The sequence below is a fragment of the Melanerpes formicivorus genome, unplaced genomic scaffold (genome assembly GCF_026170545.1).
Source record: "Melanerpes formicivorus ecotype bairdi unplaced genomic scaffold, bMelFor1.0.p_v2 SCAF_45, whole genome shotgun sequence".
In the NCBI taxonomy this organism is placed as follows: Eukaryota; Metazoa; Chordata; class Aves; order Piciformes; family Picidae; genus Melanerpes; species Melanerpes formicivorus.
In genome coordinates this window covers 2,938,859-2,998,781 of record NW_027142397.1, presented here as the reverse complement: position 1 = coordinate 2,998,781, position 59,923 = coordinate 2,938,859, and the positions used below count along the sequence as shown (strand labels likewise).

Below are 59,923 nucleotides of genomic sequence, written 5' to 3'. Positions count from 1 at the left end.
GGTAGCTTTGGCATGAGTGGCACAGAGAGACTTTAAAGCAGCCAAGGGGCTGGCAGGTGAAAGGGCTGAGCTGGGGGCTGCTGTTGGAGCTGCTTGGGGACCCCCTGGCCAGGACACCTCTGTGGGCACCTCCAGGAGCGCCAAGGTGCCCCCTGTGACCTGCTCATCACCCTACCTGTGCCAGTGCCAGGGGCATGGCGCTGCTGAGGGCTGTGCTGCACACCCCCAGGGCCGGGGCAGCGCTGGGAGCCAGCTCCTGCCCCCCACGGGAGGGCACTGGGTGACTCCTGATGTGCCTCACCCTAGTTCTGCCCGGGATGCCCATCCTGCCGCGGGTCCTGGGGCACTCCTGGCACACGTCCTTGTGGGCCCAGGAGGGCACTGGGAGGAGAAGGGGGGGGCCGTGCCAGGGGGTCAGCCAGCTGCTCCCCCCGGCCCTGGCAGGGCACCAGGCCCATGCCCACGGTGAGACAGATGCCACACTCATCACCCCCCTGTGCCCAGCTCTCCCTACCCAGCTCCTGCCTTTGCTGCCAGCCGCCCCCCAGCTCCCAGGGAACACTGGGATGAATCATCTTCCTCCTCCTCCTCCTCCTGGAGGGCTCCAAGGCTCTGCAATGCTGCAGACTGATTCATCGGGGGTGGGGGGACTCAGTGACACCCCCCAGAGTGGGCAGGCTGCTGCTTAGCCCCCAGCACAGGGCAAGGGTGGCAGAGCAGTGCTCTGCATCCTCTCCCGTGGGCAGGGGGCCACGCCAGCACCCACAGCAGCTGGCACCGGTGCTGCACTGCTCTGGGCTGCTACCTCCTCACCAGTTTCACTCCCTGTGTCCCAGCCTGGCGCTGGGGGAGGGCCGAGGGGCTCCTACCCTCCCCATTCCCACCCCCAGCAGGCAGCTCCAAGCCTCGGTGGTGGCAGGGAAACACTTTCACCCAAACCTGGGAGCTTGGAGAGCAGAAATCCCTTGGGGCTGCAGGCTGGCAGCACCTCGTTTTCGGAGCAGCTAAATCTGGATCCTCACCATTCCTGCCTGTCCCCTGGGATATTTCTGCTGGTGCCTGAGGCAGATGCATCCATCCCAAGCACTGCCACCAAGCCCAGCATCTTTCTGGGACAGGAGTGTCACTTTGGGAGGCATTATGCAACTCCAAATGTCTCTCAGGTTACTACAGAGGGACTTTTTCCTCCTCCTTTTTTGGTGCCTTTGCTCCTTTGATTGCAGCTTCTCATGGATTCCCAGTCCTGCCCCCAGCACCTCGCCATGGGAGCACTGGGATTGGGTTTATGATCTCCTGTCTTGCTCAGCCTCTTTTTTTATCCCCTTCATTAATTTTATCCCAGGCTCCAACTGGAGCATCTGTGATCATTCCCCTCCCCCAGTGTACCCCCTGCCCATGGGGTCCTCCCCAGCGGCCTGGCACTGGCCACAGACTGCAGGGACTGTGTGAGAAATGGGGTTAGGAGGAGCTGAGCCCCATGGCCAAGGGCTCCAGGAGAGCCATAGGGCAGCCCCCCAAGCCATGGGTATCTCTGGGGCAGAGATCTGGGGCAGGAATGGAAGTGCTGAGCTTGGACCTCTTCCTTCTCTACCTCCTCCAAGGAGCATCTCTCTGTTCAGCCCCCCAGACCTTCACCATCCCCCCTCCCTCCCACAATCATCACCCCCAAACCACCAGCCAGCACCTCCAGACCGCTCAAGCCCCCAGCCAGCCTCTCACACCCCACAGCACCCCTTCCATCCCACAGCCACTCCTACCAAAACTCCACCCAGCACCCCCGTACCCCATCCAGCACCCCGAAAATCTCCAGCCAGCCCTTCCAAGCCCCTCCAACCTGCTACCCATTACCCCCAAGCACCCCAGGACCCTGAATCCCTCCAGCCAGCATCCTCGAACCCTTCAGTCCCCCAAACCCCTTACCCATCACCCCAAAGTCCCCCAGTTCCCCAAAGCCCCCCACCCATCAGCCTTCCCACCAGCCCAAACCCTCCAGCCAGCCTCCCTAAGCCCCCCCAAACCCTCCAGCCCCACAAACGCCCCCATCCAGTACCCCCAAACCCCCCTCCCATCACCCCTGTACCCTCTCCAGCCATCCCCCCAAGCTCTCTAAGCCCCCAAACCCCGACACCCCCCCCCGCTCTGCACCCCTCACCCCTCGAACCCCAAAACCCAGCCCCTCCCCCCCCCCAGCCCCTCCCGTGCTCCGCCCCCGCCCCACGCCCCCAGCCCGGCCCGTCACGTGACCGAACCCCTTCATGCCTCCCCCTCTCCACTCCACCCTTCTCCGATTGGTTCCCTCCCGCGGGCGCAACCAATCAACAGCGACGGGGTGGGGCGGGGGGAAGGCGTTAAAGCGCGCGCGCTGGCGCTCATTGGCTCCTCCCTTCCCCTCGCCCCGCCTCCCCCTTGCCGGAAGCAGGAAGCGGAGGGTGCCCGGGACGGCGGCGCCGTGACCCGCGGGCGGGCAGCGCCGGCCGCGCCATGACGGGCAAGTCGGTGCGCGATGTGGACCGATACCAGGCGGTCCTGGCCAGCCTGCTGGTGGAGGAGGAGAACAAGTACTGCGCCGACTGCCAGGCCAAAGGTACCGCCGGCCTCCTGGTGGGACGCGCCGGCAGAGGGGGGCGATGGGGCCTGGTGGGACCGGTTGAGTGCGGGTTCCACCCTCTCGGTGCCGGCGTGGAGAGGGTTGCTGGCTCCGAATCCTGAGGCCTGCTGCTGTGGCCATTTGGGGACCTCCGCTCTCCCACGTCCCCGCGGGCCGCGCTGGCTGAGGGGGCGGCGGCGGGGCCTGGTGGGAGCGAGCCGGCGCAGGCGGCAGCCCCTCGGTACCGGTGTGTGGTGGAGTGCTGCCTCCCTCCCGGGCTCTTCTATGACCCCCTGCCCGGGAGCTGAGGAGGGAGGGCTTCTCCAGGTGCCCAAGCCTGGCCGGGCCTGGGGGCTGGCAGCTCCACGCTCCGGTCTCCCCCGGGAGCGGGCAGGGCAAGCGCCGGCTGCGGGCAGTGGTGCAGCCCGAGGCCGCTGCAGCCAGGCCCCGGCCGCTTGGGGTTCCTAGCGCAGCTGGTGGCTTCTCCTCGGGGTGAGCAGCCGCTCGGTGTTTAAAAGACAGCCTCCCCCCCTCTCCCCAGGTTTGGCTTCAGCAGGGTTGGATTCGCTGTCAGCGGCAGCATCCGCGCCGCAGCCGCTGGTGCTGGCAGAGAAACGGCTCCGGTGCCTCTAGCTCCGCTCTGCAGCTCTGCCTTATCAGGCGAGTTGAGGAGAAGGCAGCCCGAGGTCCTCATCCGGTGCCTCGCCGCCCCCCTGGGCGCTCGGCCTGCCGCGGCGGGGGGCGAGCGCTTCCCGGGGTGCGGGGGCTGCTCCCGGGGAGCCGCCTCGGCTCGCTGAGAGGAAGCTGGGAAGATGCTGTTGCGTAATGTTGGAGGGCATTCCAGCCGGGGAGTCACATCCTGCGAGTCAGAGCGGGCAGGGGAGCTGCTGATCGTGAGATCAGCTGCTGATCGTCTTTAGAGGATCAGAGGGGAGGCAGCGGCTGGCGGCGCAGCCTGTGAGGAGCTGTAACCGAGCCCTGGAGGGGGGAAGCACTGAGGCAGTTCCAGGGGGTTGCCCTCTGCTTCCTTTCCCACTCGGTGCTGCTTTCCAGGCACGCTGTGATCCCTACCTGTCTTAGAAAGCAGTGGGAGGGGAGGGGAGAGGAAGTCAGATGCAAATGTTTGGATCGCAGAAGCCAAAACAGATGAACAAAGCAACTGCTGCTTGTTCCGTGGCGATGCAGATGCCCTCCTGGGGCTGGCCACCGGCAAGTGCTCTGCTTTCCTCTGGCAGCAGGGGCAAGGGTTTGCCCATGTCTGCCCAAGATGCTCTTTGAATGAGGTTTTATAACCAGTTGGAGAGCTCAGCTTGAGGCTTCTCCCACAGTAGGAGTGAGAGGAGGACAGGCAATGGAGAGGGGCTGGAGGAGGGCAGGTGTAGAGTGGAGATGAGGAAGCAATACCTTGCAGTGAGGGTGGGGAGAGACTGGCACAGGCTGCCCAGGGAGGCTGTGGATGTGCCCTCCCTGGAGGTGTTCAAGGCCAGGCTGGATGAGGCCTTGAGCAGCCTGGGCTGGAGGGAGGTGTCCCTGCCTGTGGCAGGGGGGTTGGAACTGGATGATCATCAAGGTCCCTTCCAACCCAACCCATTCTGAGTCTCCTCATAGCTGCAGTTCATGAGCTGGGGCTCTTGGGGTGCCCATCTGGAAGGGGCAGACTTGGTCACCTCCATGTGACCTCCAAAGCCTGCAGAGAGCATCACTGAACAAGCTGGAGGATGATGTCCTTGAGCTTTGGTTTTCAGCCCTGCTGTGATGGGAACCCCAAACACCACAAGCTGCTGGTGAGGAGCTGCCTTGTCCTGGGGGCAGCACACTGAGGGGCATTGCACACCTGCCTGTGCCTGACCACAGCAGGCTGTTGGCAGGGAGCACAAGATGCCTCCCACTTGCCAGCCACTTATCTCTTGGCTCCTGATAGCAGTGCCAAGGGCAAAAATAGCTGCCTTATCTTCTCTGCTTGGGGGGGAAGAGGCAGTGGTGCATGTGCTGGGGAAACAAATCCTCATCCCAGTTCCAGGTGAGATGCTCTGCTGTGGTTATCTGACTTCTCCTCACAGAGCAGCCTGCAAGTGCAGTGTTCCAGCTCCTTAGGAGGCTGAGGGGAGACCTTCTCACCCTCTGCAGCTCCCTGAAAGGAGGTGGTTGTGAGGTGGGTGCTGGTCTCTTCTCCCCAGGAAGCAGTGATGGAAGGGGGCATGGCCTCCAGCTGCACCAGGGGAGCTTTAGGTTGGACATTAAGGGGGGAAACTCAGGTTGTCAGGCAGGTGGGGGTGCAGTCACCATCCCTGGGTGTCAGAAAAAGCTGTGAGGAGGAGGTGGTGCTTTGCCCTGAGGGTAGTGCAGCACAGGAGCAGCCTGCCCAGGGAGGTGGTTGAGGCCCCATCCCTGGAGACATTCAGGGTGAGGCTCAGTGAGGTCTGGGCAGCCTGATCTAGCTGGGGGTGCCCCTGCTGACTGCAAGGGGAGTGCTCTGGATGCCCTTTGGAGGTTTAGCCTCAGAGAATTGTTAGGGTTGGAAGGGAGCTCAAGGCTCAGCCAGCTCCAAGCCCCCTGCCATGGGCAGGGACACCTCACACCACAGCAGGTTGCTCACAGCCACATCCAGCCTGGCTGCAAACACCTCCAGGGATGAGGCTTCCACCACCTCCCTGGGCAGCCTGTGCCAGGCTCTCACCACCCTCCTGGGGAACAATTTCTTCCTCACATCCAATCTCAATCTCCTCACTTCTAGTTTTGCTCCATCCCCCCCAGTCCTATCACTCCCTGACACCCTCAACAGTCCCTCTCCAGCTTGCTTGGAGCCCCCTGCAGATCCTGGAAGGCCACAATGAGGTCTCCTGGGAGCCTTCTCCTCGCCAGAGTGACCAGCCCCAACCCAAAGCATTGCATGGTGTGGTTTGGTGGTGGGCTTGGTAGGGCAGGGGGAAGGGTTGGGCTTCCTCTTGAAGGCCTTTCCCAGCCTGAATGAAGCAGTGTGCAGTTCAGCACTGCAGCTGGGAGCTGCTTGTGGCTGCTTCAGCCCCTGAGGAGAAGGCTTCTGTGGTCCTGGCAGAGCAATCCTTCACTGCCCATGAGGCTCAGGGAGGTGTGAAATCTCCTTCCTGGGGGCAGCATCAGAGAGTTTGTGGCCAGGGAGGTCTCCAGGCATGGGCCTGGCAGGTGGTGGCAGCCACAGCACCATGCTGGGCTGTGGTTTGCTTGCTGGGGCTGGCTGTGGAGCCAGGCCCCAGCTCTGCCTGTGCAGAGCAGAAGCCACCCCTTGGTTCAGGGATGGCTGCTTGAAGTCTGAGGAGTCCCTGCCTGCCTTGCTGCTGGGAGGCCATGTGGTGTGTGCCACCTCCTGATGGCTTCCTTCCACCCCCCAGCGCTGCCTGCAGCTCCCTGGCTGAGCAGGCTCTGCTCTTGGCCACTTCCAGGCTGCAGCACCTGAAGGGATGTCCTGGGCAGGCCTGGGGAGAGCAGTTTGCCAGGGGCACAGCTGGAGCCTGGCCCCTGAGGCAGTGGTGCTGGGGGGGGCTGGCTGGTGCTGGCAGGGGCAGGCTTCCTGTGCCAGCTTCCCCTTTGCCAGCTCACATGCAACATCAGCAGGAGTCCTGGGCCCTCAGGGGGAAGTTCCTCACAGTGAGAGTGGTGAAACCCTGGGACAGGCTGCCCAGAGCTGTGGTGGAGGCTCCAGCCCTGGCAACAGCCAAGGTCAAGCTTGCTGGGGCCCTGGGCAGCCTGTTGGGGGTGGAGGTGTCCCTGCTGCCTGCCCTGGGCTTGGCCAGGGTGCCCTCTGGGGGTCCCTTCCAGCCCACTGCCTGCCATCATTCCATGCTTTGTGCAGGGGTTGGAGGCTGGGAGCAGAAGCTGGCAGCTGCTGCAGCACCTCCCAAGGCACTCTGGCACTAGGGCACTGCCTTTGGACCCCCTGGCCTTTGCTGCTGCCTCCTGGCTGTGGTGGTGGTGGCTTTGGGGCTCCCTCTGAGCCTTCCAGAGCTCTGGTGAGCCAGGCAGAGGCTGCTCAGCTGCCACCCACACTGCCCCTGTGCCTGGTGCCAGTGCCCTGGCTGCCTGCTGGCTTCCCCTGCTCTGTTCTTTGCACTTCTCTGCAGAGCTGGAGGGGATGGCAGTGCCCCTGGGGGTGAGCTGCAGTGCCCCTGGGTGCCCCCTCCTCTCCTGCTGAGCAGAAGGCCTCAGTGGTGGGCTCAAGGCCTCAGTGGTGGGCTCAAGGCCTCATGCTGTTGGCTGCTGCTTGGACCCTGCACTCTGGGGTGCAGCTCCTGTTTGCTGTGCCCCTGCTGGTGACCACTTGGCTATCTTCAGTCCCTTCTGCCCTCAGAGTGAGTGCCTGGGGACAAAACCTTCTGTGTTCCTCCCACTCCTGGCTTTCCCCCAGGCAGTGCTGAGAAGTGATTCCCAGCCTGATCTCCTCAGGTGATAAGGAGGGAGCACCAATTCCTCCAAGATGTTCTCCTCCCCTCCTGTCTGGAGCCAAGGTGACCTCTGTGGGGTGCAGCACTTCCCAGGGCTGCTCTTGGAGCAAGCTGTTGGAGGCAGTGGTGCCCTCACTTGCTCTTCCCATGGCTCTTCTGGAAGAGCTACAGAGATGAGCCTCACCCTGCAGAGGGCTCAGCCTGGTGCCTTCCCTCGGTGGGCCAGGGGGGTGGGGGGGCAGTGCCCCAGGTCCCAGGGTGTTGGAGGGGAGCAAAAAGGGGCAAGGAGACTGTGAGAGCAAGCTTGGGGTGCTGGGTTTGGGGCTCTGCTTTGTGCTTCTGCAGCACTAAACATTGCTGTGGTCAGAGGCCCTGGCCTGGGAGGAAGCTGGGTGAGGTCTTTCCCCTGCTGCTTCCTCTTTGCATTGCAAATGCTCTGCCTGGAGCTGCTGGGGGGGAGCTGGGGAAGGGTGAGTGGGTGGCTGCCCCCTGGGGAACCATCCTGTGCTGGGGCAGAGGGCAGCTGGGCTGCTGCCTGCCAGTGGGACTCAGGGGTGGATGTTTCTGGGTCAGAGAGGCAGCTGCATGACTTGATCCAGGCAGGACTCAGGAGCTCAGTGGAGGTCTTTCAGGCCACCCCCAAAGCTGTGTTGGGCACAAAGAGACCAGGGAGAAACTCTTCCCAGTGATGCACTGCACAGGCTGCCCAGGGAGGCTGTGGATGGCCCCTCTGGAGGTGCTCAGGGCCAGGCTGGATGAGGCCTTGAGCAGCCTGGGGCAGTGGGAGGTGTCCCTGCCTAGGGCAGGGGGTTGGAGCTGGATGAGCTTTGAGGTCATCCAACCCAACCCAGTCTGTGATTCTACCTCGAAGGTCCCCTCCAGCCCAACCCCTTCTGTGACTCTGCCTCTCAAGGTCCCTTCCAGCTCCATCCACTCAAGGAAGCTGTGAAGGATTCCCCCCTGCAGGAGCTGTCAGAGGCTGCTGGATCTCCTGTGCAGCTCTCAGTGCTCTCCATGCTCAGCTTCCTGCTCACAGGCAGAGTCTCCCAGCTTGGAAGAGCCCTCAGAGATCATCCACCTGTTACCTAATACCCAACACCTCCTGACAACCAAACCCTGGCTCCCAGGGCCACATCCAAGCCTTTTGTGACCCCCTGCAGGGCCAGGGACTCCACCACCTCCCCGGGCAGCACATCCCAGTGGCCAGTTCCTCTTGCTGCAGTGAGTGCAGCCCGGAGTCCCAGCCAGCATCCCCTCCCAGCAAGGCTGAGGTGGTGGAGTGGTTGTCTTCACTGAGAGCTGGAGTGAGGAATGGCCAGGATGTGTTGTGAAGCCCTTTGCTGTGTGAGCCACTTGCCCCAAACCCCTTAAAAGAGAAGAGTGAGAGCAGAGCCTCTCCTGCCAGTGCACTTCTTGTGCCTCCTGGGGGTGCTTGGGGTGCTGCTGTGCTTTCTTGTGTGTGTGAGGCAGCACAGCTGCTGAGCAGCCTGTCCTGGTTATCCCTCTGGAGCTAGGCTGCTGAGCACCAGGATGGGGCTGGAGGCTGAAGCTCCAAGGTGGATGGAGGGCTGTGGTGTGAGCTGCAGGCTGGACCTGCCCTTCAGCTGCCTGCCAGGGCAGGGGAGATGCCTTGCCCCGAGTGGCTCTTGCCCTGAGGGCATTCCTCTCTGACTCTAGAGCTCTCTGCTGGACTTGTGTACATGCAGCTAATGCTCTTTGATTCTCTCCTTCTCCCACACTTCCTCCCTCTGCTCCTCCAGTCCCATCTGTCCCACAGGCTGCCTGGATCCAGCTGGGCTGGCGTCAGGACTGCAGGCTCCTCCTCAGGGAGCACCAGCAAGGACTGCTGGCTCTGGCCATCAGCTGAGGCTGCCCTGTGCTGCTCCTGGTTTGTCTGAAGCTTCCCTTCACCCCTTGTGTCTTGTGAGAGCTGTGGCTCCCGTGCCAAAACCAACCTCCTCTTCTGACCTGGGGAGGGAAACCTTCCTGCTGGGCACAGCACAAAGCCAGAGCTGGTCCTGGTGGGGGAGGGCCTGGGGAGGCAGTTCAGTGGGGGATGGGGGAGGCAGGGAGGGCAGCCAGCATGGATTTAGGAAGGGCAGGTCCTGCCTCTCCAGCCTGATCTCCCTCTATGATCAGGGGACTGCCTGGTGGCTGTGGGGCAGGCTGTGGATGTGGTCTGCCTGGGCTGCAGCAAGGCCTTTGCCACCATCCCCCACAGCAAACTCCTGGCCAAGCTGTCAGCCCCTGGCTTGGAGAGCAGCACTCTGAGCTGGGTTAGGAACTGGCTGGAGGCTGAGCCCAGAGAGTGGTGGTGAATGGTGCCACAGCCAGCTGGCAGCCAGGCACCAGTGGTGTGCCCCAGGGAGCAGTGCTGGGCCCTGTGCTCTTTAACATCTTCATTGATGATCTGGAGGAGGGGATGGAGTCAGGCATCAGCAAGTTTGCAGCTGACAGCAAGCTGGGAGCAGATGTTGGTCAGTTAGAGGGCAGAAGGGCTCTGCAGAGGGACCTGGACAGGCTGGACAGATGGGCAGAGGCCAACAGGATGGCATTCAACAAGTCCCAGTACCAGGGGCTGCACTTTGGCCACAGCAACCCCAGGCAGAGCTACAGGCTGGGGGCAGAGTGGCTGAGAGCTGCCAAACAGAGAGGGACCTGGGGGTGCTGATTGACAGCTGCCTGAACAGGAGCCAGCAGTGTGCCCAGGGGGCCAAGAAGGCCAAGGGCATCCTGGCCTGGATCAGGAAGAGTGTGGCCAGCAGGAGCAGGGAGGTCATTGTGCCCTGTGCTCAGCACTGGTTAGGCCACACTTTGAGTCCTGTGTCCAGTTCTGGGCTCCTCAGTTTAAGGACATTGAGAGACTTGAAGGTGTCAGAGAAGGGCAACAAGGCTGGGGAGGGGTCTGGGGCACAGCCCTGTGAGGAGAGGCTGAGGGAGCTGGGGTTGCTCAGCCTGGAGAGGAGGAGGCTCAGGGGAGACCTTCTTGCTCTCCACAACTCCCTGAAGGGAGGTTGTAGCCAGGCAGAGGTTGGTCTCTTCTCTCTAGCACCCAGCAGCAGAACAAGAGGACACAGCCTCAAGCTGTGCCAGGGGAGGTTTAGGCTGGAGGTGAGGAGAAAGTTCTTCCCAGAGAGAGTTGTTAGCCATTGGGATGTGCTGCCCAGGGAGGTGGTGGAGTCCCCAGCCCTGGAGGTGTTCAGGAGGGGATTGGATGTGGCCCTTGGAGCCATGGTCTGGTCATGGGGGCTGTGTTGGTAGGTTGGACCTGATGATCCTCGAGGTCCTTCCCAACCTTTGTGAGGCTGTGGCAGGATTTGAAAGCTTGGGGCTGGAGCAGGTCCACCTCAGGGAGGGTGCCTGGCAGGGGGGTGGGGAAGGCAGCTGGTTCCACTTGGCTTAGCCCAGCCCCAGTGGTAGGAATCTGAAGCACCTTGCTAATGCCCACCAGGAATCTGCTGTGACTCAGCTCCTCCATCAGCAGACCATTGAACTGCAGCTGAATTTCCTTCCCAGGCAAAGCAGGAGGAAAAGGAGCCTTGCAAATAGCTGCCTGGCAGGGCTGCATGTGAGGGAGATGCTGATGATGATGATGGGAGAGCTGAAGCAGCGGGCAGTGGTGCTCACACTGCCTGCCTGCAGTGGGCTTCAGAAGAAAAGCCACCAGGGGAGGGGGAAAACAAACCCCAGCCCCACAGTGTTGGGCTTGGAGCTCTGCAGCTTGCCTTGGGAACATCCTGTGTGAGGAGAAAGCTCAGCCTTATGTAAGAGCAGCTTGCCAGGGGGGGTGGATCTTGCCTCCTGTGCTCATTTCAGCTCTCAGCTGCAGTCACAATGCTCTGCAGTGCCTCCAGGAGTGCTGCCTGGGGGCAGTGGGAAGGTTGTGGCCAGCAGGGCGAGGGGAGGCCTTTCCTCCTCCCCTGCTCTGCCCTGCTGAGGTCACAGCTGCAGTGTTTGGTCTGGTTCTGGGCTCCCCAGCTCAAGAGAGACAGGGAACTGCTGGAGAGAGGCCAGTGGAGGCTCTGAGGATGCTGAAGGGGCTTGGAGCAGCTCTGTGAGGATGCTGAAGGGGCTTGGAGCAGCTCTGTGAGGATGCTGAAGGGGCTTGGAGCAGCTCTGTGAGGAGGAAAGGTTGAGAGCCCTGGGGCTGTGGAGCCTGGAGAAGAGCAGCCCCAGAGGGGAGCTGAGCAGTGCTCAGCCAGGGGGAATCAATAGAATAAACCAAACCAGGTTGGAAGAGACCTTCAAGATCACCATGTCCAAGCCACCTAAACAACTAACCCTTAGCAGGGATGGGGCCAGACCCTTTCCAGGGCCAGGACAAGGGGCAGTGGGCACAAGCTGGAAGCCAGGAGGTTCCACCTGAACAGGAGGAGGAACTCCTTTGGTGTGAGGGTGCTGAGCCCTGGAGCAGGCTGCCCAGAGAGGCTGTGGAGTCTCCTCTGGAGAGTTTCCAACCCTCCTTGGGCACTGTGGTGCTGGGCAGGCTGCTGGGGCTGCCCTGCTGGAGCAGGGAGCTTGGACTGGGTGAGCTCCAGAGGTCCCTTCCAATCCTGCCATGCTGGGCTTTGATGCAGCAGCTTCTCTTCAGCTTTTGAGCTGCTCTGCTCTTCAGGAGTGAGGGCAGCAGCAGCCCTGTGCACGGGGCAGTGGTGATGCTGGGAGCTGCCTTTGTGAGGCTGCCCTCAACCCCTCTGAAGGCACCAAGCTGTAAGGCTGGCAGGGGAGGGGGCACAGCTCTCTCTAGCTGTGACCCTAACCCTACCTCCACCGACCTGCAGGTGGTTGCAGCTTCCCACTCAAGCCATAAAGTGAGTAAAGGAAGCCCAGCCTGGGGGGTGGGGTGGGGGGAGGTTACTGTGGAGCTGGTTTGTGCTTGGGGAGGGGGGAAGTGGTAGGAAGCAATGAGCTGCAGAGAGCTCTGAGTCACACCCAGAGGGATGCATGTCTGCCAGGAATAGATAACAAAGATCATCCTCCCAGCAGAGGACATCTCAGCAAACCCTCTCAGCCTTCCTGGAGCTGTTCTGTGCCAGCTGTACTCTGCCACCTGGGAGGTGGAGAGCTCGTGGTGAGGGGAGGAGAGGACACAGAGCTGCTGGAGTCAGGCCAGAGGGTGATGGAGTGAGGCCAGAGGAGGGGCACAAAGGTGAGCCAAGGGCTGGAGCAGCTCTGCTGTGAGCACAGGCTGAGGCAGCTGGGGCTGTGCAGCCTGCAGAGGAGAAGGCTCCAGGGGCACCTCAGAGCTGAAGGGATCCTGCAGGGAGGCTGCAGAGAGACTTCTCCTGAGGGGGTCTGGAGACAGGACAAGGGGGAATGGTTTGAAGCTGAGGCAGAGCAGGGTCAGAGTGGAGCTGAGTAAGAAGTTCCTCAGCAGGAGGGTGGTGAGGCTCTGGCACAGGCTGCCCAGGGAGGCTGTGGCTGCCTCCTGCCTGGGGGTGTTCAAGGCCAGGCTGGGTGAGGCCAGTGGGGCCAGCAGGAGCAGGGAGCTCATCCTGCCCTGTGCTCAGCACTGCTTAGGCCACACCTTGAGTACTGAGCCCAGTTCTGGGGCCTTCAGTTTAAGAAGGACATTTTGATGCTGGAAGGTGTCCAGAGAAGGGCAATGAGGCTGGGGAGAGGTCTGGGGCACAGCCCTGGGAGGAGAGGCTGAGGGAGCTGGGGTTGCTTAGACTGGAGAAGAGGAGGCTCAGGGGAGACCTTCTTGCTCTCTGCAACTCCCTGAAGGGAGGTTGTAGCCAGGCAGAGGTTGGTCTCTTCTCCCAGGCAAGCAGCACCAGAACAAGAGGACACAGTCTCAAGCTGTGCCAGGGGAGGTTTAGGCTGGAGGTGAGGAGAAAGCTCTTCCCAGAGAGAGTTGTTCACCACTGGAAAGTGCTGCCCAGGGAGGTGGTGGAGTCCCCAGCCCTGGAGGTGTTCAGGAGGGGATTGGATGTGGCACTTTGAGCCAGGGTTTGGTTGGCAGGAGGTGGTGGGTGTCAGGTTGGGCTTGATGATCTTTGAGGTCTTTTCCAACCTTATTGATTCTATGACTCTATGATTTTATGTAGCTGTAAGCCCCTCCAGGGGGCTGGGGGGATTGAGAGCCCCTCCAGGGGCTGGGGGTTGCCCACCTCCCTGGGCAGGCTGTGCCAGTCTGAGACCCCTTTCAGGCAAGAAGTTTCTTCCAGCATCCAACCCTAACCCCCCCTGGGGCAGGGTCTAGGGAGGGCCTAAGGCCTCATGTGGGGCAGCCAGGCTGTGCTGGGGGCTTGGAGGCAGCTGGGAGCCTTGGCAGCAAGGGCAGATCATTCAGGCAGACCTGGTAGGCACTGCTGCTGCCAAGTGAGCTGCTAACTCCTGCTGCTGTGCCCAGCTTGGTATGTGGGCTTTGTTTTGACAGGCTGGGATGGAGAGCAGGCTGGAAGTGTCTCCTGCAAGCACTGCCTGGGCAGCTGAGTTCCTTGCACATAGCTTTCTAGTCTCTGCTGGCTGCTGGAGCATCCTGGCTCAGGAATGCAGCCAAATGCTCAGTGCAGCTTTCTCAGCTGCAGGCTGCCCCAGCAGTGGAGGCTTTGCAGCTGATGACCTTCCTGCAGCCACTGCCAGGCCAGGAGTGGATCCCAGCGTGGGCTGAGCCAGCCTGAGGATGGCAGAACCCAGGCTCTGGCTGGGCTCTTCAATCCCTGCTGCTCCTCTGTCCAGGGCTGCTGTCCCCAGCATAGGAAGGACACAGAGCTGCTGGAGTGAGGCCAGAGGAGGGGCACAAAGGTGAGCCAAGGGCTGGAGCAGCTCTGCTCTGAGCACAGGCTGAGGGAGCTGGGGCTGTGCAGCCTGCAGAGCAGAAGGCTCCAGGGGCACCTCAGAGCTGCTGCCAGGAGCTGAAGGGATCCTGCAGGGAGGCTGCAGAGGGATTCTCCCTGAGGGTGTCTGGAGACAGCACAAGGGGGAATGGTTTGGAGCTGAGGCAGAGCTGAGGGAGAAGTTCTTCAGCAGGAGGGAGCTGAGACCCTGGCACAGGCTGCCCAGGGAGCTTTGTGGCTGCCTCCTCCCTGGGGGTGTTCAAGGCCAGGTTGGATGAGGCCTTGAGCAGCTGAGGCTGGCTGAGAGGTGTCCCTGGGCATGGGGGGGAGGTTGGAGCAGATGATCTGTGAGGTCCCTCCCACCCTGAGCCCTTACCCTGCAGCCAGCTGCCCCTCTGCCGCTGGGAGCTGAGGCTTCACCCTGGGGCTCAGGCTGCCAAGCTGGCTGTGAGGACAGCAGCCCCAGGGCAGCTATTTTTAGCCCATTAAGAAGAGGGCTCCTGCAGGGCCCAATTCCATTCATGGTTTTGCTGGAGGATTACCCAGCCTTGCCCTCAGCCCTCTGCAGAGCAGCTCCCAGGCTGCAGTGCCCCTGGCCTGGGGCCTCCCGCTGCCCACAAAGCCTGGGGGGGCAGGCAGTGCTCCACAGCAGCTCCAGCAGTGCTGGTAAAGGCTGCTGGGGGTCTCTCCAGTCCCTTATCAACACAAACCCTCTCTTTCCCCCCCCTGCCCTTGGCTTCTGAGGCACTCTGCCCCCTCTGCCACTGCTCAGCCGCTGTGGCTCCTGGGCTGCCTCAGCAGCTGGGGGGAGGGGGTTCATAGCATCATAGCATCATAGCATCAAAGCATCAGTCAGGGTTGGGAGGGACCACAAGGATCAGCCAGTCCCAACCCCCCTGCCATGGGCAGGGACACCCCACACTAGATCAGCCTGGCCAGAGCCTCAGCCAGCCTGGGCTTAAACACCTCCAGGGACAGGGCCCCAACCACCTCCCTGCACAACCCATTCCAGGGCTTCACCACTCTCATGGGGAAGAACTTCCTCCTCCCCTTCAGCCTGAATCTCCCCACCTCCAGCTTCATTCCATTCCCCCTAGTCCTATCACTGCCTGAGATCCTGAGCAGTCCCTCCCCAGCCTCCCTGGAGCCCCCTTCTGCCCCTCTGCTCTGCTGAGGCCTCACCTGCAGTGCTGTGTCCAGCTCTGGGCCCCCCCAGGCCCAGGAAGGACATGGGGCTGCTGGAGCAGCTCCAGAGCAGGCCATGAAGATGATGAGGAGGCTGAAGCCCCTCTGCTGTGGGGCCAGGCTGAGGGAGCTGGGGGTGATCAGCCTGGAGAAGGCTCCAGGGAACCTCAGAGCTGCCTGCCAGTGCCTGAAGGAGGCTACAGGAAGGCTGCAGAGGGACTGTGTGCAAAGGCTGCAGGGACAGGCCCAGGGGCAATGGTTGGAAATGAGAGCAGAGCAGATTGGGATTGGCTGTGAGGAAGAAGTTCTGCAGCAGGAGGCTGCTGGAGCACTGCAGCAGGCTGCCCAGGGAGGTGGTTTGAGGCCCCAGCCCTGGAGCTGTTGAAGGTGAGGCTGGACAGGGCTCTGAGCAAGCTGCTCTGGTGGGGGATGTCCCTGCTGCCTGCAGGGGCTTGGGCTGGCTGAGCTCTGAGCTCCCTTCCAGCCCAGCCCAGTCTGTGGTTCTGTTTGCTTTAGTCTGGGGGAAGCAACCTGCTGCAGTGACCAAGCTCAGCTCTGCAGACAGCCCCTGGGGCTTGCTGCAGGAGGGGAGGGGACTCTGCAGGAGCTGTCCCCAGGCAGCCCTTGGCTGGGCACTTCCTGATGTGGTTTCTAGGGTGAGCTGCTCCACAGTGGCCTCAGAAGGGGAGTGGGAGCCTGGGGCAGATCTGCAGCGAGCTCTGTCACCCACTCAGCCCTCACAGTGCTGCAGGAGCTGGAGAGCTGTTGGTTTGGCTTCCTGGCTGTGGGCACTGGAGGGTGGCAGAGCTGCAGGTGGGTTTGGGTTGCCCCTGAGGAGCTTGAGGCTGGACAGCAGAAGCAGCTCCTTCCCTGAAAGGCTTTCTCAGAGGCTGGAGCAAGCTGCCCTGGGAGGTGGTGGGGACCCCATCCCTGCAGGGGGGTCAGAGAGGTGCTGAGGGACAGCCTGAGCCCTTCTGTGCTGCTGAAGGGCCCTGGCAGAGTGGCCCTGGCAGAGTGGCCCTGCCCCAGCACTGGGCTCTGGCCCCCAGGGCTGCCATCCTGCTGAGCTGCTTCTCCTCTGCCCCTCCCAGCTGCAGGGGTCCCCAGGGGGCTGGAGGCTGCAGCCCTGGCCCAGGCTCCTTGGTGGCACCCCAGGGTGGGGGCTTGCAGTGGCTCTGCCCCAGCCCATGTGCCCCAGCAGGGAGCTGATTACTCCTGCCCTGGCTTCCAGCTGCCTGCTAATCCTTTTAGCCCCTCTGGGGGCTAAATATAGCTGGGGTTTAAATCTAACCTTGAAGCTCCTGCCCCCTCCTGCTGGCACTCTCACCTCACAGCTCTCAGGCTGGGGCTGGGAGGGACTCCCCCAGTCACTCAGGGGGGCTCAGGCCTCCTGCCTCCCCCTTGGCTGCCACAGGCTTAGCCCTCAGCAAGCCTTGTGTTGCCCTGCCTGCCCCCACCTCCCATCTTTAGGTGCTGTCTCAGGCTGAGCCCCTGCTCTGGTGCACTCTGCCCTGGGGCTGGGGGAGGTGTAGTGAAGGAGCTGAGGGCTAGGCAGGAGGATGGGTGAGTGAGGGCCTGCAAGAGCTGGTTCCCCCCCAGAGGGCTGTGGAGGTGGTGAGGGGACTGAGCCATGCACAGAATCACCAAGGCTGGAGGAGACCTCAGAGGTCATCAGCCTCTCACCCAACACCCCCTGACTGCTAACCCATGGCACCAGGTGCCAGGTCCAGTCCCCTCCTGAGCACCTCCAGGGATGGGGACTCCATGCTGCAGGCTGGCCCAGGGTGGGGAGAGCCTGGCACAGGCTGCCCAGGGAGGTGGTGGAAGCCTCATCCCTGCTCTGAGCAGCCTGCTGTGGGGTGAGGGGTCCCTGCCCATGGCAGGGGCTTGGAGCTGGCTGAGCCTTGAGCTCCCTCCCAGCCCTGGCAGTTCCATGGCTCTGTGCTGCCTGGGTGACTGGCAGGCAGCTCCCCAGGTGATGTGGTGTGAGAGCTGCCTGTGTGGCACCACAGAGCACTGCTGCTGACACTGCTCTGCCTCCAGAAGGATGCCCCAGAGCCAGCACAGTGCCCTGCTGGCCATGAGGGCCAGTGGCAGCCTGGGGTGGGTTAGAAGGGCTGTGGTGAGTAGGTCAGAGAAGTTATCCTCCCCCTCTGCTCTGCCACATCTCAATAGTGTGTCCAGTTCTGGGCCCCTCAGTTCCAGAAGGACCTCAGGGAACTGCTTGAGAGAGCCCAGCCCAGAGGCACAGAGCTGCTGCAGGCAGTGGAACCTCTCCTGTGAGGCCAGAGCTGGGGCTGGGAGCTGGGAGCAGAGCAGCCTGAGGGCTGCCCTCAGTGCTGGGGATGAAGATGTGCAGGGCTGGAGCCAGGCTCTGCTCAGGGATGACCAAGGACAGCACCAGGGGCACGGGGGGCAAGCTGGGGCAGAGCAGCTGCCAGGGGAACAGGAGGGAGAACTTCATCAGTGTGAGGGTGCTGAGGCCTGGAGCCTCAGCCCAGGGAGGTTGTGCAGTCTGCTCTGGAGCCTCTCCAGGCCCACCTGGATGTGCTCCTGGGGGCTGCTGCTCTGCCAGGGGCTTGCACTGGATGACTTTGGGAGGGGAGGTCTCTCCCAAGGCCTCCTGCTGTGTGGGTCAGAGGGGCTGAGGGTGTTGCTGGCTGGGGGCTGCAGGTGGGGGCAGTTCTCTGCTGCCCCCAGGGTGCTGCATTGCTGGCACTGAGTAACCCCAAGCCTCTTGGCCTTCCCCTTGTGGTTTTCTTCTACCTCCCTGGCATGACCTCCCTTCCACACCTTGGAGCCCTCCTGCCTGCCTGAATGCTGCATGCAAACCCTCAGCCTGGTGCTGGAGCTGCAGAAACTGTGGAGTGAACTGAGCAGCAGCCCTGGGGCAGGGGCCCAGCCTGGGAGCTGCTCCTGCCTCTCCTTTCCCCTTGTGCTGGCCAAAGTTCTGGGCTTGTGCTGTCTCCCTTGCCTCAGCTGTAGCCTCCTTGAAGGGCTGCCAGAAGGTTTGGGTGCCTGGCAGCCACTGGAGTGTCTTCTGCTGCCTTGCCTTAGAGCAGCAGAGGAGGTCCTGGAGCTGACTCCACTGCCCAAAGGTTACCAGAGGAAGATTCTCCTCCAAGCAGGAGCACAGGCTTGTGTTGAGCTGCCTGCTCCATCTCTTTCAGCAAGAGGGAATCAGGGCTTTGAAGTGTCTTGGGTGGCTCCAGTGCTGCTTTTCCTCCCTCCTCTGCTCAGCTTGGTAGAGCTGGGGTGGAGCTCTCCACAAGGGAAGAGGGAGACAGCACAGCAAAGCTTGGGGAGACAGCCTCTGAGCACCCTGCTGGTGCCTCAGCTCCCATCCCTGATCTGCAGGAGTGTCACCACCTCAGTCCCAGTTCACTTGGTAGTTTCTCAGTGGCTGGAGGCAGCTCCAGGCTGGTGTGGTGGTGCCCAGCTCTGTCTCTCCTGGCAGGTCCCCGATGGGCATCCTGGAACATCGGAGTCTTCATCTGCATTCGCTGTGCTGGCATCCACAGGAACCTGGGGGTTCACATATCCAGGGTGAAATCTGTCAACCTGGACCAGTGGACACAAGAACAGATCCAGGTGAGGAGTGGGCTGTGAGCCCTGGTGCTGGGAGAGGGCCTTCAGCCACTTGGGAAGCCTGGGGAGTGCAGGAGGTCTGGAAGTAGGTTAGGTGGGGAGGGCAAATGTCCTCATTTCAGGCTCAGCAAACCTCAGGGGGGGCCAAGGCAAATGCTGACACAGCTGCCAAAGGCTGCTCTGGCCTGGGGCTGCTGCCCACCTTCTGGAGGCTTCCAGGATCCTGGACTTGCAGAATGACTGCAGAATAGAGTTAAGCAGGGTAGAAAAGACCTTTGAGCTCATCCAGTCCAACCCAGCACCATCTAAACCATGGCACCAAGGGCCTCATCCAGGCTCTTCCTAGACACCTCCAGGGCTGGGGACTCCACCACCTCCCTGGGCAGCACATCCCAGTGGCCAATCTCTCTTGCTGGGGAGAGCTTCTTCCTCACCTCCAGCCTGAACCTCCCCTGGCACAGCTTGAGGCTGTGTCCTCTTGTTCTGGTGGCCTGGGAGAAGAGACCAACCCCCACCTGGCTCCAACCTCCCTTCAGGTGGCCAATGTGCTGCTTGGCATGGCAGAAGCCCTGTGGCAGTGGTGGTAAGGGCTGGCTGAGTGCCTGGCACGGGGGGGAAGCAGCAGCAGCAGCAGCAGCTGCAGCAGGCTCCCACCACAAGCCCCCAGAGCGCCTTTCAGGTCCAGAGAAGACTTCAAAGCTCTGCCTGTGCCTTGTAGTTAGCACAGAGAGACTCCTGGCAGCCTGGCCTGCCAGTGTGTGGCAGAGCTTTCATGCCTGGGGAGCAAGCAGCTGAGGAGTTGTTTCTGCCTTGCAGTGCATGCAGGAGATGGGGAACGGGAAAGCAAATCGCCTCTACGAAGCCTACCTGCCAGAGAACTTCAGGAGACCTCAGACAGATCAGCATCCTTTCTTCCTCTGCTGCTGCCAGCTCCTGGAGCCTTTTCATCCTGCTGCTTTGAGGCTGCCCTTCTTGCTTAGGAGGTTTAGCTTCCTGTGCTGGGAGAAGGAGGTCCTGGCTGGGAGGGTTGCTTCACCCCCGAGCTGCTGCTCGCTTCGAGAGCGAAGCTGAGCTCCGAGGGTGGAGAGCTGCAGCACCACTGCAGCCACTGCAGGAGATGCCTGTTCACAGAGGGGTGGCTTTGGGAAGTGCTGAGCACTTAAAATGCTCACTGCAGGCAGCTGACAACGTTGGAGCAGGGCTGACAAACTGAGCTGCAGCTTTGGCCTGACCCAGCAGGGTTTGGAGATGTTGAGTGGATGGAGACTCCTCAGCACGAGCACAAGGACCTGTTGGAGCAGGGCCAGAGGAGGCCACAGCACTGCTGGGAGGTGTTGGAAGCCCTCTGCTGTGAGGCCAGGCTGAGAGAGTTGGGGTTGTGCAGCCTGGAGAAGAGAAGGCTGCAGGGAGGCCTCCTGGTGGCCTTGCAGTGCAACCTGGGCCAGGCTCTCACTGCTCGCAGGGGAAACAAACTTCTCCCTGGTCTCCCTCTGTCAGTCCAAACCATCCTCCCTTGTCCTCTCACAACAGGCCCTGCCCTGAAGTGTCCCCAGCTTTCTGCTCAGCCCTTGAAGCACTGAAAGGCCACCAGAAGCTTTTTCTTCCCTGGGCTGAGCAGCCCTAGCTCCCTCAGCCCATCCTCATAGCAGAGGTGCTCCAGCCCTTGGCTCACCTCTGTGCCAACGACTCTTGTGCTCTTCAGTGATGACTGAACAGTGAGGAAAACACTCTAGGAATTCAAGCCCTGCTTTCCTGCACCTATTATAGCATCCTGATGCTTGGAATAACCCAGGGGCCAAAAAACCCCAACCCCCCCCTCCAAGGAACCTGGAGGAGCCAAAGCAGTTGGCTCCGGGGCTCAGTTATTTTAAGCAGGCTCCTGCTGGAGATGCTCCTGGAGCAGGGCTTGGGCTGGTTACAGCCTGTACCTTGTGCCCACGTGCCAAGGGAGAGCTGGGTGAGGCTTCTGCTCTTGAATCCCTTTGTCTTTAACGAGCTGCTGGCAGAGCTGTGGAGAGCTTCATCCGGGACAAGTATGAGAAGAAGAAGTACCTGGACCGGAGCATCGACATCGCTGCCTTCAGGGTCAGTGTCCTCCCCACCCCCAGCTGCTCACAGCCAGGAGTGCCTCCCTTCTGAGTAAGCAGGGCCTGGGTGACCACAACCAGGCCAGGTGCTTCCTGCATTAGTGACTAAGCTCTGCTCCAAGGGCTGCTTGCAGTCAGTCCTCCTCTAGGAGGAGTCTCAATGGGAGGGAGGACCTTTGAAGGCCATCCTCTGAACTCCTTGCTCAGAGCAGGACTGGCTTCAAATCAAAGCCAGGAGGTCTTTAGCCTCTGTTCTTGGGGCTGAGGATCCCAGAATTGCTTTGCTTGGAAAAGGGCTCTCAGAGTCCAGCCAGCTCCTGGAGCTAACTTCAGGCCAGCCTTGGTGCAGGGGCACTCACTTCTCTGACCCAGCTGCAGAATCCATTCTCTGTCCTGCCTGCCAAGCTGCTGCCTTCAGCCTGGTCAGCCTTGCCCAAAGGGGCTCTCTGCACCAGGGAGGGGATTTTCTCAGGGCCACCTTGAGGATACCCTCTGGTTTGTAACCCTCCCTTGAGGACACAAAGCTGGGGGAGGTTTGAGGCTTAGACTCACTAAGGTTGGAAAAGGCCTCTAGGATCCTTGATTCCAACCTTCAACCCAACCCCTCCATGGCCCCAAGCCCCATGGGCACAGCTTCCCTAAGCCCCTCCAGGGATGGGGACTCCACCACCTCCCTGGGCAGCCTCTGCCAGTCCCTGACCACTCTGGCAGCAGAGAAATGTTTCCTGATCTCCCCTGGCACAATCTCAGGCCATTTCCTCTCCTATCAGCTGATACTAGGGAGAGGAGACCAACCCCCCCCTCACTCCAGCCTCTTTGGGTGGTTGCAGAGAGCAGTGAGGTCTCCCCTCAGCTTGTCAGACCATGCTTAGCTTGGAGACTAGGAGCCATCTCTGTAGGTTTGAATACCAGGAGAAAACTTCTCTGCTGCCAGAGTGGTCAGAGGTTGGCACAGGCTGCCCAGGGAGGTGGTGGAGTCTCCATCCCTGGAGGGGTTCAGGAAACACAGCCCTGGCACTTGGGGCCGTGGTTTAGTTGCCCTGGTGGGGTGGGGGTTGATGGTTGGACCTGATCTGGGAGGTCTTTTCCAGCCTCCCTGATTCCCTGCTCAGTGGCAGCAGGATGTACAGCTCTGGCTGTGAGGACAGGAGCTTGGACCCTCATGGTGCTGCTGCTTTGGTTGGGTTTATTCCCTTGCAGAAAGAAAAAGATGACAAATGGAAGAGGAGTACTGAGGCAGTGTCAGAGAGGAAGCTGGAGCCTATCATCTTTGAGAAGGTGAAAATGGTAAGGAGCAGCAGGCATGGGCATGGCTCAGCTGGGAGGGCTGCTCTCCAGCAGAGCAGAGAGAATCCAGCTGGATATGGAAGCATATTTGCTGCCTGCTGTCATGGCAGTGCCTGTGTTGAGTCACACTGATGCTGGGAGCTTGTTTGCCTCTGCCCCAGCAGACACTAAGCAGATGCCTTCTGCCTTGCAGTGCAGAGCAGGTTGGAATCCAGCTCCTCCCTGCTTAGCTTCCCAGCCTCAGAGGTTGCTTTTCTCCCTAGTCCAGAGCATGCTTGAGCTTGGCAGTGGGTCCCAGCAAGGGGGCCAGTAAAGCTCTGTGGTGCTCTGCCATAGTTTGCTTTGGGAGCACTGCTGTGCACTGCAGAGAGGGAGCCAACAAGGGTCTAAGGGTTCATCTCCCATGAAAGACTCCACTGTATCAGAGTCAAAACCTGGAACTCCTGCTGGGGGGGATAGGATGAGAGGCTGTGGTTTGAAACTGGAGCAGGGCAGACCTAGGCTGGCCAGCAGGAGGATGTTCTGCACTGAGAGGTGGTTGGGGCTCCATCCCTGGGGACACTGCAGATCAGGCTCAGTGTGGCCCTGGGCAGCCTGCTCTGGTTGGGGCTGTCCCTGCTGGCTGCAGGAGGGTTGGACAAGATGCCCTTTGAGGCTCCCTTCCAACCCAGTGCAGTCTGTGACTCTCTTCTCTTTCCTCAGCCTCAGAAGAAAGAAGAAACACAACAGTCTAGGAAGGGTTCTCCTAAATCTGAGCCAGTCATGGACTTGCTAGGACTTGGTAAGAGCCTTTCCAGCCCTCACTGCACTTGGTGCCCTCAGCCTAAACCCCAGTTCAGTTTTCATTCCTCATTCCCCCTGTCAGGTGACCAGTGTCAGGTGATGGGAACACCAAACTGGTTTGCTCTCAGTGCTCCAATGTAGCTCAAGCTCAGCAGGAAGTTGGCTTTTCCCCCCTTAGTTTTCCTTTCTGCTGGTGCCTGGAGCAGGGCAGGAGCAGCTCTGCTGGAGGGCAGGAGCAGCTCTGCTGGGGTCCAGGCCCAGCATGGCTCCTGGCTGTGGAGGTTAGGAGGACAGACCCAGCACTTCCTTGGGCCTCTGAGCCAGCTCCTCCTCAGCACCAGAAGGATGAGTGAGGAGCTGGCAGTGATGTGTTGGCTGAAGCAGGTTGCAGGTCAGGCCACTGGGTTGAGTGGCAAGGAGGCTGCCCCTCAGCCATCTGTGTGAGCATCCAGCCCAGCTTTGTCTCTCCCAGATGCTCCTGTGATGACCACCATGACAAACGGCAGGCCCAGCAGCTTGGAGAAGGATCTGGATCTCTTTGCCTCTGTGGGATCAAACTCTGACTCCAGGAAGGTCAGCAGGGAGCCTGAGTGCTTGTCAAGGCCTGGTTAGATGCTTGGAGGAGGGGCTCTGTGCCCCAGGGCTTGGCAACAGCTGCTGCACACTTGTGCTGTGTCTCCCTCAGGTCACCGGCTCCATGCCGACCGCTGGCAGTGCTGGTTCTGTCCCTGAAAACCTCAACCTCTTCCCTGAGCCAGGAGGCAAGGGGGAGGAAGTGGGGAAGAAGCAGCTCTCTAAGGATTCCATCCTCTCCTTGTATGGCTCCCAAACACCTCAGCTGTCTGCCCAAGGTAACAGAGCTCAGGAGAGAGGTGGGGGGGCAGCAGAGTTGGGGGTGGGGCTGTCCCAAGCCAAGATGTGGGCTCCTGGGTGGACCTTCTGCAGGCCTGGGGAGCAGCAGGGTGAGCAGGCTGCTCTGGAGGTGGTGGCCCAGGGGATGCTGTGGTGGTGCCTGCTGAAGGTCTGCATTTCAGCCCCTGACAAACTTCCTTCCTTCCCCTCTGCTCTGCCTCTCCCCAGGAGCAATGTTCATGGCCCCGGCTCAGATGGCATACCCTGCAGCAGCATACCCTGGCTTTCCAGGAGTGGCCCCCTCCAGCAGCATGATGGGAGGCATGATGGCACCTTCAGTGGGCATGCTGGCCCAGCCTGGAGCCACAGGGATGGTGGCACCCATGGCCATACCAGCCGGGTACGTGGGCAACGTGCAGGCGGCCGTCATCGGCGTCCCCAACGGCATGATGGCTGCCCAGCAGGCTGGCTACGTGGCTGGCATGGCAGCAGTGCCCCAGCCTGTCTATGGTGTGCAGCCAGCACAGCAGCTTCAGTGGAACATTGCTCAGGTGAGCTGGCATCTGCTGCTGCCCACACAGCTGGCTGCAGGGCAGGGGAGGCACTGGGTGGCGAAGCGGAGAGCTGCGCCCGGGAGGCTTGGGGGCTGCTGGAGCCTCTTGGCTGGGGCCTGCTGAGGGCTGAACCCTCACTGCCTGCCTGCAGAGCAGCTCCCAGGGCTTGGTGGAGAGCAAGGATCTCAGCAGGAGGAGCAGAGGGCTGGAGCTGCTCTGCTGTGAGGGCAGGCTGAGGGAGTTGGGGCTGTTCAGTCTGGAGAGGAGAAGGCTCCAAGGAGACCTCATTGTGGCCTTCCAGGAGCTGCAGGGGGCTCCAGGAAAGCTGGGGAGGGACTTGTGAGGCTGTCAGGGAGGGATAGGACTGGGGGGGATGGAGCAGAACTAGAAGGGGGAGATTGAGATTGACTGTGAGGAAGAAGTTGTTCCCCATGAGGGTGGTGAGAGCCTGGCACAGGCTGCCCAGGGAGGTGGTGGAAGCCTCCTGCCTGGAGGTGTTTGCAGCCAGGCTGGAGGTGGCTGTGAGCAACCTGCTGTAGTGTGAGGTGTCCCTGCCCATGGCTGTGGATCCCCTGCCTTGTGCTCAGCAGGGCTCACTCCAGGCCTAGCTGGGGGCCATGGCTGTGACCTCCTCCCTGCCTTGTGCTCAGCAGAGCTCACTCCAGGCCTAGCTGGGGGCCATGGCTGTGACCTGCTCCCTGCCTTGTGCTCAGCAGAGCTCACTCCAGGCCTAGCTGGGGGCCATGGCTGTGACCTCCTCCCTGCCTTGTGCTCAGCAGGGCTCACTCCAGGCTTCCAAGGTGCTGGGGAGCAGGAGTGTGACCTGGGGCTGCTGTGGGCTGCCAGCTTCTCTCTTCTCCTTGCCTCTCCCTTTCTGCCAGAGCCTTGACCTCTCCCCTCTCCCCTCTCCCCCCTTGCAGATGACCCAGCAGATGGCTGGGATGAACTTCTATGGAGCCAGTGGCGTGATGGGCTATGGACAGTCGATGGGTGGAGGAGGTGCCCAGGGCAGCAGTCAGTCCCTCAGCACCCAGCTCTGGAAGTGATCCCTTTGCAGCTCTGACCTTTGGGTTTGGCTTGGGGGGTTGGGGTTTTTTTTAATGCCTTCTGTCCTTCAGAACTGCTCCATGAGACATTCAGGGCTTTGGTTTGGTTTTTGGGGGGAGGGTTTGTCTGGCTTTTTGTTTTCTCTGGGGTTTTTTTTCCCCCCCCTTCTCTTTCTGGCTGGTTGACCTCCAGCCTCTGAGCCTCTTTCCATAACCTGAGCCCCATCTCTGCCTTCTCACTGTCAGACACAGTGAAACCTCAGTGGTCAGAACATCAGCTCCCCCCTCTACTTAGCACAGTCAATGCACACTTCTGGGGTGGACCACCCCCTCCTCACCCCCTCCCCACTTTCTTTCCCCCCCACCCCCCTCACACACAAGCCTCCACTAATGCTTCTGGGTAGCACTTCCATGTCCTGTGGGTGTCTTAGCAGAGGTGTGGCTGAGGAGTGTGGGGGGTGGGACCTCACAGACAGTATTACAGAGAGACCTTAGCTCAAGCACTTCAAGCCTAGTGTTAGCCTGGGGGGTGAGGGGTCTTTGCTTAGCAGAGGGGGGCAAAGCCCTCGTGGTGCTGAGCAGCTGGATGTGACCCCGAGCCCAGGGGCCAGCAAGCCTTGCTACCTCTTCCCTTGAGTGGAGCCCTCCAGAGCTGAGGCCTTGCTGTGCTTGGCTCACCCCCAGCCCTCATTGGAACCAAAGTCACTTGGATGACCCCCACCCCCCATCCCCTTCTCCCCTTCCCCTCCCCACCTGGTGAGGCAGCAGGATCCTCTCACAGGCTGGGGGAGGGCCAAGCTGTTTGGAATGTGAATCTTGCACTTCAGAGTGGCTCTTGGTTTGGTTTTCTTTCCCCCACCCTGGCCTTGGATGTATTTACCTTTTAACAACCTAACTGGAGAGGTAAACTCCTCAAGGGCTCAGAGCCCACTGCAAGTTTTCTTACACTTTTAAAACCACTTCTGACATCCTAATTTATACTTTTTTCATATATATATATAGAGAGAGAGAGATTATTTTTTGGGGGGGGGTGGTGGTTGTTGTTGTTGTGGTTGTTGTTGTGGTTGTTGTTGGTCCTGTGTGTGTTCCTGGTAGCCCCTTCCCAGCTAGCTTGATGCCCTCTTGGCTGTTTGTTTTCAATCCAGGCTCCAAAAGGAGTGTGGGTGGGTCAGGGTCCTTCTGGGTTGGGTTCTCCTCCCTTTCTCATCCTTCAGTAGAACACAACTGCTTCAATCCAGCAGCTCAGAGCCAGAAGGCCAACTTCTGCTCTCTCCTCCCTCCTGTGTACATGTGAATCCCTCCCCAATAAAGGACTGCAGTGAAACCTCAGCTGCCTTCAGCTTCTCCTTTTGTTTCTTGCTTGGGTCTGTTGGGGTTTGGGTTTTGAAGCAGGTTAGCAGGTTGGGGTTGAACACCACCACTGTTGTTCCCTTGAGGTGTTGCAGCCTTGCAGCCAGCTCAGACTCCCAGCTCCATCTGCTTTGCAGCAGGGCTGTGTCCCAAATGCCAGGCCAAGAGCCTGAGAGCTTTGGGCCAGCAGCTTGCAAAGAACCAGGCTCAGCAGAGGCAGAATCAGGTCAGTTGACACTTTTATATACACAAGAGGCCCTCAGAGCTGAGGGGGATGGGTGAAAGCCTTCCTGCAGCTCTGGCTGCTGGCAGAACTGGAGGGAGGAGGGCTTCAGCCTCACACTGTCCAACAGAACCTGCAGAGAAGGACCTGGGAGTGCTGCTGGGGAGCAGGGTCATGAGCCAGCAGTGTGCCCTCATGGCCAAGAAGGCCAACAGTGTTCTGGGGTGACTGAAGAGTGTGGCCAGCAGGTCATGGGAGGTTCTCCTTCAGCTCTGCTCTGGCCTAGTGAGGTCACATCAGGAGTATTTGGTCCTGTTCTGGGCTCCCCAGTTGAAGAGGGACAGAGAACTGCTGGGCAGAGTCCAGGGAAGGCTACAAAGCTGCTGAGGGGCCTGGAGCAGCTCTGTGAGGAGGAAAGGCTGAGAGCCCTGGGGGTGTTGAGCCTGGGGAAGGGCAGCCCCAGAGGGGAGCTGAGCAGTGCTCAGCAAGAGCTCAAGGCTGGGGGCAAGGGGATGGGGCTGGGCTCTTCTCAGTGGTGCCCAGGGACAGGACAAGAGGCAATGAGCACAAACTGGAACCCAGGAGGTTCCCTCTGAACATGAGAAACTTCTCTGGTGTGAGGGTGCTGGAGCCCTGGAGCAGGCTGCCCAGAGAGGTGGTGGAATGTTTCCAACCCCCCCTGGGCACTGTGCTGCTGGGCAAGCTGCTGGGAGTGCCCTGCTGGAGCAGGGGGTTGGACTGGATGAGCTTCCTACCATCCTATGGCTCTGCCCAGAGGTAAGTGTTGAGGAGGTGGCTTTGGGGGGTTAAAACAGAGGATTTCTTGGCCTCCTCCTCCTCTGTCTTGAGAGGGTAGCTTCAGGGGGTTTGGGGGGAGCTGAATGTTTTGAGCAGCAACACAAGGACACAAAAAGGAGCCTTGAGCACTGTGGTCAAGCAAGAGATGTCCCTGCCCATGGCAGGAGGGTTGGAACCAGGTGATCTTCATGGTCCCTTCCCACCCAAACCCTTCTAGGAATAAAAAGAGGGTTTCTTGTCCTTTTCTTCCTTCTCCATGTCCTGAGGGAGTGACTCTGGGGTTTTAGAGAGGGTTTCTTGCCCTCTCCTTCCTCCTCTCTGTCTTGAGGGGTTGGCTTTGGGGTTTTAGAGAGAGTTTCTTCCCTTCTCCTTCCTCCTTTCTGTCTTTAGGGGTTGGCTTTTAGGTTTTAGAGAGGGTTTCTTCCCCTTTCTTTCCTCCTCTCTGTCTTGAGAGGTGGTTTTGGGGTTTTAGAGAGGGTTTCTTGCCCTCTCCTTCCTCCTCTGTCTTGAGGGGGTGGCTTTGGGGTTTTAGAGAGGGTTTCTTCCCCTCTCCTTCCTCCTCTGTCTTGAGGGGATGGCTTTGGGGTTTTAGGGAGGGTTTCTTCCCTTCTCCTTCCTCCTTTCTGTCTTTAGGGATTGGCTTTTAGGTTTTAGAGAGGGTTTCTTCCCCTCTCCTTCCTCCTCTCTGTCTTGAGGGGGTGGCTTTGGGGTTTTAGAGAGGGTTTCTTCCCCTCTCCTTCCTCCTCTCTGTCTTGAGGGGGTGGCTTTGGGGGCTTTTAGGGGGTGGGGGGCTGGAAGTTTGAAGCAGCTCAACTCAAGCACAGAAAGCAAGTTTTCAAGCTGGCTTTTTAATCATCTTCACTTGCTGCCCCAATACTGTACATGCAGGTACAAGGCAATGAAAATGTGAATACTTCATTATTAATTCTTACTCTTAATTATTAGTCTGCTTATTGTTTCCCCTTCCCCCCCCCCCTCTCTTTCTGGGGGGGGGTGTGGAAACGAAGTATCTTACAAACCCTTGAGCGTGCACCCTCACAGCCATCAGTCCTGCTGCATACAAACCACAGACAGACAAGAGTTGGACATTAAGAAAGAGCACAGACATAGAAAACAGCACAGGACACAGGTAGAAAAGTTGCCATCTTGCTTTGGGGAGGTGGGGTTTCTTTTTTCCCCTTGGTTTTGAATGGGTTTGTGTGGGGTTTGTTGTTTGGTTTAAGATCTATCACCCTCCTCGAGGGTCCAGCACAAGCTCTTCATCCAACTCGGCTTCAATGTGGAACTGGGGTTTGGAGGACATCCTCCTCCTCCTCCTTCATCCCCAGTTCACACCATTCTCAAGTGTCCATCACAAGTCCATCATTCAACTCATCTTCAATGTGGAACTGGGGTTTGGAGGACATCCTCCTCCCTCTCCTCCTCCCCCCCTTCATCCCCAGTTCACACCATTCCCAAGTGTCCATCACAAGTCCATCATCCAACTCATCTTCAATGTGGAACTGGGGCTTAGAGGACATCCTCCTCCTCCTCCTTCATCCCCAGTTCACACCATTCTCAAGTGTCCATCACAAGTCCATCATCCAACTCATCTTCAATGTGGAACTGGGGCTTAGAGGACATCCTCCTCCTCCATTCACTCCTCCTTCTCCTCCTCTTCCCCCTTCAACCCCAGTTCACACCATTCCCAAATGTCCATCACCCAATTAATCTTCAATTTGGAACTAGGGCTTGGAGGATATCCTCCTCCTTCTCCTCCTCCTCCTTCATCCCCAGTTCACACCATTCCCAAGTATCCATCACAAGTCCTTCATCCCCCTTGTCTTCAATATGGAACTGGGGCTTGGAGGACATCATCCTCCTCCTCCTCCTCCTCCTTCATCCCCAGTTCACACCATTCCCAAGTGTCCATCACAAGTCCATCATCCAACTCATCTTCAATGTGGAACTGAGGCTTAGAGGACATCCTCCTCCTCCATTCCCTCCTCCTTCTCTTCCCCTTCCCCTTCATCCCCAGTTCACACCATTCCCAAGTATCAATCACAAGTCCATCATCCAACTCATCTTCAATGTGGAACTGGGGCTTGGGGGACAGCCTCCTCCCTCTCCTCCTCCTCTTCCCCCCCTTCATCCCCAGTTCACACCATTCTCAAGTGTCCATCATCCAACTCATCTTCAACATGGAACTGAGGCTTGGAGGATATCCTCCTCCTCCTCCCCCCTCATCCCCAGTTCACCCTTCTGTGGTGTTTTGTTTGAAGGTGGAGTTTGGTCAATCTGAATCTGTCATCAAAGCAAAGTTTAGCACAAGAGGGCTGCTGGAAGCAGCTGGATTTGGTCATCTTCCTGTGGTGCCAGCCTGGGGTCCCAAAAGGAAGGGACTCAGGGGGTGAGGGGCAGTCCTGGCTGAGCTCTGCACCTCACTACTCTTCTCCCTTAGGGCAGTGGGCACCCAGAGACAGGCAGAAGGCTGGGGGGTGCCACTGGAGGGGTGAGATGTTGTCACCCCTTTGATTAGACTCAAGGCTGAGGTCTTAGGAGCAATGAACTCCTGACCAATTGAGCTGCCAACTTGAGCTGACAGGACTTGGTTTCATGGCCATGGAGGTGCTGGGGTGATGCCTGGACTCAATGGTCCTAGGGGTCTCTTCCAACCAAAGCAGTTCTATGGTTCTATGACTGCCTTGGTTTAGGCAACTGGACACTGGCACAGGCTGCCCAGGGAGGCTGTGGCTGCTCCCTCCCTGGAGGTGTTCAAGGGCAGGTTGGATGAGGCCTTGAGCAACCTGGGCTGGTGGGAGGTGTCCCTGCCCCTGGCAGCGGGGTTGGAGCTGGCTGAGCTTTAAGGTCCCTTCCAACCCAACCCCTTCTGTGATTCTACCTTCAAGCTCCCTTCTAACTCCATCCACTCTAGCATTCTATCTTGAAGCTCTCTTCCAACTCAACCCCATTCCATGATCCCACCTTGAAGGCTCTTGGACCCTTGTATGCCCTCTCCTCCCTTTCAGGGTGCTGACACATTTTCCCCCAAGGCCATAGGCTGTGTTCAGAGAGTTGCAAAGTGGAGGTAAAAAAAAAAATCCCTCCTGTGGCTCCTCTAGGAGGCTAAACTCTGGGGTTTGATTTACTGTTGAACAGAAGCAGCCAAACTGAGGGGTTCACCCTGAAAAGCAGCCAGAGATTCAGTGTTTCTATTCCTCTCTCTCTGCCTCTGGTGCCTTTGAGTTTGGTTTTCTTTCCCTTGGTGCTGCCAGCAACCAACCTCAAGGCTCTGCACCCTCAGCTCCCAGCTTGGAGGCTGCCACTTCAGCTAAGCCACCAGCTTTGGGTTGGGATTCAGTGTTTCTATTCCTCTCTCTCTGTTTCTAGTGCCTTTGAGTTTGGTTTTCTTTCCCTTGGTGCTGCCAGCAATCCAACTCAAGGCTCTGCACCTTCAGCTCCCAGCTTGGAGGCTGCCACTTCAGCTAAGCCACCAGGTTTGGGTTGGGATTCAGTGTTTCTATTCCTCTCTCTCTGCCTCTGGTGCCTTTGAGTTTGGTTTTCTTTCCCTTGGTGCTGCCAGCAATCCAACTCAAGGCTCTGCCCCCTCAGCTCCCAGCTTGGAGGCTGCCACTTCAGCAAAGCACCAAAGCCATCAGCTTTGGGTTGGGATTCAGTGTTTCTATTCCTCTCTCTCTGCCTCTGGTGCCTTTGAGTTTGGTTTTCTTTCTCCTGGTGCTGCCAGCAATCAACCTCAAGGCTCTGCACCCTCAGCTCCCAGTTTGGAGGCTGCCACTTTAGGCAAAGTCCCTAAGCCACCAGGTTTGGGTTGGGATTCAGTGCTTCTATTCCTCTCTCTCTGCCTCTGGTGCCTTTGAGTTTGGTTTTCTTTCCCTTGGTGCTGCCAGCAATCCAACTCAAGGCTCTGCACCTTCAGCTCCCAGCTTGGAGGCTGCCACTTCAGCTAAGCCACCAGCTTTGGGTTGGGATTCAGTGTTTCTATTCCTCTCTCTCTGCCTCTGGTGCCTTTGAGTTTGGTTTTCTTTCTCCTGGTGCTGCCAGCAATCAACCTCAAGGCCCTGCCCCCTCAGCTCCCAGCTTGGAGGCTGCCACTTCAGCTAAGCCACCAGGTTGGGGTTAGGTTTTCATTGGAGGTGCAAACTTCTGAGCTTAATGACAGATTCTGGAGGCCTGGAGCAATCTCTTTCAGCGCTCCAGGTGCTTATTCAGAGCTTCCTCTCGAGGTGGAGGGAGTAGGACAAACATGACTGGGGGGGGAGGAGGGGCTGGGGGAGAAGGTTTGGGGGAAGAGGGTTTAGGGTTTTGTTTTTTTGAACTGCAGGAAAAGATCAAAGCCCTTTGGAAAGGAAAACAGAAATAACTAACTAACAAGGCCACCAACTTCAAAGTGCTAACATTCAAGAGGCATCCACTGCCAGGCTGCCCTGGCCAGCTTGGGGAGGAGGAGGGGAGTGCTGCTCCAGCCAGGGGCACCTCAAGCATTGCTTCAGGGCTCTCCCACTGAGGACAAAGTTCCTCTTTCTTGTTGGTTTTTGTATATTTGTGGCAATTGTTGGGCTCTGACAGCTCTCCCCAGCCCCTAACCCTGCGAGGAAGGAGGGGGGGAAGGTGCTCAGTGCCTGCCCTCCAGCTTGGAGGGACCCTTCCTGCTTGCTGCCTGGGCTCCTCTCTCCTCCCCAGGCTTTAGTGCCCCTTCCCCCTCCCAGAGCAGCAGCAGCAGCAGCACTGTCCTTGGGGTGTCAGCTCCCAGCTGCTCCCCTCCTTGCTGGGGGGAGGGCAGTGAGGGGAGCAGGGCTGCAAACCACCCACTTGGCACCCCCCACCCCCTTTTGGAGTAGCCTTTACCTAACCAGGATTGAGGGGGGGCTGGGTACCTCACCCCTCCTCCCTCCAGAGCAGCAGCCTGGCCTGGCTTCCCTTGCCCTCTGTAGCTGAGTGCTCAACAGTAGTGCAAGTGCTAAACGAAGCAGAGGCTGGGGGCCTGGCAGGGTGGGGAGCAGGGGGGGGAATGCAGCCCCCAGAGAGTTGCTGGTGGTTGGGTTGGTTTCCACTGCCCACACACCAGGGGCAAAACCAAAACCCAAACCTCCCAAACCAATAAAAAGCTGAATGGGAGAGGGGGCACTGAGCTCTGCTGCTGGAAAAGAGGAAAAGGAAGGGGAAGGGGAGGGGGGGGGGGGGGAAATAAAGCAAAAGAATGAGGTATACCAATTGCTGGAGCTGCAGACAGGCACCCTGGCCACAGCAGGGCTTGGGGGCAGCTGCTCCACCAAGCAGTGCCCCCCAGGTCTTGGGGGTTAGCAGCTGCTCCACCAAGCAGTGCCCCCCAGGTCTTGGGGTTAGCAGCTGCTCCACCAAGCAGTGCCCCCCAGGTCTTGGGGGTTAGCAGCTGCTCCACCAAGCAGTGCCCCCCAGGTCTTGGGGTTAGCAGCTGCTCCACCAAGCAGTGCCCCCCAGGTCTTGGGGGGTGGCAGCTGCTCCACCAAGCAGTGCCCCCCAATTCTGGGGGGGTTAAGCAGCTGCTCTACCAAGCAGTGCCCCCCAATTCTGGGGGGGTTAAGCAGCTGCTCTACCAAGCAGTGCCCCCCAATTCTGGGGGGGTTAAGCAGCTGCTCCACCAAGCAGTGTCCCCCAAGTCCTGGGGCTGGCAGCTGCTCCACTGAGCAACATCCCAAGATTTGGGGGTTGGCAGCTGCCCAACCAAGCAGTGCCCCCCAGTTTTGGGGGTTGGCAGCTGCTCCACCAGCCAATTCTTTCCATTCCAAGGGGTGGCAGCTGCTCCACCAAGCAGTGCCCCCCAATTCTGGGGGGGGTTAAGCAGCTGCTCCACCAAGCAGTGCCCCCCAAGTCTTGGGGCTGGCAGATGCTCCACTGAGCAACATCCCAAGATTTGGGGGTTGGCAGCTGCTGCACCAAGCAGTGCCCCCCACTTTTGGGGTTTGGCAGCTACTCCACCAAGCAGTGCCTCCCAGTTTAGGGGTTGCCAGCTGCTCCACCAAGCAGTGCCCCCCACTTTTGGGGTTTGGCAGCTGCCCAACCAAGCAATCCCCCCCATTCCTGGGGGGGTTCCTGGCTGCTGCTGTGCGGTGCCTGCACCCCAGGCAGGCGATGGGGGCGAACAGTGTGGCGGTTATTTGGACAGCAAGACAAACACTTAGGCCCTTTTACTGTACATTATTTGTTGGTTTTTCTTTGTTCCCAGTCTGCTTTTGAGACCCCTACCTCTTCCTGCACAGTGGGGGGGAGCAGCTCAGCTGAGCAGCCACTGTCCCAGCTGCTCGCTCTGCTGGGTAGCTTCAGCACACCTTCAGCCCACCGCGGGCCCGGGGCAGACGCTTCCCTTGCCCCAGGAAGTCTTCCCTGCAGCCTCTCAACCTTCTTCTGAGCTCATAAAGACAACTCTTGGACCTCCAAGGACCAGCCAAGGGTTGGGGTGGTTTCTATGGAGTTAGAAGGAAGACTTCCAGTTGCAAGAGCTTTGGCTGGGGGAAGGTTGGAGCGTGGGCTGTGATGCCTTGGGCGCATCACGGGATGCAAACCTTGCTGCTGCAGGAGGGAAGCTTCCAGCTCTGGCTGGAGGCATGAAAAGCCCAAAGGAAAGCAGAGAGAGAGAGGGAGAGAGCTCTTCACCTCTCTTGTTTTTTCTTTCCCTTTCCATCTGTGATGCAAAGCACCTTGAGGCTTTGAAGTCAGCCCTGGAGGAGGCAGCTGCCTGGACACTGCTCCTTGACCTTTCAGCTGCAGTGAGGGTTTTTGTCTTCCTAAACCAGTTAGCCAAATGCACAGCCTGCAGGGAGCTCACAGAGGGGCATTGTCCAAGCTGTTCACAGCAGGTCTGGGAAGAAGCTTCTGAGTCAACTGGAAGGAAATAGAAGGTGGGATCTGGATGCCTGCAAAGCCAGCACTGCTGCTGCTCTGTCAGTGAAGACCTTTGCCTTGTGCTGGCTGCTGCTGAGTATCTGCAAGCCCCCCTGGAACAAGCCAAGGGACCTCCACATGTTGCCTCCCCACTGCTGGAGCCAGGGAAGTGATTCCCTATCAGGAAGGGGAATCCTGACCCCACTGCTGTGGGGCTTCCTGGGCTCAGCTTTGAGCTGTGTCTGTAAATGCTTCTGGAGAGGATGGTTCCAGGGCTGGAGAAGGTGGTTCCAGGGCTGGAGAAGGTGGCTGTGGAGGGCAGGAGACTTCCCCCCATCTCAGCTGCTCTGTGGCATTTGCCAAAGCCACTTTCTAGGTTGAGTGCTGGCCAGGTGGTTGGTTCTGTGTCTCACTTGACTACAGGCAAACTGTGCCTGAGCCTCCTCTCTCCTCCTGTTCTCAACCTGCTGTGATGTTGGTGAAGCAGGAGCTAAGTTCTGAGTGAGCCCAGGAGCCCTGGGGCACCTCCTGGCACCCAAGGAACCCGACCCAGCTGTGGCAAATCAAACCCATTCCAGGTTTGTGGATACCCCAGGGATAACTCAGACCTGGGCAGGAGATCCTGTGGTTGTCTTCTGTGCTTTGCTGCATGGCCAGGACCTTTCCTTAGCATTTAGTGGATGTTTAAGTCTCATTTCAAGGCTATTTGGGCAAACTCCCTCCTTGCTGCTCGAGCAGGGCACCTTGCTTTGGCCACCAGGCTCTACTGGAAGGTCTTCCTGTGGCACAGGTGGGTGCTGGGGGCCCTGGGGATGACATGGCTGCAAAGCTGATTCAGTTTGCTGTTGTTTGTTCTTTCTGAGGAGGAAATATCTGGAAAGCCAAATAGTTTGAATTCCTTCTCCTGCTGGAAGCTGGAGGAAGCATCCAGAGTGGGATTCCCAGTCTGTGCTCTTGCCAATCACCCAGGGCAGGAAATCCAATGCCCTTTGCAAGGAAACATTCCCCCAGGAAAGGGAAAACCCCCTGGAGCCCAGAAGCCTCTGGTGGTTGTGGTGTGTGGAAAGCAGCTGGGGGGGCTGGGCTGGTTTGTTCTTCTTGTTCAGGGAAGGACAAGATCTGCCCCATGGTCTCAGGTGCTGAGAGATGAGGAAGAGCTGCTGCTGCAAGGAGAAGGTGGCACACTTCAGTCTCTTCTCCTCCTTTAGCTCTTCCCCAGGAGAGCTTCCCCAGAGCAGTGAGTGCCAGCTCTCTGGGCAGGAAGTGCTGTGCTGGAAGTGAGGAAGTTCAGGTCTTAGGATGGGTTTCAGTTAGTCCAGGGAGTGACCACTGCTGGAAGTGGCTCCACCTTTGCCAAGCTCTCACCAAGCAGCAGGAATCCTTTCCGGAGCAGCTCTGAGAGGTGCAGGCTGCCCTGCTGTCACCCCCACAAGGCCCTGGCTTTTCCCTGCCCCCTGGCACACCCAGGACAGGGCTTTGCCTTTCTCAGGTACCAGTCAGGGCAGGTGCAGAAGCGGTGCAGAGCCAGGGAGCCTTTTGCTAGAGCTCAGGGCTCTGCTGCTGTGGGTGTGTGGCTTGGCTGTCCTGCTGCTCCTCACCCACTTCTGTTCTCTGTCTCCAGAACAGTGTTATGCAGAGAGGGGGAGGAGTGAAGCTCTGCAGCTTGCTGGAGAAGCCTGCAGCCAGCCAGCTCCGTGCTGGAAGGAGAAGGGGGTGGGAGGCTGTGCCCACACCAGTGAGCCCAGAATACCTGCAGAGCTCCCTGCCCTGCCCACGCTGCTGCTGCTCCCCCACGGGGACATGCTGCTTGTCCCACCACAGCCTGATTTGTCATCCTGACACTGGAGCAGAGTTGGGAAAGCAGAAGCAACTCAGGTTAGCTTGAAGGAGCAGCAAGCTTCTCCTCTTTGGGTGCCTTCCCTCACCTCCACTCAAACCCCAGCAGGCTGGGGGCAGTTCAGCCTCCTCCAGGCAGCGCTGGCCTCATACAGCTGCTTCATGCCCTGGCAGGGACGTGGTGTTCAGAGCATTGTTTGTTCCTCTTTCAGCAGCTGGGGCACCACTTCTGCTTCCTCAAACCACTCTTGGTCCATCCCTTGTCCTGTCTGCCTCCATCCAGCACAGGCTCAGATCAGTGCTGCTCAACCCAGTGCTTCTTCCTCCAGCAGATGAGGATTGAATCCTTCGTGGGGCAGGTGTTGAAGCAGACCCTTCTCCATCCCCAGGCTGCAACCTCCAGCCTACCTTCTTCTCAAGAGGTCAGAGATTCACAGATTGCAGCAGGTTGGAAGGGACCTTCAAAGGGCATCTCGTCCACCCCACCCCCTGCAGCCAGCAGGGACACCTCCAACCAGAGCAGGCTGCTCAGGGCCCCAGCAAGCTTGCCCTCGAATGTCTCTAGGGATGGGGCCTCAACCACAGCTGGGGGGCAACCTGTTCCAGTGTTTTCACCACTCCCACTGTCTGCAGTGCTTTGGATTTGGTGAAGACCCAAAGCAGTGCCCAGTGGCAGCTGGAACTCCTGGGCCTGATGTCGCTGGCATCCAGGTGGTGCTGGGCAAAGCAGCCACGGAGCAGCGGGGAGGTCCTGAGCCCCAGCTCCAGCTTTTGGGGAGGGGGCAGCTGGGTCACAAGCAGTCTTGTCCTTCAGGTTTGGTTGTGTTCCATTCACTGTGGCCAGCAGCTTCACCACAGACCTGAAGCCTTGGCCCTTCAGGTGTGGGCTTTGTGCCCTTGTGGCAACAGCTTGGAGCCGGTTCAGCCTCCCCCGGGGGAGAACCCGGAGCTGCTTTTCTTGTGCTCTGTTGTGCAGGGTGAAGTCCTCTGCCTTTGCCAACAGATCCCTTGGGAAGGAAAAACAAACAGACCAAGGAACCAGGAAGAGAAAAGAGAATCCCAGCTGTGCTGTGGGTTGGTTTGTGTCAGAGCCTGAAGGTCGGAGCCCAGCCGCTCAGGAACAGCTCCCCAGGAACCTTTCATCCTCTTGCCAGGCTCCAGGACTGCTCCTCTGCTCCTCTTCCTTTCAGTTTGGTTTGGTCTTGTTTGGTTCTGGTGGTGGTGGGGGGTTGGTGTGTATTTTTTTTGCTGTGTTGGTCATTGGGTTTGGTGTGGTTGGGGGTTGGATTCTCTTCTTTTGTGAGCTCTCCTTTGGGAAGCTGCTCCTTCAGGCCAGTTCAGGCAGTGTGTGTGAAGTGGAGTCTGCTGTGGTGGTGGTGGTGGTGATGATGAAGAAGAAGAAGAAACCAGAGAGTTTCTAGTGGTGTCTCCCCTGAGTAAAATTTCAGCAATTATTTGTTTGTTTTGTTTTTCTGTGTTTTGCATTTAGGCACCTTCAAAAAAACCCCAAAAGAACAAAAAACCCCCCAACAAAATAACCCCACCCCCACCCCACCCCCCAAAAAAAAGAAGAGAAGCTTCTGGAATTCTCAGGTTTGCTACAAGAATTGGTCCCTCCTTGGGCTGGGGGTGGGGGGAACCAAAACACTGCTTGAAGGACAAACAAATGAAACACACAAACAAACTCAACTCAACTAAACTAAACACCCACCCCACCCCCAAACAAAAAACCAACCCACTCAGTCCTGGGAAGAAATTCCAAGCCTTGAGTTCTTTCTTCCTAACCTCTCAAATCCCAGCCCAAAGAATTCCAGCTCAGCAGGAGATGCTGTTGAGATGTTCCCCCTGTAGCACACCGACGAGGGGAGAGTTAAGAGAAAGGTGCTCTGGCAAACCCTCTGCCCCTACTTGAAATTCAAGTATCAAAGACAGCCTCTGGGACCCAAGGAAAGCTTCCAGGACCTAAAAAGAGCCTCCAGGGCCTCTGGGACCCAAGGAAAGCTTCCAGGACCTAAAAAGAGCCTCCAGGGCCTCTGGGACCCAAGGAAAGCTTCCAGGACCTAAAAAGAGCCTCCAGGGCCTCTGGGACCCAAGGAAAGCTTCCAGGACCTAAAAAGAGCCTCCAGGGTCCAAGGAGGACCTCTCAGTCCCAAGGAAATCTCCTAGTCCCAAGGAAATCTCTTGGACCCAAGGAGAGCATCTCACTACCAAGAGCCTCCAGGACCCAAGGAGAACCTCTCAATCCCCAAGAGAGCTTCCAGGACCCAAGGAGAACCTCTCAATCCCCAAGAGAGTTCCCAGGACCCAAGGAAAGCATCTCAGTACCCAGAGCCCCCAGGACCCAAGGAGAACCTCTCAGTCCCAAAGAGAGCTCCCAGCACCCAAGGAAATCTCCTAGTCCCAAGGAGAGCATCCCAGTACCGAGAAGAGCCTCCGGGACCTAAGGAGAGCTTCCCAGACCCAAGGAGGTCATCCCAGACCTGAGAAGAGCCTTCAGGACCCGAGGTGATCATCCCAGACATGAGAGCTTCCCAGACCCAAGGAGGTCATCCTAGACCTGAGAAGAGCCTTCAGGACCTGAGGAGGTCATCCTGGACCTGAGGAGACCTCCCCAGACCCCAGGAGAGACTCTGGGACCTGAGGAGATCATCCCAGACATGAGACCTGGGCCCGAGGAGAGCCTCCCAGCCCTCCAGCTGGCCCTCATGGGAGACAGACAATCACCCAGCATCGCAGTGCCCCTGCCCCACCAGGTCACCTTCTCCTGCCTCCAATTTCCCACAGAGTTCCTCTTTTGGGTTCTCATTTTGGCCTTCCAGAGGCCAGGGCTGGGTGGTGAAGCAGGAGGGTGGGGAAGGAGCAGGGGAGGTGGAGTGCACCTCCTTCTGTCCCCTCTTGCTTTGGCAACGTCCGTGGGTCACAAGGCTACAAGCTACCCCAAACCACCCCCACCCCACCCCACTCCACCCCCATCCCCACCCCCAAATAAAACAAATCATCACAAAAAGGTTAAATAAAAAGACCCAAAAAGAATCAATTTAAAAGAAAAAAAATCACCAAAGGAAAAGAAAAGCAAAACCAAACCAAACACCCAAATGAAACTCCAGACACAAAGAAACCTCCCAACAAACGAACAACCAACCAAAAAAATGGCCACCAGAAGAGATGCAGGAGCTTGGGTCAGGAAAAGGAACACATGGGAAGTGCCTGGCAGATGGTCCAGGCCAAGCCTGGAGTCTCTTGGATATTGCAGAGTGAGTGTTGTCAGCACGTGGCAAAGCTACATAAGAGAAGATGCTACATTCCTTGGGGACCAAACAGAAAGTGGTGCTGGGTTGGGTTGGGTTGGCCTCTTCTGAGGTTTCTCTTGGAATAGCTTCCCCTTGCCCTCAGGGGCAAGGAAACCAACTGGAAGGAGAAGAAACCTCTTCAAGGTGCTGCTTCCAGAGGTGCCTGGAGCGAGCAGAGCGAGATGCTGCTGCCCCAGGTGCTCAGGAGGGGCGAGGAAGCCAACTGGAAGGAGAAGAAGCTTCCTCAAGGTGCTGCTTCCAGCAGTGTGTGGAGCGAGCAGAGCCAGATGCTCCTGCCCCAGGTGCTCAGGAGAGGCGAGGAAACCAACTGGAAGGGGAAGAAACTTCCTCAAGGTATTGCTTCCAGAGGTGCCTGGAGTGATTAGAGCCAGATGCTTCTGCCCCAGGTGCTCAGGAGAAGCAAGGAAACCAACTGGAAGGGGAAGAAACCTCTTCAAGGTGTTGCTTCCAGAGGTGCCTGGAGTGAGCAGAGCGAGATGCTCCTGCCCCAGGTGCTCAGGAGAGGCGAGGAAGCCAACTGGAAGGAGAAGAAACCTCTTCAAGGTGTTGCCTGCAGCAGTGTTGGATCAATCAGAGCAAGCTGCTCCCCCAGCTCAGGAGGGGAAGGTGGTGGCTCCTCGCTGCTGGGCCGTTGGGGGGAGGTGTGGTAACAGTCTTGGGAGGGGCTGGCAGTCGCAGCCCTTGCTCTGCCTGGCTCTGCTGGGGGTGGGGGTTGTGTTGTCTCGCTTCTCCTTCCCCCCTGCCTCCAAGCCCCTGGCCCTGGCTCGGCAGGGAGGGCAGCAGCTCTGCTGCGGGAAGGAGCTCGGAGAGCAAAGAGAAAAAGGTGGGTGGGGAGGAAAACCAAAAAACCCAACCAAAAATGGGATATTTACAGTGATCCATGAGCAGTCCTGGCAGGTCAAGAGGTCTCCTTGCCCCTCTCCAGGCCTCTCCCAGCGAGCTGCCTACGGGCAGGACGGGCTGGTGGAGCTCTCCAGGGAGGACTGCGAGAGGCGGCGCGTCAGAGGTCCGATGCTGGAGTCGGCCAGCGAGGAGGTGGGGAAGAGTTTGTACCAACCAGCCACGGGGCTGGAGAGGTCCAGCTCCTCCAGGACGATCTGGGCCATCCCCATGAAGCACTTGTGGTCCATGCGGCCGTAGTCTCCCCAGACGATCACCTGCGGGGCAGAGAAGGCGTTGGGGGAGCTGCGTCCTGCTCCCTGCTCGGGCAAAACCAGGGGGGCTGGCGGGAGAGGAGCTGCTCTGCTGGGGGCAGGGAGGACACTGCTTTGTGTCCTGTCCTTAGAGCCACTGAAATGGTGTGGTTAGAAAAGACCTTCAAGGCCATGGAGTCCAACCTTCCACCCAACCCCACCACAGAGCCCTGGAAGTGCTTGGGTTGGAAAAGGCCTCCAGGATCATCCACTCCACCCTTCAACCCAACCCCAGCACAGAGCCCTGGAATCCTTTGGGTTGGAAGAGGCCTCCAAGATCATCCACTCCAACCTTCCACCCAACCCCACCACAGAGCCCTGGAAGTGCTTGGGTTGGAAAAGGCCTCCAAGATCATCCCCTTCAACCCAACCCCACCATGGCCACTAAGCCTTGGCCCCGAGTTTCTTGAACACCTCCAGGGATGGGGACTCCACCACCTCCCTGGGCAGCCTCTCCCAATGCTTGACCACCCTTGCAGCAAAGAAATTGTTCCTCAAGTCCCCCCTCCCCTGGTGGGATTTCAGGCTGTTTCCTCCCCCATCACCTGCTCCTAGAGAGCAGAGCCATGCAACCCTGCTCCTTGGTCCTCCCGTCCCTCCCTGCCCCCCAGGTGTGTGGCTGGGGAGTGTGGCACCTGCAGGACTTTGCCCTGGGGACTCTCCTCGAAGAGCAGGGGCTGCTGGTAGGATGGGTCACAGGTTTTCTTCGCCACCTTGGTCTTCTTCTTGGCCAGGCAGACGCCGTTCTCCAGCAGGTAGACTTTGACATAGGTGGCTGCGTGGGAAAGCAGCAGAGACACCCACTGGGAACAGGCTCTGGGGCACCCAGGCTTGCCCCACAGCTCCTCCTCCATCCCCACCTCCCTCCTCTTCCCAACCACCTACCAGGGATGCACTTGGAGCCCATCTTCGGGATAAGTCCCCTGGCCTGGATCACCTCCACCTCCAGCTGCCCGTTCCGCTCAGCCATGCCCACGTGGACATCACCTGGGTGGAGGGATGAGACACACTCAGCTGGCCCCCTCCCTCTGGTGCCACATGCACCCCCTGGGCACCAAGCCAGCACCAATGCTGCTGCTGGCATCAAGCCTGCTCTCCAGCACCAGTCACAACCTCCTTCCCCTCACTCCAGCCCTTCCCCTCTCCCTGGAGCATCCTCTTGCACTGCCCAGCCCCACACCAAGCCAGATGCAGCCCTTGCTCTGTGGGGCTGGATTTGGTACCCCCCACCCACCCACAGGCAGGACCCCTCCCACCTCAGCCAGCACTCACCCATGGGAGGGGTGGCCAGGGTCTGCCTCCCAACCAACTGGCCTGGCCCCAGCCCGTCGAGGAAGTCGCTGAACTGGCTCTCAGGCCCCAGCCGGGTGGTGGGGAAGATGAACCTGGGCAGGGGGAGAGCAAAGAGCTTCTGTGGAGCAGCATCAGGCTGCTCTGGACCCACTGGGATCCCTCAGGAGCACTGGGAGGGTGCCACCAGCTCCACAGGGGATCCCATCCCAGATCCCCTCCCCTGTCCTGTACCCCAGTCCTGCAGCACAGGGACCAGATCTTGACGGTCCCACATAAACCCCTGGGGATGGAGGAGGGAAGGGGCAAGCGGGGAGGAGGGGGAGGAGGAGGGAAGGGGCAAGAGGGAAGGAGGAGGAGGAGGAGGGAAGGGGCAAGCGGGGAGGAGGAGGGAAGGGGCAAGCGGGGAGGAGGAGGAGGAGGAGGGAAGGGGCAAGCGGGGAGGAGGAGGAGGAGGAGGGAAGGGGCAAGCGGGGAGGAGGAGGAGGAGGAGGGAGGGGACAAGCGGGGAGGAGGAGGGAAGGGGCAAGAGGGAAGGAGGAGGAGGAGGGAAGGGGCGAGAGGGGAGCAGACGGGCCGTCGTGCCCAGCCGCCCCGGGAGGAGCCGGGGTCCCTTACGTGCCGTCGGAGCTGTTGCTGTTGGTGCTGCCGTCGGTGGACTCGCGGCTGCCCTGCCGAGTCACCCTGGTGCGCATCTCCACGGCGATGCCGGTCTCCGTGCTCCGCCGGATGTTGCTGCGCAGCTTTTTGGGGCCGCCCTCTAACAGCCAAAGCCGGGGGTGAGCCTGGGAAGCTCTCGCTGCCCCCAGACCCTCCTGTGGGGTAGGCCCCGAACCAGCCGGGCGATCCGGGGTGCCCTGCACGGCCGGAGCCTCTCAGGATGCTGCCCCCTGCCTTCCCCCGGTACCAGCCTGGTTTATGCCCCCTGGAATCCCGCGGGACCCCACGTGGGCACGTGTCCCAGTGCCACACACACCCTGCTGGGGGGCTGCCCCTACCCCCTCTTCCCTTTCCCCGCAGCCCTCACCCCGCACTGATACCATCTCACCTTGGCACGGCAGAGAGCCCCACTGACACCTCAGCCATCACCCCACGTGCTGAGAGCTGCCAGGCTCAGCTCACATGTGCTGGCACCACCCCGGCCCCCCAGATACCCAGGGCCCCAGCGACATGTGCCACGTCCCCATGCCACAGGGGATGGGCACCTGCAGCGCCACAAGTGGGCACAGCCCCAGCCCTGCCTGTTTGTCTCCTTTCTCCATGCAGCGATATTGTGCCCACTGCCACGTGGCCCAGGTGGTGGCAGATGGCAGAGGGAGGAGTGTGGCACAAGCACCTACCCCTGGCACCGCCAGCAGCCCTGGCACTGCTGGCAGCCCTGGCATCACTGTCAGCCCTGGCACTGCTGCGGGAGCCTCTGTGTGTGTGTGTGTGTGGGCAGCGTGCCCTGGCTGCTCCTGGGGGACTCAGGTTTGTCCTGCTAATTTGGGGCTGTCCCCATGGAACCATTTCCCTGGCAGCCCCCCCAGAGCGGGCACCGCTCCGCTGGGCACCGCAGCGAGGAGGGCCCCGGTCCTGCCATCCCCCAGGGAGGATAACAAGACCCCAAAGGCAGGGTTGGAGGGCTCCAGATGACCTCCCCTCTTTCTAGAGCCTCTCCCCAGCCAGGAAATGCCAACCAGGACCCAAAAAGCAATGAGCAGAGAGCAAGGTGGCTCTGAAATGAGCTTTCTGCTTCCCCTGCCCTTTCAGAAGCTATTTTTAAGCAGTTAAATATTTCCCAGAGCCAGAGCAGTTAACAAAACCTTCCCCCCAGCTCCCTCCCTGCCTGCAGCTGGGACTGGCCCTCCCTCTGCAGAGGGCACATTGAGCCCAGACCCCCACTGCCAGCAGAGCTCCAGCAATGTTTCAACCCACCACCCACCACCCCCCTCCCCCGAGGGCTGAAAGCGGTTTCAGCACCTGGAGAAGTGCCACTCTGCCAGGGGGTGGCTTTGGGGGGACCATCTGTAGGTGTCTCCACCAACCAGGGGCAGCTAGGACACCACTTAGGGTGGGTAAGGGCTGGGAGGGGACAGATGGCATCGGGTTGGAAGGGACTCTCAAAGGGCATCTTGCCCAAGCCCCCTGCAGGCAGCAGGGACGTTTCCAACTGGAGCAGGCTGCCCAGGGCCACAGCAAGCCTGAACTTGAATATCTTCAGGGATGAGGCCTCAGCCATGTCTCTGGACAACCTGTTCCACTATTGTGCAGAACTCCCTCCTGATGCTCAACCTAAATCCCCCTGCCGTGGGCAGGGACACCTCCCACCAGCACAGGCTGCTTAAGGTCTCATCCAGCCTGGCCTTGAAGCTGGCCTCCTCTCCAGGGAGGGGGCAGCCACAGCCTCCCTGGGCAACCTGTGCCAGTCTCTCCCCCCCCCTCACTGGCAAGAATTTCTTCCTCATCTCCAGTCTCCATCTGCCCTCTTCCATCTCAAAGCCATTGCCCCTCGTCCTATCACCCCAAGCTCTCCTAAGCAGCCCCTCCCCTTCCAGTACCTGGAGGGGCTGCAGGAGAGCTGCAGAGGGACTGCTGACAAGAGCTTGCAGTGCCAGGACAAGGACGGTGGCTTTGAGATGGAAGAGGGGAGACTGGAGTCAGTCAGTGAGGGTGGGGAGACACTGGTACAGGTTGCCCAGGGAGGCTGTGGCTGCCCCCTCCCTGGAGGGGAGGCCAGGTTGAAGCTTCAAGACCAGATTGGATGAGACCTCAAGCAGCCTGTGCTGGTGGGGAGGTGTCCCTGCCCACGGCAGGGGGCTCAGAACAGGCTGCTGACCTTTAAGGCCCCTCCCAACCCAACCCCATTCTGCCACTCTCCTTCCCACAGATCCTCCTCTGGCTACGCCAACCCCCGGGAGGGCCGAGGCGAGGCGCCGGGGGCGAGGGGGCGGGCGGGGAGAGGTTGCTCACCGGTCTGGTTGAGCTGCAAGGTGCTCTTGCTCCACTGGGACAAGCCCACGATGGCTACCATCTTGGCGCCCAGGCTGGAGCGGCGCTTCTTGCTGGCGCCGAGGGGCAGGGCGTCGGGGCCGCCGCGGGCGCTCTGCTCCACGCCGTACATCTCGCCGCTGATGCTGGAGCTGCGCAGCACGTTCCTGCCGCCCGAGCCCGAGCCCCCGGCCCCGCCGAACATGGTCAGCAGCTCCGCGGGGCCCAGCTCCGCCGCCTGCATGGGCACAGAAGCGCCGAAGCCGTCAGCTCGGACGGGGCAGCCCCCACGTCCCCCCCCAGGGAGGAGGTGTGGGGAGGCAGGGAGCAGTCATGGAATCAGGGAGTCACTGAATCACTGAGGAGTCATGGAACAGTCATAGAGTCATGGAATCATGGAGTCAGGGAGTCATTGAAGAGTCATGGAATCATGGAGTGAGTCATGGAGCCATTGAATCATTGAGAAGTCATGGAGTCATTGAAGAGTCATGGAATCAGGGAGTCATTGAATCACTGAGGAGTCATGGAGTCATTGAACAGTCATAGAGTCATGGAATCATGGAGTCGGGAGTCATTGAAGAGTCAAAGAGTCATTGAATCATGGAGTCATTGAACAGTCATGGAATCAGGGAGTCATAAAGTCATTGAATCATGGAGCCATTGAATCACTGAAGAGTCATGGAGTCACTGAACAGTCATAGAATCATGGAGCTATTGAATCATTGAGGAGTCACGGAGCCATTGAGGAGTCACGGAGCCATTGAGGAGTCATGGAGTAAGGGAGTCACTGAAGAGTCGTAGAGTCATTGAATCATGGAGTCATGGAGCCAGGGAGTCATTGAAGAGTCATAGGGTCATTGAATCATTAAGGAGTCAGGGAGTCACTGAAGAGTCGTAGAGTCATTGGATCATGGAGTCATGGAGCCATTGAATCATTGAGGAGTCATGGAGCCATTGAAGAGTCATAGAATCATGGAGTCATGGAGTCATTGAACAGTCACAGAGTCACTGAACCATTGAATCATGGAGTCATTAAAGAGTCATAGAGTCACTGAATCATTGAGTCATGGAGTCATTCGTTGAATCATGGAGTCACTGAAGAGTCATGGAGGAGTCAGGGAGCCAGAGAATCACCAAGGTTGGAAGAGACCTCAAAGATCAAGTCCAACCTGTCACCACAGACCTCATGACTCATGGAGGAGCCATGGAGTCTTAGAATCATTGAGTCAAGGAGTCATTAACACATTGAATCACTGAAGAGTCCAAGAGTCATTGAATCACTGAATCCTGGAGTCATTGAATCATTGAAGAGTCATAGAGTCATGGAGTCATTGAAGACTCAGAGTCGTTGAATCAGAAGGGAGCTCAAGGCTCAGCCAGTTCCAACCCCCCTGCCACAACCAGGGACACCTCACACTACAGCAGGTAGATTGAGGTTGGATGTTAGGAAGAAGTTCTTCCCCAGGAGGGTGGTGAGAGCCTGGCACAGGTTGCCCAGGGAGGAGTTGGAAGCCTCCTGCCTGGAGGTGTTTGCAGCCAGGCTGGATGTGGCTGTGAGCAAGCTGCTCCAGGGTGAGATGTCCCTGCCCAAGCAGAGGGGTGAGGGTCAAGAAGGACATCTCCCACCAGCCCAGGTTGCCCAGAGCCTCATCCAGCCTGGCCCTGAGCACCTCCAGGGAGGGGACATCCACAACCTCCCTGTGCAGCCAGGTCACAGAGTGGATCCACCAGCCCTGCCCCACAGCAGCTGGACAGTCCCTGATGGCCAGCAGAGAGCCAGTGGTGGGCAGAGGGCTTGGTGTGTCACCAGCCCACCCAGCCTGGGAGCAGGAGAGGACCCCAAAGCTTGGGGCCAGCCCCATCCATCCCTGCTGAAGGTGTCCACACTTGCAAGCAGCAAAGTTCCTCCCACGCAGCTCCCTCTCCAAGCCCTGGCTGCAGCATCCCTACCTGCTGCTCCAGGCATGCTCCTGCTGCACCCTGAGATGGCTGCAGCCACAGGGGCTGGATGTGACCCCCCCCAGCCCAGCCAACCAGACTGGGCCGCTGCTGGGGGGCTGCTGTGACACCTCAGCAGCAAATGGTGCCTGGAGGCACCCCAAAGATGCCCGGGGGGGTGCTGGGGACGGGGGTGGTCACTGGCAGTGGAGCCTGGGAGGTGGCTGCCAGGCCTTCTGCATGAATATTTAAAGGGCAGTGGGCTGGCAGCATCCATCTGCCCAGGAAAGGTGAATGATTAACTCTGGGCCAAGTGAAGCCACTTTATGGTAATGGATGGAGCCATGCCTGGAAAAATATTTCTCTTCCAGGAGAGAGGGAGAGCGATGAGCACACAGGGAAGGAAGAGTTATGGCTGGGAATGGGGCAGGGGGGTGAGGAGGGGGCTCCTGCTGCCCACTGCCCTCAGGGGAAGGAGCTTCACAGGGGCACAGCTGGGCTGAGACCTGATGGGAGCCTTGGGCTCAGCTCCAGCAGCTCTGACCTCAGGGATTTATCAATGACAGAAGAGATGCAAGCAGGGGCAAGTGGCTGAGCAGTCACTAATGTCCTTAATACCACTGATATCATTAGCATCATTAGTGAGCTCCCTGAGAGCAGCAGCCAGCCCACAGCTCCCTCTGGCTGGTGGTGTCCTCCCTGGCTCTGCCCAGGCTCCCCCAGGGGACCACATGGCATCGACCTTCCCCTACAGCCCAGCTTCCACCCTCCTCCTCCCCTTGCTGAGCAGGACCCCAGCAGAGCTGCTTGCCCTTGGCAAGGTTTGGGCTGCACCATGGCCACAGCACATCCTGCCCCTCCTGTCCACAGGTGCAAGCAGGGTTTCTGCCAACAGCAGCCCCTCAGGCAGAGCCCTCAACACAGCAGCTCTGCAGCTGGAGCCACCTCAGCATGGCCATGGGCCAGGGGGAAGCAAGATGGACAAGAGCAGCCAGCAGGGAGGGTCCTGTCCCAGGGGCTGCTTGAGGAGGGCTGCTCTGGGTCCCCTGGGACCTTGATCAGATCACAGAATCACTGAGGTTAGCAAAGCCTTCTAAGATCACCCAGGCCAACCACCAAGCCAACACCACCATGGCCACCACACCACATCCCCAAGAGCCATGGCCACAGGTTCCCTGAACACCTCCAGGGATGATCACTCCACCACCTCCCTGGGCAGCCTCTTCCAGTGCCTGACTGGAATTGTCCTCAAGTCCAGCCTAAGCCCCCCCTGGTGCAAGCTGAGGCCATCTCCTCTCACCCCCTCACTTGGGTGATCTCAGAGGGCTTTTCCAACTGAAACGACCCTGTGGCTCTGCCTGGGAGAGGAGACCAACACCCAGCCCACTCCAACCTCCTTCCAGGGAGCTGTAGGCAGCAGCTACCTGAGACCTTTGGGATGAGCCTTTCCTGAAGCCACCCAACCCCCCCCCCCCCCCCAGCCACCCTCCAGGTTCCAACCTCCCTGGGGCTCCTCTTGGGAAGCCTTTACCACAAGGAAAGCATCCCAACTGCTTCCCCAGCTGCACCTTCAGTCGTTTCCCTTCCCTGTGCCTCAGTTTCCCCACCTGCAAACCTGCTTTCCAGCCATGGACACAAATCCCTCTGCACGAGAGCCCGACCCAGACCTGTGCCCATGGCATGACAGGGGGGGAGAGCTGTGGCCCTGCCCAGCCCCACGATCTCTGCAGCCAGCAGAAGACAAAAGGCTCCTGCTGCTGGTTTCCCTGCATTTCAGCCACCACCAGGCTCTGGTGGGAGCAAATTAGATCAGGAGAGCACAGCACTAATGGGATCATCTCCAGTGCAACACACAGACAGATAATCCCCTACAAAGGCAGCAGAGAGCATGCTCCTCACCCCGAGGAAGGATGATTCCTCACCATGGCCATCATTTTACCCCCTAGCTCTTGCCACAGCCTGCTTCTGGCCTCTGCAGAGAGCAGCTGCTGGATGGGGACACCAGGGGGGTGCTGGATGGGGACACCGGGGGGGGGGTGCTGGATGGGGACACCGGGGGGGGGGGGTGCTGGATGGGGACACCGGGGGGGGGGGGGGTGCTGGATGGGGACACCGGGGGGGGGGGAGGGGGGTGCTGGATGGGGACACCGGGGGGGTGCCTGCTGAGATGAGCTTGGCTGGAGATGGTGCCACCAAGCCAGCCTTAGCACCATGACTGCATCCTCAGCCAGCCCTGGTGTTCCCTCTGCCCCTCCTCGCCCCCCTCCCCCCAGCTCCCTCTCTCCATGAGGGATTCAGGGGATGGCAGCAGCAGCTTTCCCTTCACCACCTCCCTCCTCTCCGTGTTTGATTTATTCTGTACCCCGCACGACACCGGGATCCTCCGAGCCAGCCACTGGGTACCACGCAGACCTCCTCCTCCTCCTTCCCCCACCATGCAAACGCAGCCCCGAGCTGCCTGGGCTTGGGGGACGACACCCCCCAGCCCCCACCCCCCAGCCCCCCCCGGCACCGCTTACCGCCGGGAAACGACAACCACCACCATGAGCTCCCAGAAGTTCTCCGGCGAGCCCGCCCCAGTTTCCCCCTCAGCCCGGAGCGGGATGGGATGGAGGGAAGCCGCGGGAAGCAGGCAGCAGAGATGTCATGGCTGGAGCATCTCCCCCGGCCGCTCGGCAGCCAGCGCCCGCCGCGATGCCCTCTGCGCAGCCCCGCACCAGCCCGGGCTCCCTCCTGCCTCTCCGTGCCCTGCTGAGGCTGCTGGGGCCAAGCCCTGCCCCCCCTGAAGGGGAAAAAAGGAGCTGGAGGCATCTTACCGGCCGGTGCTGGTGGAGGAGCGCTGGGCAGTGCCCACCTCGCTCTCTGCCCGCCGAGGAGGCTCAGCCCCCCAGCCCCATCCCCGGCTGGAGGCGACGGAGGGTGCCAGGGCGGCTTAGTCTTGCCAGGGTTCTGGAGAGCGGGGCTGTGCTGGAGCTGCTTCAGCATCTCCTTCAGCATCTCCATGGTTACATCGCTGACCCAGTTCCTCCCAGCCCCGAGCAGGGACAGAGTGGGCCAGCAGGGTGGGATGCCCCTCGGTGGGGCTGGGGGCCAGGCCCGTGCCAGGCTGTGCCACCCCATAACCCTGCTGGGTCCCTCCAGGCGGGAGTCATGGACCTGCTGGAGCTGGGAGAAGTGGGGAGCAAGATGGCACAGAGGATGGGAGGTGGGGGGAGGTCATGGGTGACCCCAGGGAAGGGATGGGGCTGCTCAGCCCACCCATGGCTGCATCCCAGTGACACCCTGGGGGCAGGGGCTGCACGTGGAAAGGAGCAACCCAGGGCTGCAAGGGAGCCCTGGCCCCAAATACCCCCCAGAGACAGAAACGAGGGGCAGAATACCCATGGGGGGAAGGAGGAAGGTGATCAGTGAGCATGGAGGGGGCGGCTGGGTTGCTGCCCTGCTGAGGGGAAAGAAGCAAGAGGGGTTTGGGGAGCCCTCTGCTCCATCAAAGCCCTCAAGGCTGCTGTCCCCAGGGAGAGATTGGGTTGGAAAGCCCCAGCAGCAGGGTGGTAGCCTCTGCACTGGGGCTGCCTCCAGCCTGGGGGGGGAACAAAAAGCATTGGGATGCTGCTGACATCTGGAGCAGGTAAGACCTCAAATCAGCACTTTAGGGGGGGCACAGAAAAGCTTGGTGGAGCTGCCACTCTGGGACCCAGGCAGTCCTGAGCAGGGCAAGCAGCAGCAGGGCTCAGGAGCAGGGAGGGAGGGAGGGAGGAAGGGCTTTATGTCCCCCAAATGGACTTGATTTGAGCTAATTGCTCCAGGTTTGACAGGCAGCCTCTCACAGCAATCTGATTGCCCAGCAAGAGGCAGAATTCACTGCACATGAGCTGAGAGCTTGGTTGGTAGCTCCAGCTGCTGGAGCTGAAGCATCTCATTGCTCAGGCAGGTTATCTCCAGGCTGAAGCGTGCTGCAGGTGCAGCATTAACCCTTCCTGCTCCATCTCCATGGGAAGCAAACCTGGAAGTTAAAGGCCAGGTCCCAGGGTGCTCTGCTTGTAGGAGAAGTGGAGCTTAGAGAGGAGAAGTTTGGATGGAGCCAAGCCAGGGCTGTGCTCAGGGATCTTGGGGCCAACCCTGTGCCAAGCTCCTGCTGGGCTGCTCCAGCTGGGTGAGCCTCCAGGTGCCTGAGCTTGAGTGCAAGGAGGAGGACAAAGCACCAGAGCTCAGCCTGCTCCACGTGGAGTTGGAGCTGCTCTCTGGGTGGGGTGGCAGAGCAGCCCCAGGAGCTGCTGGGGTGGGCAGTGCCTTGGCACGTGGGGCTGTGCCCATGCAGCCCAGTTTCCCTCTGGCCACTGGGGGCTTTCCACCAGCGTGGGAGGTGCTGGTGGTCGTGGGGAGGGTGAAGAGCTCAGTTCCCTGCACACAGCTGGGATGGGATGGTGGTGACAGCAGCCAGTGCTGTGGCCTGGGGCCATCCCCAAGGGCTGAGGGAAGGCTTCATGGAGATCAGCTCTTCCAGCAAGCCAAGGAAGGCAGCACACCTCCTCTGGGATGGGCAGGGGGATGGCATTCCCCAAGCCTGGGCATGGGCCAGGTCTGAACAGCCCCTCTGCTCTGGGTGCTCCTGTGTGTGGGGAGGGACTGGGAGCACCAGTGGGACCCCAGAGCAAGAGAGAAGCAGAGCCCCAGCCCTGCACATGGCCTCCAGCACAGCAGTGCCAGAAGAACCAAGGGTCCCCTTCAGGAGCATGGCTCCTGCAGCCCTAAGCACACCTTAGCCACAGCCACTCCTGTGCCACCCTCCTTCACAAGCAAGTGCCCAGCTCCAGCCAGCCTGCTGCCAGAGCTCCAGCAGCAGTGATGCTCCTGGCAGAGGGCATCCACCCAGGAGCACAGCCAGGGATCCACCCAGGAGCACAGCCAGGGATCCGTCCAGGAGCACCAGGACAGGGAACTGGCTCCAGGAGGCACAAGCTCAAACACAGCATCTTCCCACAGCCATCCTCTACTGGGTGTGGGGGGCCAGGTGGGGGAGCTGGGGGCAGCCACCTCTGCCCCGAGCTGGTGGCCTGGTTTTTGTGCTCAGGGCCCCTGGAGAGAGCTGGAGGCCGGTGGCAGTGCCCTGACCACGTCGTCCCTTTCCCCCATGTCCCTGCGTGACGTCTGCCGCCCGGTTAAATCAGATCTGTGCTGGATCCTGGCGTTTCCTTGGCAACCTAAAAGAATCAGAGGAGCAAAAGCCACCCAGAGAGGCAGCAGCTGAGGGTCAGCCAGCTCCTGCCAGCCCAGCCTGCTGGGTCAGCTGCCCGGTGGATGAGGACTCTTGGCACGGTGGCCGGCACGGGGATAACCACTTCCAGTAGCTGAAGGGGGCTGCAGGAGAGCTGGGGAGGGACTTTGGACAAGGGCTTGCAGTGATAGGATGAGGAGGAATGGCTCTGAGCTGGAAGAGGGGAGACTGAGACTGGAGATGAGGAAGAAATTCCTTCCAGTGAGGGCTGGGGAGACTCTGGCACAGGCTGCCCAGGGAGGCTGTGGCTGCCTCCTCCCTGGAGGTGCTCAGGGTCAGGCTGGATGAGGCCTTGAGCAAGCTGGGCTGGTGGGAGGTGTTCCTGCCCGTGGCAGGGGGTTGGAACTGGATGATCTTTAAGGTCCTTTCCACCCTTCTTCCTCTCTTCCTCATCTCCAGTCTCAATCCCCCCTCTTCTAGCATCAATCCATTTCCCCTCATCCTGTCACTGCAAGCCCTTGTCCAAAGTCTCTGCCCAGCCCCTTGCTCGGTGCTGAGGGTTTGCACCAGCAAGCTGAGCCTGGGGCTGGGGCTGGGGCTGGGGCTGGTGTGGGTCTCCAGGGGCAGGCTGGTGCTGCCTTTCCCGTCAGCAGCAGCTGCTGCCTTCCCGGCTGCATGGCTCCCAGCTCTGCAATGCAGCTCACGCTGCTCTGTGTGGATCCCATCAATATTTCATGGAGCTGCTTCCTCCAGGGGAAGGGCTGCTATCAGCTCTGCCTTTCTGCTGCTCCAACCAGCGCTCCACTTCTTGCAGAGAGCAGCTGATTCCCTTCCATCAGCGGCCGGAACACAACAGCCCCCCAGCCCCAGCCCCCCCTTCCCCTTTCCATCCTCTTTCTGCAGGAGCAAATATCCAGAGAATCACAGAACAGGTTGGGTTGGAAGGGGCTTGAAAGATCATCCAGTGTCAGGCCCCCTGCTATGGGCAGGGACACCTCCCACCAGCCCAGCTTGCTCCAGGCCTCATCCAGCCTGGCCCTGAGCACCTCCAGGGAGGGAGCAGCCACAGCCTCCCTGGGCAGCCTGTGCCAGCCTCTCCCCACCCTCACACTCAAGAAATTCTTCCTACTCTCCACTCTCCATCTAACCTCTTCCATCTTCAAGCCATCACCCCTTGTCCCATCACTACCAGCCCTTGTGGAAGCATCTTCCTGTGTCTCAGGGGCTCCATCCCACCTGGACCAACAGCTCTGAAGTCCTCTTGGGGTCACATCCAAGTGCTGCCCACGGTCACTCAAGCCTGCCCACATCAGAGATGCCCAACACTACAGCCCCATGCTGTGCTCCCCAGGACCAAGCCACCAGCCCCACAGCTCCAGCAATGGTGACCAAAGCCACCCCCAGCCCCCAGGCTCCCCTCAGCTCTGCATCCAGCAGCAAGGTGCTGAAAGTGGCTCCGAGACTCGGTGCCAGCAGCCCGGACCTTGTCCAGCCGGGTTTGCTCTGCCCTGCCCACCCACCTCCAGCCCCCAGCTCCCAGTTTGCTCCAGAGCCCAGCAGGAGCTGGGGCAAGGGCAGCCTGGCTGGAGGAAAAGTTGCTTTTGAAGTGCTAAGACTGCACTATCAGAGCCAAGCTTCTGAAGGCATCAGCAGAAAACTTGCTTGCCGTAGGAAGGCTTCTGGGAGCCGGAGAGATGCCAAGAAACAGCAGGAGCCTGGCACTGCCTGCAGCAAACCCCCAGCACTCCACCAGGGGCTGCACCCAACCAGGCTACAGCAGCTGGGGCAGCAGCACCTGCAACCCCAGCACAGCAGCAGAGCCCTGGGCACTGGAGTGGCTGCCCCCAGCTAAGCTTCCCTGGGCTGGCACCAGCACCCACACAGCCCCAGCACAGCAGCAGGGCCCTGGGCACTGGAGTGGCTGCTCCCAGCTAAGCTTCCCTGGGCTGGCACCAGCACCCACACAGCCCCAGCACAGCAGCAGGGCCCTGGGCACTGGAGTGGCTGCTCCCAGCTGAGCTTCCCTGGGCTGGCACCAGCACCCACACAGCCCCAGCACAGCAGCAGGGCCCTGGGCACTGGAGTGGCTGCCCCCAGCTGAGCTTCCCTGGGCTGGCACCAGCACCCACACAGCCCCAGCACAGCAGCAGGGCCCTGGGCACTGGAGTGGCTGCCCCCAGCTAAGCTTCCCTGGGCTGGCACCAGCACCCACACAGCCCCAGCACAGCAGCAGGGCCCTGGGCACTGGAGTGTCTGCCCCCAGCTAAGCTTCCCTGGGCTGGCACCAGCACCCACACAGCCCCAGCACAGCAGCAGGGCCCTGGGCACTGGAGTGGCTGCTCCCAGCTAAGCTTCCCTGGGCTGGCACCAGCACCCACACAGCCCCAGCACAGCAGCAGAGCCCTGGGCACTGGAGTGCCTGCCCCCAGCTGAGCTTCCCTGGGCTGGCACCAGCACCCACACAGCCCCAGCACAGCAGCAGGGCCCTGGGCACTGGAGTGCCTGCCCCCAGCTAAGCTTCCCTGGGCTGGCACCAGCACCCACACAGCCCCAGCACAGCAGCAGGGCCCTGGGCACTGGAGTGGCTGCCCCCAGCTAAGCTTCCCTGGGCTGGCACCAGCACCCACACAGCCCCAGCACAGCAGCAGGGCCCTGGGCACTGGAGTGCCTGCCCCCAGCTGAGCTTCCCTGGGCTGGCACCAGCACCCACACAGCCCCAGCACAGCAGCAGGGCCCTGGGCACTGGAGTGCCTGCCCCCAGCTAAGCTTCCATGGGCTGGCACCAGCACCCACACAGCCCCAGCAGAGCAGCAGAGCCCTGGGCACTGGAGTGTCTGCCCCCAGCTAAGCTTCCATGGGCTGGCACCAGCACCCACACAGCCCCAGCAGAGCAGCAGAGCCCTGGGCACTGGAGTGGCTGCCCCCAGCTAAGCTTCCATGGGCTGGCACCAGCACCCACACAGCCCCAGCAGAGCAGCAGAGCCCTGGGCACTGGAGTGGCTGCCCCCAGCTAAGCTTCCCTGGGCTGGCACCAGCACCCACACAGCCCCAGCAGAGCAGCAGGACCCCAGGCACCCAATAGCTGCTCTCAGCAAAGCTCTTCTCACCAGAGCATGGCTGCCCTGGCCAGGGCAAGGGATGATGTGTGAAGAGAAAGCTAAATGCTCTCACATTGTTCCACCACCCAACAGCTCAGAGATGCCCTGGAGCAGGCTGCCCAGAGAGCCTTTGGAGCCTCCTCCAGAGGCTTTCAGGAGCCACCTGGCTGTGTTCCTGTGTGACCTGGCCCGGGTGACCCTGCTTTGGCAGAGGGTTGCACTCCATCATCTCTAGAGATCCCCTCCAGCCCTCACCAGTCAGTGACTCTATCTGCAGGCTGAGAGAGCTCCAGCAGGAGCCCCTTTGAAGGAAGGCTGAGGAGCTTGGAGAGGCTCTGCTGTGACCCAGCACAACACCCCAGAGCAGGTGAGGAGGCCCTGAACCCACCAGGCAGCGAGCAGGGGGTGAGGTGTCAGCAGGGCTGTCAATCCTGCGCTGTGCCACTTAAGATCCCTTCCCAGAGGAGCCTCTTTGAGATGCTGTGACAAAACATCTCAAGTGGGTTGAAATGGATGCAAGAAGGAGCTGGTGCCCACGGCTTGGGTTTTAAAAAGCAGGAGAATTAGGCTTTCTGTTTTCTTCCCCAACCTGAAAGTGCATCTTGCATGGAAGTGATGCTCCCCACAGGGCTGTGTCACACCAGCCTGACCCACAGGGGTCAACCTGGTTGAGCCTGAGGAGCAGCAGGAGCTGCTGGGAGGCTGGACCTGGGCTGTGTGTGGGAGGCTGGGGAGGATTTGTCCCCTGGCTTGGGGCAGTGCAAGATCATAGAGTCAGAGAATTGTCAGGGTTGGAAGGGAGCTCAAGGATCAGCCAGGTCCAACCCCCCTGCCTTGGGCAAGGACACCTCACACCACAGCAGGTTGCTCACAGCCACACTTCAAAACCTCCAGGGATGAGGCTTCCACCACCTCCCTGGGCAGCCTGTGCCAGGCTCTCACCACCATCTCCTCCCAGAAAGGTTATTGTGAGCAGTGCTGTGAGAGTGGGGAGGGAATGGGGGTGAAATGGGGGTGAAGTGAGAGCCCAGGAGCGTGGGGCTGGGATGTGGGAGGCAGCAGGAATTCACCCCTAGGCAAGGGTGTTGGAGAAGCTGCTGTGCCCTTCAGGAGGGATGGACAAGCTCAGGAGAAAACAGAGTGGGTTGGGTTGGAAGGGACCTTAGACATCAGCTAATTCCAGCCCCAGCCTCCCACTAGCCCAGGTTAGGCAAGGCCTCACCCAGCCTGGCCTTGAAACCAGCCAGGCAGAGGGAAGGGCTGGCTGGCAGGAGGTGGTGATGGGGAAGGAAATGGGCACCTGTCTAAGCTGGGGCTGGAGGTGAGAGGTGCAGGAGCAGCCCCACCACACCCTGGGGAAGGGGCTGTGTGACACAGGCAGCTGTGTGACACAGGCAGCTGTGCCAGGGCTGGTTTGGGCTGGCAGCCCCTCGTCCTACAGCAGAGGATGGTCCTGGGATGCTGAGTCTGTGCTGGGAGTGAATCCCAGCCCCGTGCCTCTGGCCCGAGGGTCCCACAGCTCCTGCTCTCAGCTGGCTCATGAAACAAGCAGCAGCAGCCCCTGGGGGGTGGTCCCCGAGGGCATCAGCAAGTGATGCAATTCAGCCCAGGGCTCCTGGGTTTGTTCAGCTTCTAAAGACCCTCAGGAGCAGGCACTGGCCAGCACAGAGCCTGGCACTGGCCAGCACAGAGCCTGGCAGAGCCACCACTTCCCACAGGGACAGCCCTGCAGCTCAGTGTGGGCACCCACGCGGTGGCCCTGGCTCTAGGGACCGTTCTGGGGTGCAGGCACAGTGACTGCCAGGCCCTTGCCCATTGGGGTGCTTCCTCACCGGGGGGTACAAGCGATGCCCACCCTGCCCCCGGGCTTCTCCCCACTTACTGTGCCCCCAGTTACAGCACATGGGGAGCAGTGCAGGAGCCTTCCCCACCCCAGGCCACGGTCTTCACTCTTCCTTTCACAGCTCTCCCTACAGAACCAGGTCCCTCCAGAGCTTTCACACCTCTCCCTACAGAACCAGCCACCTGCTCAGCCCCCCCAGGGGAGGCTTCCTGGGGTGAGCAGAGCCCAATCCACGGATGAAGCACAGGCTGGAGATGCTGGGAAGAGCTGGGCACCACAAGTCAAGTTCTCCCCACGCAGGACTCCCCCACAAGCACACTCTTGCACCGGTCCCTACCCCAGTGTCCCCAGCAGCGGGGGACCAGCGTGTACGGGACGGGGCTGACGTCAACGGGCTTTCAGCGGGCGTGATGGATGGCAGGGGAAAGAGCTCCCGTTCCCGAGCCGCCGGCTGGGAAACGCTGCCCTGAGAGCCACGCAGGGCTCCGGCAAACCGGCCCCGGTAGCACCCAACCGGGGAGCCCCCGGAGATGGGCTCGGGGGGGAAGCCCGGTGGCAGCCGCCCCGGCTGTCGGTGCGGGGATGGGTTTCTTGAGGGGCTTCTCATCCCAAAGCCGGGGATGTGGTTTAAGGGTGCCGGGCGCGCTTCGCTGGCAGCCGTGGGGTGCAGAGGGAGCCCCGGGGCTGTCCCACCGTGAGGCAGGACCCCCGGTACTCTCCCCTTTTCTCCCCCGCTCCGCTGCTACCGGAGCGCCCATCCCGCTCCTGCCCGGTACCGATCCGTGACGGGCATCCCCCCAAACCCCCGGCACCCCCCAACACCTCTCCTCTCCCACCGCCGCCGGGGGATGCTCCGGGGCAGGTGCGGCGCTGCTGGCCGCGGGGACCGAAGCTGTGGCCGCGCTGGGCTCCCGGGAGCGCCCCACCCCGCTCCGCCGCCGCGGGCACTCACCGCCGCCGCTGCCGCCGCCGCCGCCGCCCGTGCCCGCTCCTCCCCTCGGCCCCGGCGGGCTGCTGGGAGAGGCGGGCGGGGGAGCCCCGGGCCCGGCCCCGGGTTGCTGCGGAGAGGGGCCGGTAATTCACCCCCCCATAGCGAGCGGCTAAGCGGGGGCTGCTGGGCGCCCTCCTCCCCGCTGCGCCCTGCACCTGCCAGGCGAGACCTCGCATGCCACCAGCTGGATCCTGCATCCATCAGCCGGACCCCAACAGGCTCCAGCTTGACCCTCCGCCCATCACAGCAAGCCCAAACGCCACCAGCTGCACCCTACACACATCAGCCGCACCCCAAAGCCGCCAGCTGGACCTGGCACCCATCGAGCAGGTACCGAGAGCTACCAGCTGCACTCTGCAAACACAAACTGGACCCTAAGAGTCACCAAGCAGACCCCAAGAACCACCAGGCAGACCCTACACCCATCAGCTGCACAAGAGCTGCCAGCCTGACCCTGCTCCCACCAGCTGGACCCCGAGAGCTACTGCCCAGAGCTTCCTGCTGCCGCCTGGACCCCAAGAATTTCCACCTGGAGCCCACGAATCACCAGCCAGAGCCCACAGCCATCCACCAGCCCCCCCATGGGAGCCCCCAGCCAGACCTGAAGCGCTTCCAGCCTGTCCTGGCTCAGCTCGGGTGGGCGCTGCCCCTGCTCCTTGGGGAACACATAAACCTCCCGGCTCCGACCCCTTTGGGCTGCTGCTGGAGCGTGAGCTTGGCCCTCCTGGGGGTGGGTAGGGACCGAGGGGGCACTTCTTCACCCTTGGCTGCTCCTGAGGAAGAAAGTCGAGCAGGACAGATCCCCGGTTCCCGCGCTGCCCTTGGACTCACCTTGGCTCCCCGAACACAAACACTAATTTCTCTCTAAGCCGCCTCTCTCTTCTCCCTCATGGTAAATTCCTCCAGAGCTTTGCACACCGCGGCTGACATGGAGCCACGTGCCAGCAGGGAGCCCTCCTTCACCAGCTTTAACTCTGTCCCTTCCTCAAGCCATGCCAGCCGTGGAGTTCCCGGGGGGGAGCTCCCCCGTCCTCACCACTCCTGGGCTCCAGGCTTTCTCCCCCGGCACCCTGCGCGGCGGAGACCCTGGTGGGCAAAGCCTCTGCTGGGCTCCTCGTAGGGAGGTCAGGGTTTGAAGGGGGGGGATTGGGGGGAGTTGGGGGGTGGGTATGGTGCTCAACAAGCGTCCAAAAGAGCAGGGAGGATGGAGAGGGAAACTTTACAGCTTCACAGAGTGCATCGGGTTGGGACCCTCAGAGGTCATCTTGTCCAACCTCCCCCCGGGGACAACTCCAGCTGGATCAGGCTGCCCCGGGGCCACACCAGCTCCTCCGGCAAGGGCTGCTGGAGGGGAGGGGAAGAGGTGAGGAGAGCTGGGATGTGGTGGGTCCTGTTGTGCATGGAGAAGCTGGGCAAGGAGCAGGAATAGCTGAAAGAACTAAATATGGAAACTTGGATAAAAGGCTGCTGAAGTAGGGAGATGGTTTCCTAACAGAATTCAAAGCATATAAACAAACTGAGGGAGGGAGAGAGGTTGTCTGGAGGGGGCCTTCATGAGGAATATTTAGAAAGAAAAGGGAAGAAGGAAATAAAAAAAAAAAAGAAAGTGGCTGAAAATATCTCAGGAGGGAAGGTTTGTGCCACCAGAGCACAGCTGCAGCTCGGGGGGGGGAAGAGTCAGTCCCAGGGACATCATCTTTCCAGAGCATCATGGAATGGGTTGGGTTGGAAAGGACCTTAAAGATCAATCCAGTTCCAACCCCCCTGCCATGGGCAGGGACACCTCCCATCAGCCCAGGCTGCTCAAGGCCTCATCCAGCCTGGCCTTGAACACCTCCAA

At 60.0% G+C, this 59,923-nt stretch overlaps 2 protein-coding genes across 3 annotated transcripts; one reads left to right on the top strand and one right to left on the bottom strand.

Moving 5' to 3' along the window:
* Positions 1 to 2,399: 2,399 nt before the first annotated feature.
* On the top strand, positions 2,400 to 26,498 carry SMAP2 (small ArfGAP2). The gene is made up of 10 exons (XM_068159289.1): positions 2,400 to 2,584; positions 18,430 to 18,563; positions 19,377 to 19,462; positions 20,567 to 20,645; positions 21,848 to 21,934; positions 22,637 to 22,715; positions 23,190 to 23,290; positions 23,403 to 23,568; positions 23,798 to 24,120; positions 25,044 to 26,498. The coding sequence occupies exons 1-10, from the start codon at positions 2,482 to 2,484 to the stop codon at positions 25,167 to 25,169; spliced, it is 1,284 nt and encodes a 427-aa protein (XP_068015390.1). The 5' UTR covers positions 2,400 to 2,481; the 3' UTR covers positions 25,170 to 26,498.
* A 6,653-nt stretch (positions 26,499 to 33,151) lies between these two features.
* Positions 33,152 to 59,056, bottom strand: RIMS3 (regulating synaptic membrane exocytosis 3). 2 transcript variants are annotated; one of them, XR_010989868.1, is made up of 8 exons: positions 58,915 to 59,056; positions 44,981 to 45,236; positions 42,647 to 42,788; positions 42,011 to 42,123; positions 41,624 to 41,725; positions 41,374 to 41,513; positions 39,377 to 40,702; positions 33,152 to 37,666 (listed from the first exon to the last, which is right to left on the bottom strand). XR_010989868.1 is itself a non-coding variant. In XM_068159294.1 (7 exons), the coding sequence occupies exons 2-7, from the start codon at positions 45,201 to 45,203 to the stop codon at positions 40,490 to 40,492; spliced, it is 933 nt and encodes a 310-aa protein (XP_068015395.1). In that variant the 5' UTR covers positions 45,204 to 45,236; positions 58,915 to 59,056; the 3' UTR covers positions 39,221 to 40,489. The 2 variants fall into 2 exon arrangements, 1 of the variants encoding a protein (XP_068015395.1); XM_068159294.1 differs by lacking the exon at positions 33,152 to 37,666 and having other exon boundaries at positions 39,221 to 40,702.
* Between the last annotated feature and the right edge of the window lie 867 nt (positions 59,057 to 59,923).

Excerpts from the sequence above, each read along its gene's own strand:
- SMAP2 (XM_068159289.1), top strand. The coding sequence starts at position 2,482 with ATGACGGGCAAGTCGGTGCGCGATGTGGACCGATACCAGGCGGTCCTG. Across the intron at positions 22,716-23,189 it reads CATGGACTTGCTAGGACTTG|ATGCTCCTGTGATGACCACC; the intron begins GTAAGAGCCTTT and ends TGTCTCTCCCAG. Across the intron at positions 23,291-23,402 it reads CAAACTCTGACTCCAGGAAG|GTCACCGGCTCCATGCCGAC; the intron begins GTCAGCAGGGAG and ends TGTCTCCCTCAG.
- RIMS3 (XM_068159294.1), bottom strand. The coding sequence starts at position 45,203 with ATGTTCGGCGGGGCCGGGGGCTCGGGCTCGGGCGGCAGGAACGTGCTG. Across the intron at positions 41,726-42,010 it reads CCTGGCCACCCCTCCCATGG|GTGATGTCCACGTGGGCATG; the intron begins GTGAGTGCTGGC and ends CCCTCCACCCAG. Across the intron at positions 40,703-41,373 it reads CCCAGGGCAAAGTCCTGCAG|GTGATCGTCTGGGGAGACTA; the intron begins GTGCCACACTCC and ends TCTGCCCCGCAG.